A 71,711-nucleotide genomic window follows, 5' to 3' on the forward strand; every position below is an offset into this window, starting at 1 on the left:
TTGTTTGGTGTTGGGAGTTGAAGCCAAGGGAGAGTGTGCTCCTCCACAGAGAAGTGAATGGAAAAACGTGTCAATGGAACACAAGGAGGGAGCCTGTGAATAAACAGAACTGGTGACTCACCCTTTCTGGGATGGGAGAGATGACCGTGGGCGGGGGTGTGGGGTACCAAACTGCCTTCACTACCCCTCTGAACACACCAATGTAGGCATTCAGGCGTGCACATACAGTCCAACTCATGTGTCGCACTCAGTTGGCCAGACCAGGACGAGCTGTCTATTGTCCAAATCTCCCACCTAAATCTGTAGCTCCTAGCAGGACAGAGGTTCTGTATTTAGGGGATTTGGGGGATTGCTGAGTGTGTGTGTGTGTGTGTGTGTGTGTGTGTGTGTGTGTGTGTGTGTGTGTGTGTGTGTGTGGGGGGGGTGCTTGAGAAAGTGTCTATTTGTTTGTGGGAATGAGGACTTTTTCAGATTTTTTTCTCTTTTCAGAAAAGTGAAAAGTAAAACTCAGGGATGAACAAGGAAGAAAAAAAATGTCAAAATCAATGGCAGGATTATCCTAATGCCTATCTTTCATGTCTTTTGGGATGGGAGGAAACTAGAGCACCCCGGGGAACATGCAAACTCTATACATAAAGACTTGATATAATCTGTGGTGTTATCTTACAATAGACCTCACCCATTGCTAATAGACAAGCCAGGGAGATGCAAATAAGGCAAATGATAACTTCAAACTATCAAGCTTTATGCTTAAATACACCTGTCGGTTATTGGTTAAATCAACCTACGCAACTACACAACTGTTTATCCCCTTAACATTCAGTTTTCTTTAATTTTCCCTTTAAAAATCTCCACACCGTCTGACAGTATCACATATATATCTTATATATCTTCTTAATCGTCTTGTTCCAGCTCTCCATTAAAGCTATAAAATGTTTATAATAAGTAAAATATTCCAATGTATGAAGCACGTTTTTTTAAGGCTGCACCTGTTCATCAAGTTCAAATATTTTAGATGTGTAGTGTATCATTTTATACACATTTCCCCAGACTTCAGCCTCACATATCTGGGCTCTTTGAAACTTTAACTCTTCTCTAGAATTTGAAATAAAGTTCTGTGAGTTTAGTCAATGTTTTGAAGAGCATACTGACTGTCCTGTCGCTGGGACATTGGGAATGAAGAAAAAAAATGATGTAGAAGCAAACCATAAAACAAAACTAATTTCTCTTCTTTTGCTGACAAGGGAGTCTTTTTCTAAATTAGATGCTGTGGAGTAGAAACCGCAAACTGGTACCCAATGTATATTTAGAATAAATAAACATTCCCTTTTCTGTCTAAAAATACAGATAAAGTTATGTCTGGGTGTTACCATGAAGTTCTGTGAAGCGATTTTGGCCATGGTAGTCAGTTGTAATATAGGATGTTTATTAATTATCCTTAGTGCAATCTTGTTCCATGTCAGCCTGACCTTTCTACTTCTTCCCTCGCATCTGACTCTTTTCAAGGGCCAAGGTCAGAGACACCCTCATCCGAATTGTGTTAAAAAGTCAGCTGGTTTAAGCAAACAAAGTTTTTCTTTCTTAACATAAAAGTATTCAAAGAAGACCAAATCTAAATGTAGAGGCACCTTAGCCCTTGCTGGTTAATTATGATGACCTACCAAAAGCCACCCAGCAGCAGTGTCTCCTTGTCACATGTCTTTAATTAGCTTTCCAACGGTGTTTTGGTCCCATGTGATTCTAATGTACAACAAAATGAATGAATCTATGATCTTGACTTATTCAGTAAAGAGGGTTTTTAACATGAAAATGTTCTCTGAGGTGGGTGGGTTTTACTGTGAGGCAGCTGCAGGTGTTGTTGAGTCACAGTCTTTAATTGGACATTTTGTGGTGCTTTTTTACAGTCATTCAGTTGAAAACTATGCAAGGAAGGAACTTTGAATTTGGAAAAGCAAGGAAGGGAATATAAAGGCATGAGAGTCTGACTAAATATATAAGAAAGACAAACATAAGAGTATCAAAAGTCCCAACAACAACCTCTCTTACATTACACAGGAGAGATGTAGTTTTGGTTTGTCAGAGAAAAAAAAGAGGAAGAAAAGAAGATGAAGCCACAAGCGAACTGGACAGGCAGACACATGCCGTTGCTGTTTACATTTTGATGAAGGTAAGCAATACCTCTTGTTACTTGTTCCAACCATACTTGTTCCCATCATATGGAAACACAGTTGGAAGCAGGCCACACTAATGACTCAAATATGTGGTGGAGATCCAGCATCTCACTAAATTAAACCAAGTGCATGGCAGAGAACCACTCATTTAAGAGGGGAAAAACAAAGACTACTGTGCACAAAAGCAGATTAGCAGAGTGGGTAAACTGGCTGGAGCTACCAATATTTCCTGGAATATTAGCGATTGTGGGGAGTTTCACAAAGCTGCTCTAAGCAGGCTGTGAAAATCTGCTAATCTAATCACCTATCAGCCTAATTGGCTGCTCAAACTAACACACCAACATAGGATAATATAATCTCCTGCATGTGTTTTCTAATATGCATGCATATGGTTTAAAATGTTCATTGTGAAAATTTGCTGCCCTATGTAGTTGAATGAACTAGTGTTCTCAAATAAAGACCATATTTCTCATAACACCCGTTGCTTCCTGTTGCAAAGAGGATGTCACTACTTCTCGCCCCTCCTCAACCCTGCACGTTTTTTGAAGTTTTCTGTTTCAGTTTAATAAAGAGGATACATTTGTTTGAAGTTATTATTCCCATAGGTCTTTTTACTCATCCCGCCTACTATCTCCTCACATGAAGTCTTAGCACTTTGTGCTGGAAAAACCAACTCCCTCCTCATGTTTTATACTGTGAACCAGTAATGTAAAACAAAGTTGAGAGGCTGCAAGTCTTTTGAATGATAGCCTTGTTTTTGAATTTTTGGAAATTATACTCATGTTTCAAAATCAATTGTGATCATTATTTAATAAAGTTAAAATGCCAAATGCCACATTTTAAATACAGTAGTATAATAATAATAATAATAATAATAATAATAATAATAATAATAATGATTTTGAGTAGTTATAAACAATTGTGAATGTAGAAGAAAGAAAAACTCCAAGTTGTAGAAGACTTTTAAAACAATAATATAATAATATGCACACACACACAAAAGTAAAAGCTGGGCAGTAAAAGTGTGTTCTTTAGAAGGACTGAAAAACTGACAATTATTACAAATGTAATAATTAAAAAAAAAAAAAAAAGAAATCAATGATGCGCTCAGCAAAGAGACTAAAATTGGCCTGATGTGATCGGTTCTTTTGGCATGAAATGCAAAACCTCTGATGTTGCACTTAGGAGAAGTGAAAGGGACTTTTGACCATCACAAAGATACACTGTATATCAAATTCAGATCCCACTAGATCTGCATTTGCTCATGACTATTAACTGGCTTCAGACCTACAGTCTGTTAAACTGATGGGAAATAAAGTCAAGATGCTTCTCCACAATTGGATATTGACTTCCTTTTGCTCAAACTGCATGTTTTTTGGGTTTTTTTACTAATAAGGTGAAATGCAATAAGGTAAAAATTAATGTAAAGTGCTGCAATTATTGACCTATATTTTCTATTTTTAAACTAATGTTTCATGTACAGCACGTGTTGCCTCATGCATGAACAGCCGGATGAAACTGACTGTGTCCATGTCTCAAACAATAAGCCCATCAAACATCCTTCTGCTAGTCTGCTGTGCTAGATGTGGCATAACAAAGCCTAATTGAACAGTGCTCTCTTCCAACTGTGTGAGGGTAAATTGCTGTAATTAGAGCAGAGCAAAGTTGTGACATTTTGTACATTTGCTCCAAGTCTGTCACAGCAGCCTGTTCAAACACTGTCTAATTGCATGTTTAAACTTTTTCATTTACCTATGAGAATAGTAGTGTGTATACAAAGGTTTTTGTGGGACACTAGGAGACAAGAACAGAGAGTGAAAGAAAAGAAAAGCAAGTCAACCTAAACCTGTTCATCTGAAAAACAGATATGAAAGTGTGGCATAAGAGCTTTGTACATAATCAGCTTTCCTCCTGGAGAAAGCATATGCCCAGTTTTACCTGACATGCCACCCTAGCCAGTTTGCACATACACACATGCACCCACACACACCCATTTCCTACCTTGGTGTCGACAATGGAGCAAGCAATTTGTTTCACGTAGGCCAGGTCAGCAGTCTGGGGCATCAGGACAGATTCTCTGGTCAGGCCAATCTGGATGATGAAGGACACCCCTGCTGGAGTTGGAGGCAATGAGGGCATCACAACCCCACCATGACCCTGCCCTGGTATCAAGTCCATCACAGGAAAACCACCCTGAGTGGGCATAGAGGGCATAGATATGGGGGTCCCCTGCTGCATCACTCCTGAGCCGGGTGGTGAGGACCCCCCAGGAGGAAAGAAGACCTGGGCCATGGCCCCTGAGGGCATACAAGGGCTAGCGTTAGCCATTCAGAGTCCTGTCTGCTGGCTGCCTGAAGCTCTCAACATACACACTCACAAACACACGCCCAGGTGCAGTCTAGAGTTCCCAGAAAACCCACAGTCATTCAAACTGTCTCAGTGGAGGATAGAGGGGCACACAAACTGATACATGGACACACACACACACAAAAAGCAGAGAGTACCGGTTCCTTTGTGTCCTGTGTCCACCCCCTCCCAGTGGATCAAGGGAGAAATCCTTATCCAGGAAGCGCTGGTTTTTCAGCCACTTCGTTCGCGCTCTCTCGTCGCCAGACTCCTGTTATTGTCCAGGCATGACAAGCATGAGCAATGTGTGTGAGAGACTCATAAAAGAAACACACTGAGGGAGAAAACTACCCCCCTGCTGCTTTTCCTCCTCCGCCTTCTCCCCCCCCCCCCCCCCTTCACCTCTCTTGTCCAAAGAAGTTGCTCTGCACAGGAGAAAGTCCAAACTTGATTGTGAAACTCCCGGCTGTGGGAGACAAAAAACAAAAACAATGCCAGACTTTGTTGTGCTCTTCTCCAGGCTGAGTTACAAAATGGCCTCCTTAAACAGGAAACTGTGAGAATGAAGGAGAGCAAGAGACTGCACTGCTTTTACGAGTCTTGCCCTGTTTCAGTTTCAGCCCCAGTTCAGTCTTTTTTGTGAAAAAGCACAGAGAGAGAGAGCTGTCTGATGGTACCTCCCTCCCTCTCATCTGTGCTCTTGCCACAGCCAAGGAGGAAGTGAAATGACTGACAGCCTGAGGCCAATAGATTCTCAGAAAGTCCCGCCCTTTGACTCCCTACTCCCAGGCTTCTCCCTCCTCCCTTTCCTCTTTCTCTCTCCCTTCCTTGGTTTGGGGTTATTGGTCTTGTTTGCTCCCTCCCTGAGTTGAGGCCAGCAAAGATTCCCTTACATTGCCTGAGGGGGGCAGCTCCACGCTCAAAAACCCTGCTATCCCTTCCTCATCTTCCCTCTTAGTGCATTAGCCTCTTTCTGTCCCTCTGTAAAACTGTATTCCCTGCACCATTCCCTCCTCTGTAACACCTATTCTCTTTGCATTTGTAGTAGACACACCTCTGCCAGACTACAGAATAGGACCACACCTATTACAGAATTGTTTTCATGCAAAGTTGACTGCAGGTTTCAGTAAAATGGGGAACTTTTGAGGCAAGGAGGGTGATTCTTTGCACACACCAGGATATACAATATGCTTATAAATTAGCACAATTACCACAATCATCAGCATGACTGACTCTGCACCACTCATCTCATTTTACATAGAAAGTATGCAGATGAAAATAGTGACTTTCTATCTTTACGTGAAAACCTCCCTAGATAGTAATGATGAAACTCACTAAACTACATTAAGTTAATCATCTTCAGCTTACCTTCTTCCCAGGGACATTATAGCATGCTTCTCTCTGTGAAGCCATCTAACAATTTCCAATTCATTAAAACTAATTAAGCACAGACAACTGCGCTCTGCTGAAACGGCGATGTGACAAGAGACCTCAATAACTCGGTAGCTGCAAATGTTTGCTAGGATTTTTACTTTCCACCACAAGAGGGCGATGTTTGGTGTAGTTGGATATTGAATAATTTATTCCCAGGTAGGTATGAGGCCACAGGGCTGCTTTGTTGTCATTTTACAGGAGATTTGGTCTCATATTACAAATGGACAACAACAATCTTCAAACTAAATCTTACTTAGCCAGGTGCTGAAATTATTTTGCAATGTTAAGATTTTATGATGTAGTGGAGAAAAGGCTCTAAAATATAGATAACATACTCTTCTGAGTGCAGAGTCAGCCACAGGGCAGCACGGCTGAAGCTGGTAGGTTGGATAAATTAATCCTTGATTCTTGGTTAGAAGCTGACACAGCGCCTGAGCCAAGATGGGATAAATGAAAGGCAGACTGTTAAAGAAATTCTTCTTTACCAGTTTGTTATTAAATGTAATTTTGGATGGCTGCATTTAAAGGAGAACTCCATCAATTTTACAAAACAAGATTATTTTACTCATCATGGGGAGGGGTACCTGTAGAATGTTGAGTGAGAATGAACAAAGTTGTTGTGATGTCACAACTACTTTGGAGCCAGTATGCAATTTATGCAAGTGTGATGTGAAATCTTGAAACCTCCAGTACACATGCACTGAGAAAGGACACATCTTGTGTCTAGTAATAAAATGAAATTGAAATTAATTAATTATTTGCATATTTATAGATTTTGGAGTAGCTGTAATTTTTAGAAATTTTAACAATAACTTTTTTGTAGAAAAACCATATGAGCTTGGAGTTTGACAGATGTGGACATTTACCGAGCATGAAGGGTCTAATGAAAGACGCTGTCAAGTTGTATTATAGGTGTGTGTGGCATCCAGCGTTTTTAGAACTTGACAAATATTAGGACTGAAAGCCAGGAAATCCCAGTCTCTGACGCACCAATTTTGACCACTTTTTTTTTTTTAACTTCTTTTTAACTTTCTCTCTGACTTTCTCTTGAAAGTCCCCCCAACTTTATGTGAAGTGCAATACTAAATTGCTGGAGTATCCCTTTATTAGTAGTATTCCATCAGGGTACTTCTACAGTGTATTTTCTTACATGTAAGGGCTGATACTTCCATGTGTCCACTTGTTTTTGCAAGTTTTGTATCCCTTATTAGAAGGCAAGAAAGACAACAGAAACACACCTCTCAATTCACTGTACAAAATCTTCATTTTTTGTTTTTTTCTTCCTTAATGACATACAACAGGGGACCCGTAAACAAAAAGAGTCATTTGATACAAGCTAGAATGCAGTTCAAAAATATATAATAAAACAAAATTAATAAAAAGCAGGTCTCTTATCCCTTGTAGTTAGAGGAAATAGTTTGAATACAGCTTAATATGATGTACAAAATATCACACAGTGATAAATTGCTGATAAAAAAATAAAAACACAAAGAAATGAGAGTCCTTTACCTTGGCCTCTGACTGGTAACAGATTTTTTTTTTTTTTTTTACTAATTTTTCATGTTTTTTAATCATTTTGCTTTTTTACAAGTTATACATTGCCATTATCAATCACAAGCAAGTTCTATGCCTAGCAAGGAAGAATGATTCACTTATGATACTATAGTATTCTTACATCTTAATAATCATATTCATACTCAAAGAAAAGAAATGCAAGAAAGAAAACAAGGAAATGATGGACATTTACAGCACAAAATGGCATCTCCAGTCATCATTTACAACCTCTGTTTCGATTTCTTTTTTTTGATGTGTCATACCGATTTGTCTTTATTCTCAGAGAGGGGACATAGCAGCTCAGAGTGAAAAGTAAGCATCAGTTGGCCATCAGTAACTCTCACTATCAAATAACAGAGCCGCAGCAGGTTCAACCCCTTGTAGTATTTACTCCAGATTGTATAAGAAATACCTGCAAAACATTATTTCTGCACCGTCCCTGTCTGTAACCACTCCTCAACAAAAGCATCCACTATTAGATGTAGTGCAAAGTGGAGCCAAATAGTAATGACATAACAGGACGTTATGCCCAGCAGCAGTACAATAATGTAGTTGCACCCCGTTGCTCTTTTTGTCCTGTTTCAGGAAAAAAGAAATTGGAATGCTAGTCTCCACAGTGATTAGGAAAGGAGTGTTTACCTCGAGGCTACTTTGAACCCTTAGATCCGACCTCTGACCCCTAGTGTGACCCTGTAATCTTGAAGAGGTGGAGGTTGCCCCTTAACCTACTGATTTGACACCAGATTGTATCAGTCTTCTCAAGCTAGTAAAATAAAATGAACAGTCAAGTAATTTGAAGTCAAGTCAGCTGTAAAGGGGCAACTTTTACCTAAAGCAAACAAACGTGTCCAGCAGTTATCAGTATAAATGCAAGACACAGATAGAGATGTGAGGTGTCTCAAAGGAACAATGTGTCCACCTAAGCCAAATGTTACGGGTTATGTTCAAAATAGCAGAACAACAACATATCGGCAAGACAGATTAGGTGCGGAGTCGTGTTGCTAATATCAACGGACACCCACACATCTTAAATCAATACTTTCTCTTTCTTTCTGAAATGACAAAAATGGCTGAATTTAAAATTGAATTTTCCCCTGGAGCTATTTCTCCCAGCATGCCTCTTCAGAAAGAGGAGAGCAGCTTCACATCATTCGCTTTCTGGGTAATGTGCTACTGTGCGACTGGTGCACATCAAACGAGAAGAGGAAGACCTCACCTCAACACACAAGTGAAGGTAATGTCAAGCTTGTTTTTGAAAGCCTGAATAAATAACAACACGCCAGAGCCGAGCACCGCCTGCAAACCGGCACCGACTTCAAGGTGAAATGAAAAAGACGATCTGAACAGCTCTCGTCTGAGGAAACTTTTTTCAGTCCAGGTGGTCCTCACTGTAATATAATTACCATCAGCTCTGTACACTCCTGAAACGATCAAGGCAACATTATTCACATCACTCTAATGAGAAACATTAACAGTGACCGTTAATTCTGAAATGTGACTACAGTTAATGAAATAATTCAACAATGAAATGTCATTTAAAAAGTCAATTCACTATGTGGATCTATAGCCCGATGAGTGAGAAACACAGTCTCTCTTTCTCACACGTACGTACGTGTACACACACACACACATACACACACACACACACACACACACACAAAACAGGTCCCTGATTCTGACTCAAGACTGACAAGGTCTTTCATAGCACCATGATTTAACTAGTGCATATACAAACAAACACACACGCGTGCACACTCTTCTGTACAGTAAAAAGCACCAAATAACACAATCTGCGTCATTTGTTGACTGGCCTCACATCTCTTTAGTCTACAGTCTTTAACTGTGCTCTCATGATATCTATCTTTAGCTGGTTAATGAGGTGTGAGAGTATCAGTCTGCGGAGTCGAGATTAATCTGTACATCTGTGGGAATGGATCATTATTGTGGAAACATGTTCATTTATATTGTACAGCAGAGTGACTTTTAATCTCACGCATACACACGCACACATAAATAGAGGCAGAATCATGGGGACGCTATAATACTCAGACGTACAATGAGACTTGGTGTCTTGGCCATACAGTTGAAATTAAAGCTATTTGTTCAACACTGGTTAGCGGCTATCTAATGCCTCCTCACATCACACACAGTTAAGTTTAACATTCTCCAACCCCAAATACGACACCGCACACACTCTACCCGGAGTCTTTGGAATGTAATACATTGATTCCCAATGAAGAGGTTGGTCAGGTGTTTTCTGCAGACACTGGGGAAGGTTACTGTTGTTAGTCATGCCTACACATGTATGTTAGCCGCAAGCAATTTGTTAACTACAAAAAAAATAAATAAAAGACCTCAGATGAAATGGGGTGGTGCATTTGCACGTACTGTGCAATGTCAGCATTTCCGTGGTGGTTTTCTGTGAAATGTGTGCAGTGTGTCAGCAGTTCAAGCGCACAAACACACACGTGGTGTAAGGACTGACCAAAAAAAGCAGAACAGAATATTGTAGTGTAGAAAAGTGTTACTCCAAACATGATTTTTTGAAAACGGAGGAGCCAGGATATAAAAAAGCAGTGTGGTTAGTATTACAAGAAGTCACTGAGGCATCGGAGAACAGTGAGGGATTGAGGGGTGACGTCCTGTGGCGATGACCCAGTCTGTGGGGTGCAGGACAAGTGTGAGTGTGTGTGTGTTTCATGTTCTTCTTCAATCCCGGTGGGGACATTAACCTGAATGCACACTGACCCGTGGGGACTGGTGTCACCGTGGGGACAAAAATTGATTTCCCCATGGGTAGAGACTGCTTTTTGAGGGTTAAGACTTGCTTTATGGTACAGGTTAATTAGGTTAAGGTTAGGGTAAGGGGCTAGGGAAAGCATTTTGTCAATGACTGTCCCCCACGAGGATAGTGAAACAAACGTGTGTGTGTGTGTGTGTGTGTAAGCAGGAGAAATTTGTCCACTGTAGTCTTCAGTCTCTTTTGGCCCAGTTGTTTTTGTAGGACTCTAAAGACAAAAAAGAAGGTACACAAAGTTAGACCAACAGCCGTTCAGAAGTACTCATGACACTAACATAAAGATACAGTATCAGGTGCCATGTAATTTAAAACATACACAATTTGGTAATTTGAGTTCCAACAAGATAAAAGAAGTCACAATAAAACAAAAATCTAAATTCTATTTTGAAGGTAATGTTTTTATAGTGAAAAAGATTTTATAAAAATTGGACAATTTAAGCCAGATAGGGTTCAACAAAGAACTAGATTTGAAGGCATTTTGTGAAGCTCAGTGGATTATAATATAATAATCTGAATATTAAATTATGTTAAAAAGGAAATGTTTTGAGGTCAACTGTAGATTTATTTAGAAATTAAGGCTATCCAAATATAGGAGATTCAAGAGACTTGGGTAAACAGTTTTTTTTTTAAAAGGATGGAAAAATGCTGAAAAAAAAAGATTGATTTTACCCATAGACAGATTAATAAAGGTGTACTCCAGCAATTAATTAATATCGCACTTTTGAAGTTAGGGGACTTGCAAGAGGAAGATTTAAAAATGAGCTTCAATTCCCAAAATGCAACTCAATAGATTCTTTCATTAGATATCATCAGGGTATCTTTCCCAGACTTTGGAAAGCTCCCTCCTGAGCCACAGAAGACATTATATGGCTTTCTTTTTAACAGGCTGAGTAGTAGTACTAACCATGACGAATGTGCTGATGTTAAGTGTGATAGGGTAATAAAGCATATTATATTGGAGAGTATGTGAAGAGCATGAAAAGTTCTGCAACTTGTTTAATCTTGAAGGCCTTGTATCAGAGCTCACACTGGTCTGCATCTCACTGTGTGCACGTTCTCCAAATTAGTACCTCACCAGAATAACGACAGTGCTGTCAGACAAAGATCTTGGCAAGTGCATCTGCGCCAGCGCTGGCAATGAAAGGCTGAGACGGGTGGAAGGCCACGTCATGAATGGCCTCGTCGTGCTTCTTCCTGTGGGCCGTGATCTCCTGCACGCATGTCCTGTTGTCCAGCATCCACAGGCGCACCGAGCAGTCGTGGCCTGCAGGGGGCAGAGACCGGGTGGAAACACAGACAATGTTATGAGGGCGAAAGATCGCTGTGGAATACAATGTAAAGGAATCCTGTATATTGTTTTACAAGCTAGACTTAGTGCACATCTACTTCTGCAATGCACAACATTGTAGTTTTAGCCAAGACTGCACATTGTTCCTGATTTTTTCATTCTATCTAAACTTTTGCTGAGTTTGATGGCGTATTGTAGAAGAGCGATTTTGTTTTACTTTTATGGTGTAAATAACCTTGTATTTTATCTGACAAAAAAAACTTTTATGTACCCTTGACAATTTGTATGTTTACCACTTCTTTTTAAAATTGCTATTACCTATTAATTAATTCCTGAAAAATATCCACGTTTACAGAATGGACGCAATATTAAAACAAACTGTTGGCATTAAATTCTCTCTCTGGGTGCGACGATCATAGTTTATTATGCTGTCTTTATCCTACAGGAAGCCGAATTCTAAGATGTTCAGCTAAATAAGGACGCAGTACAGCTGAGTGGTACTCACTGCCAGAGATGAGGTAAGTGCCTTTAGGGTCTGTAGTAAGACAGGTGACTGCATCCAGGTGAGCCACCATAGAGTGGACAACTTTACCTGTACAAACACACAACGCAAGTTTATTTAGATGCATTCACATTCCAGAAAAAAGTACGTTTACAAAGGAAATGAAGAGGTGACCAGAACAAATAAAACACCTCCTGCAGTTACCTGTCTTATTGTCTAGAAAGCGGATGGTGCGGTTCTCATGTGCAGTGATGGAGACGGGCTCAGATGGGTGACTGACAACACGGTTGATCAGCTCACTGCCTGCAAAGGAAGACAAACAACTCCACTGTAATCCAATTTGTTTTATCTATTCATCTAATTATTTATTTTGAACTCATCTCTGAACGGGCAATATTACTCGTGGTGGAAAATCAACTGTTGTTACAAATTAGGGTGTCAGGTCCAGAACATACCATCCTTTGTCTGTGTCTCTAGCGCAGTGGTGCTCTGCTCTGTGTTGAGGTCATAGAGCAGCGTCTCACCGCCGTCAAATGACACCACCACCTGATTGGGGTCGGTGGCCACAAAGGCCACTGAGGTGGGCGTTCCGTGCTCTGGGAGAAGACAGGAGATGATGAAGTTGTGGGGCATGGACACAACACAAAGCTCAAAAGCAAATCTACATCTACATCCTCTACAGATGGCTACCTCTCTCCTTATTGAAGACAGACAGGCAGGGAGCCGAGTTCTGAGGGTCCCAGATGCGGATGGTGCCATCAGCTGAGCACGAGGCAAGACGATGGTGGACTGCCGAGTAAGTTAGACCCCACACACTGTCCTCGTGGCCTGCTAGTACACTGCTCTCGATGCCAGGATCTGTCAGGACAAACGCACATAAAAAAACCATAAAAAAAAATAAAATTTGAATATTATTATTAGTTGGTGATTGCTAAATACTTGGCAGTTGAGGATGACTGACCATAGTTATCATAAGGATCCACGTTGAGGTCTGGCATCTTCCAACATCTGACAGTTCCGTCTAGACCTCCACTGTAGCAGGAGTCTCCGTCCTCGCCCATAGTCAGTGACAGAACGGCTCCACTGGACAAAAAGAGAGAGGCATCAGTGGTTGCACTGCATCTGTGTTTGTCAGTGACAGGTTTGTGCACAAGGTGTGAATTGTTCATATCTCAGACATAACTCACCTGTGTGCTCTAAATGTGTAGATGGGCTCAACATCCAACGCTGCGTTCCTGTGGAAGGACACAGCCTTTTAAATTTGATTCTTAGTGATGTCTTTGCTGTGTTTGATTTTACATTTGTACGTTATCTGTTCTACTGCTGCTTGGAATGCCTTTGGAGTGAATTATACGTATAAAAAGTGCTATATAAACGAATCCCTTGTTCTCCATTTTCTTCACTAGAACTCTGTGTAGATCTAAGAGTTCTTACTTTTTAGAGTGCATGGCCTTGTTGAGGTTCCAAAGTTTTAGCGTTCCATCCTCAGAGGCTGTGAGCAGCACCGCTTGGCTGGGGTGAAAGGTCAAAGCACGGATGGCATCAAAGTGGCTGCGTAGTGTGAAACGAGGGTTCCATGTCTTCTTAAACTCCTCTCTGTTATCCTGCATCTGACAGGACACACATTCAAAAAGAGTGAACATTCACATATTTTGAGTGTGCACGTGTAGGTTGGATTACATCCTGATATTGACCAGAGCAAATGTGTAATTACATCCATGGAGAGATCGTTGTCATTGGCAACAGTGAGATCAGCCAGTTCACCCAGGTTCATGTCCCCTCCTCCAACGGCATCCATAATGAAGACATCGGAGGAGAAACCCAAGGCGCCACCTGCAGGTTGGAGGTGGTAAAGCCCAAGAGTTACTACTGCATCTTGACAAAACATCATGGCCCTATAAATACAGGCTGAGGTAACTGTAAAATATAACTATGAATCTTAGATCTCCCTGGCAAGAGTCCATTCATTCCGTTTCCTCACTCCCACACTGTGTACCAGAGGAAATATTTATAGATGTAGGAGCAACTTTGTAAGTTTACCCCTACGCAGGCTTTAAAATTAAACAAAACTGAGACAAGACAGCATCTAAATTTGAAATTCAACGTCTAAGCTACAATCGTGTGGGATACAGGGGAGACTGAGAAAGAATACTTGGGAGAAGATAGTCTATGGTTTTCTATGGGACAAATTTGGTGGGGAAGTCTTACCTTCCCCGGAGCGAGCCTGTCCCGATACAGAGGGGGGCGGGGTGGGTTTAGGGGGGAAGTCCGACATCATGCCTTGTAACTTGTTCCTGCGGTTCTCTGAACCCGGCAAGAGGAGAGAGACACAAAACATCCAGTCATGCAGAGAGGCAGAGGAAGGACGGAGAGGCCAGCAGACGAGATGACAGATGAGAGACAGACGAATGTAGACAGAGGCAAGAATTCATTCTTTAAATATATAACATACACTCAAACAATATAACCATGAGTGGATGAAATCAATAAAAGCACAGGCATACAGTGTAAATGACTAAAAGAATGAATGTGGACACATAAAAAGAGAAGGCAGCATGCGTGATAACCTTTGAAATGACCCCGGACCACAGAAAATACATCTACAGACAAAGATAACAGCTATACAACTCTAAAAAGAGTCACAGACTGACAGCTCGTGAAACAGCACAGAGAGACAGGTGGTTGGGAAAAGAGGTTGGTTTTATTGACAAGAAGAGATGCCAAGACACAGTGAGAAGTAAAAGATAAAAAGGTGAGCGGGGGGGCAAAAAGACAGATACACTGGTGGCAGTGATTCTGGCAGTGCTGGTGCTGATGATGTTGCTAAGGCAACAGCGTACCTAACTCCCGTCCGTCCCCCGAGATCCGGGCCTCTCCCGCCCCCTCCCCATCCTCCCCCGAGCCCAGGAAGTCAAATTCACTGAGGGCATCCTCCGAGTCGTCTTCGTCCTCCTCGTCCTCGGGGTCCAGGTCTGTGGTCATGGGCTCCGAACCCATCTGGACAGAGAAAAGAGTTACTTATGTGATTTAGTCACGAATAAAGTTTGCAGTTTATAGTTTTTATCTAGTCTTTCCATTTTCATTTCTAATAACACCTTTACACGAGACTTCTTGTTCTTGCGCGGTCCATCGATGCAGTCAGTGGCCATGCCTTGGAAGTCATCTTCCTCGTCACTGTCGTCTTCATCATCATCCTCACAGCCACGCAGGAAGGGGATCTTATCGAGCACAGAGCCACCCAGACGTTCCTTAGAGCTTTCCTTGCCCGCGTTCCTACAAATACACACACAATTATTCTCTCCATTCCAAATTAAAAAGGACAAAAAGATTATTCAGGCCAATACCTTGCAAAGGAGGCAGGATGACCTCAATTACACAGTATAATATATTATTAAAAGTTTGGTCTACAGTCTACATTGCAGTATAGCTACTTTTTCATAATCTTAAAAGGTTTTCTGACTGCAACAACTGTGCCTTTTTTATTTTCCTTCTTAGAAATAAAACCTAATCATCTTTACATGGCAAAATATGTCCTATATTTTCTGTGCAATGACAGGTACACAACCTTAATACATTTCTGCTGTTTTTGTAATCTTACCATGTTTGCATGATGGAGGATGTCCTCCGTTTTAGACATCTTTTGTGTATCTTGTTCTGTTGGCTTTTGAGATTAGGATGTGCTATTGTTTCACTGTCTTCACATTTCTGCTTGTACAGACAAATGCAAATGGGTGCTACTCACAAAGCTGATGACTGTCTCATGTTAACACTGCAGTAAGCACTACTACTTAACAAGTCACCTGCACATTTTCTGTCAGGTAAATGTATTTCTAATTTCTAGCACTGCACTGATTATAACGATATTCCAGTCACCAATAAATGGTAAACACCAGGTCAAACTCTACTCTGCTTTGGGTAAGAGGTCTTTGTCAGAAAGTTAATTGTCAGAAGGTTTATGGTCTTAAGAGGAGGACTGTGTGTGCACTGCCTCTTGAACTAAACTGACCTGGATCAGTATACCATACAATTTCGAGGTCATCTTGCCACGTCAAGCCACGTCTAAAAGGGATGGTACAAGGTTCAAAGCCTATGGTGTCAATATTTGCCCACAGAATTTTGACAACTGCCTGACTATTATAATTCCATTAGGTGCAGAAAATCATGCAATTATATAGCACTAGCAGTTATGGAAAGATCATACTTCTAAACTAAATAAATAATGTATTCAGGAGAATAACAACAAACATAAACAAAGATAATGTCAATCTTTTGTTTCACTCCTACGAAGTTTCATGATTTTGTTGCAAACTGTGGGCGTCACTACTCATCAGTGGCGCAAAAGCAAAGAGAGAGGGTGTCTGCTTCCACAGTCTCACCTCTTGATCTGTTCCTCTATCTGTCTGACCAACAACGACTCTCCACCTGCCCGGGGCTCAGGCTCGGGACAGGTTTCACTGGGCGGAGGCCTGTTAGCCTCTGGGCTGCTCCGCCCAAGCAGGGAGCGCACGCGCTTAGACCGCATGTCCAGGATGGTGTCTGAATAACCCACTTCCTCAAGATATCTACATTCACAGGAAAAAGCACAGCATACCCATATTAATTAATCCTTCTAGTGTAGATTTTAAGTTTAAAATCAGTGATAAAGTACTGATGGAACACATTAGTATGGCACCGAGATAAAAAGAAGCTGATGACGTAGAGGCCTTACTTGCGTAGTAGCTGACGTCCCTCCTTCCAGGACATCTGATTGGCTGGCTCAGAATCTGACTCAGCTGGCCCATTGGGAACTACAGAAAATAGATTGGTCAATAGTGATGCAACAGCAAAGCATGAGCAGAAAAGTAGAAACTTTGAGTAGATATATATATATATATATATATATATATATATATATATATATATATATATATATATATATATATATATATATATATATATATATATATATATAAATAAAATAAATAAATAAATAAAGGCTTGGTTAAACATACGCTGGTCTGCCTCTGTCTCTGGTTTCTTGTCTCCGGGACTCTGGTCGTTTCCTGTCTTCAGCTTCTGGTGCTTAGCCCTGCAACCCCAAAAAAGACCACATGAGGGCAGCATTACAGGCAAATACAAGAAAATCTTTCACTATCAAATCACTATGCCTAAAGCATGCAAAACATTATGACAGCAGGCTGAATGGATAACAGACATGAGGACACAGGGACATTTGTCTTACCTCTCCTGTTTGAGGGCGTACTCCAGCATTTTGATCCGCCTCACCAGGTCCTGTTTCATATTCTCCTGCCCTTTCCTCTCACCCTGTAGGAATGCCACCTGAGCCTGAAAACACACACACACACACACACACACACACACACACACACACAGGATGATAAGGAACACAAAGTACCTTCAAAACGGCATACACATACCACAATCACTCACAAGCAAATATGATCACAAAATCAATATTTCCGCCATAACTGCAGTGAATTGGATAAAAAAAAGCATGCACTGTCTCAATTAAGGCTGGAGAGTAAAGCATTTGATATCAACAGAGACCTTGAATGTGAAGGAAAAAGTTTGATGTGACGAGCATAGCAAACATGACTTCTGAGAACCCAGAATAAGTAGAGGGTTGTGGAACAGGGCTCTTATTTTTAACTTCTCCTAACCGAGGCCTCAGTGCGCATCTGCAGAAGAGGAAAAACAAGACAGACTGGCCAAATTCAAATACCCTCTTTTAGGACACATCCTTCCTTTGTGTGCTTCCTCTCTCATTTTCCATCCGTTTCCTTCCTCACTGAGCTGATAAAGTTCTTACCTTGAGGAAAGAGATGTTCACTGCCCATTCTTGCCATTTGTCAAACAATTAAAGGGTTTTGTGAGAAGAAAAAAAAAAGATAATGAGTGATAATATTGACACTGTCAAGTTTTGACAAGGACTATCTTTAGACAGGGTCTTCCCTTGGGTAAGCCATCATAAGGCAAGACACAGACAAAAATGTGAAAGGGTGGATGAGAAAGATTTATAAGACAGGTTTCTGTGTTATACACCAGGTGATGCTTCACAGTGGGCAGTTTTTGAGCAAAACATCAGGCAGCAAACATCCTGTCCTCTATAGGTTGGAAGAGAAAACTTCCCCAGTGGAAAAACAGATCCCAGTTAGAGTTAGGTTAAAAAGGCCTAACCCGGTTTCTACTCTAAGGGTTTGCATGCAGGTGATTGTAGACACAATAGTTTTGCATTATCACTCTCTTCCTCTCTTGCTCTCTCTGTGTCAAGTGGTACTGGAGCATTAATACTGATTGTTTTACAGTCCATTTCTTCTCTGCATGTCCCTGTCTGTGTCCACGAGTCTGCTCCCACACATGCATACACAGTTCTGCAAAACTAGAACAGTCTAAAAACACTATCTCATGGGGCAGGCACTTGGTCTACTTGAGACGGTAGTCAATCACCCAGGAAAGTGCATGCACACACACACACACACACACACACACACACACACACACACAGACACACACACACAGTCATGTAACCAGCTAGGAGGGCTAGTGGAACACAGGATAATCTGCCAAGCAAACCTTACCACTGCTGCTGCTGAGTAATCCTGATTAATGAAATGCGATTTTATATGCTTATCTGAGAATTTTGGAGATAATTGTCAAAGCTAGCATGTCAACACTGCAGGCATGATCTAAGAGGTTGTGAAATACAGATAACTATGTGGTTTATACTTGGCCTAACCTAGGAAGACCAGAACAGTTCTTGCAAATTATCTAAAATAAGTAAAATAACTAATGAAAAACTGAGTTTATGTTTACAGAGCACTGAAAAGATAGGTTGAAAAGCACTGCATTCATTTAACAAGCTAGGAAGACTAGTGAAACACAGAAAAATCTGCTTAGCCTTGTATAAACAGCTATGTCATCATATATAATTTGCTGTGGTTATGTGGTTGATAAAAGGAGCTAGCATAGGGTTAGCTGCAACAGCAGCTAGTTAGCTGAGCATTTCCAGCTGCACACAAGTAGTAATTGTTTAGTTGTTGTGTTTCGTAATGGTAGATGCAATACTGTATTTGTACATTTCACACAAGTAGAAACACTTAGTTGCAGTGTGACATAATCATACATAAATATTAACATGCTAAAATACAAGCTGCTGCTGTTTTGCTAGTGTGGGAGGTTCAGATATAAGAAAACATCATGTACATTATATACTGGGTACTATAAATGGTTGAAAACAGACGGAATGCCTCTTAAACCCACATAAAATGACATCTTCAGTTAAGTTAAATGGCAAAATATTTGTTTCTATCAATTAGAGCGTAGGGTAGCATTCAAGCTTGACCTATCATCCACACCAATGACAATGAAGCGTCCCATTAAACATTTCAACTGTTCTGATACTGAGGCTTGCCGTGGGTCAATCAGAGGCCAACTTGGGTAAAATCAGTCAAATTCAAGAGAGGGGCAGAGTGGAATATAAGGTCTTCTGTACACAAATAAACAAATCTTTAACACAGAATCCTCAGTGTACCGACTCAGTAGCTTTTTGGTGAGTGTAAAGCACCATTGTCAGCTCAGCCTTGATACACAGTCCTGCTTAAAAACCTACTGAAAGACCATGACCAAAAATTATGGTGACAACTAGCTACAGATGGGTGGATGCTGAGCTCTTCACCTGGTAAGTGGTTCAAACTCAACAGTCAGTGACTACGAATCTTTAAACTAAATGACTCTAATCAGCAAAGTCCTTCGTAATTTCCACCTCTAAATGGAATGTGTGTACTTCATCCTTCAGGGGCAGGGCACGCGTTTCTACTCCTACTCACACACAGGCGAGCTACAACCTGCTCACACACAGAGATAACCATCACATCCTTGTGTGCCAGTGTCACACTGAGTTCCCACCAGTGCCCCACTGAGTTCCCACCAGTGCCCAGAACCTCAAATCTCTGACAGTGCTTTGTTGGCCAAGATGGAGACTGAAAGCTGCATGTGTGTACACACACACACACACACACACACACACACACACACACACACACACACACACACTCTAACATGACAATGAACGCACACTGTAAGAGCTGCTTTTCCTGATAGATAAAAGGTAGCCAAAACAGAGAGATTAGTGTGTCAAAGGGTTTATTGCTGTGTCATTCTTTATCTATGACTTAACTACTCATTCTTTGGCTCTGACCTGGTTTTATCTGCTCTTCCTTTCTACAGTATTACTCTTTGAAAGTGGCAGGGTAATGGGGTTCAGTGGGTAGATTAATTTACCACAGCACACATTGGCTGTGTTAGGGACAAGAACAAATGCAGCTTTCAGTGTATTAGCTTGAGGGTAAAACAAGGTCCCAAAACTAAAAGCACCTATCAAGGTGTGTCAATATTTTAAATAAAAATATGTAACATTTCTATATACAATTGTTTCATCAAACTAAGGCAATTAATTGGAGAGGACAAGAGTCAGATTTGTGTTGTTTTTAGCTTTCACTGGTTTTTGTTCCTTTGTCGGGTTCAGATTGGCACCTGCTTGTTTTTACTCGTGTATGGGACCCGAGCCAACAGAAATGAGACAAGGCAGTCCATTCATCAGCTATTAAAGGTGTTCTTATCAAGAGACTGACACTTCAAATAATAGCCAAAATGGATGAGATACCCACAACAGCAGGTCAAAAGACAGCACAATATTGATAGAAAGTCATACTCAAGTAAAATTTCATTCCATGTGTAAAAGCAACCCGTGTCGAGGAGTAAGAAAATCATTAGTTAGTAGTTACTAGTAGTAGGTAGTAGTCTGATATAATATATCTGATATCTTTGTATTATGTTGGTAAACTAACAAAGCCTAAAGTACAGAGGAACCTTGTTGTGAGCAAACCTGTCGTGCCATCTGATCTCTCTTTCCTGTGGGTGGGTTTTCCTCCATGTGGCCTACGGCTGCTGACCTTTCCAGAGTTTGTTATAGCATGGAGAGCTGGCACATTTAGCCTATTCTGTCGGTCCCTCTTTACTAGCTGCAGAACAGGGTCAAGGGCAGCTTTCCTCCTCCACTGGCCACCCTCCATCTTCTCATCCCTTCATCCCCATGAGAGAATCCATGAGCCAACAAGTAGAGCAATGAACTTTTCTGGGACAGTGTGCTTTGATGGAGTGTGTCGAGTGTGTGCGTGTAGTATTTAGCTAGAGAATGACATCTCAAAAAGTTGGTCTTGCTGCCTAAGTTTGATTAGAAGGTGCTTGATAAGCATTGGGAAGCAAAAAATACTGCATGTCATGAATGTGGGAAAAAACAAAATCTAATCATGATATTGTCAAGATTTCAGGGGAAGAGCTGGGAAAGAAACTGAGAAATACAACAATAAGAAGAGAATTACATACAGAAAAAAAGAAAGGTAAATACTAAAAAATAAACATATACATGATAGAAGCACTGCAAATCTGCGTGGGAAGCACACACTGTAATGCAGTACATATGGATGTCATATGTGTGTCATGGCTGAGAGCACAGAGCTATTAATTAGAGATGTGTACCCAGGGGCCCCCTGGGCCACACTCAACAGGAAGTGATGTCATCTGGGTCACCAGTAATCTATCCTACACAACTACTGACATAGTTAATAAAAAGCTAAATAGCTGGAAATGAGAGGAAGAGGTAAAGGTCTGCCCCTTTACCTGTAGAATAAATGTTTTGACTTAGCTCGATGGCTGCTGCACAGTCTGTTTGTCTATTAAATTATAATAAGGAGGATCAGGCAAAAACAAGTTAATTACTACAGGCGTGTTCAGAGACAGTGCAGTAGTAGTGTATTTTGGTAGAATACACTGGAAAAAGCTTCTTGTGTGTCTGAAGGACGGAGGGACAAGGCCACTACCACCTGTCCCCCTGTGCTGCTGTCCCATGGTCGTGCTGGGATGTCCCACCTGGCCCAGAGTGGGGAGGGCCTTCATTCCTGGCCTGTCACTGGAGACACGACACCACAGGTGGCCTTTCACACCGAAAACACACTCACAGAGACAGCACATGTGTTAGTCTCGCAGAGACACGCTATGCCACAAACACACACCCACGCTGTCACACAAAGAGTCACATATTCGTAAGATGATAGTGTTAATCTCTGTCAAATGTTAACGATGGTTCTGCTGCTGCCATCTAAGATTTTACGTGCAGCCTTATTAATGCCATAAAAGCACAAAACGTCATGTGTAGGCGACATGTGAGCAGACTATGGACACATATACAATATGCTGCTAACTGTACAGGACGTGGCCAGGGGGCATGCTAACTGGCATGTTGAGAGCCCTGCGAGCATGCTGGCAACAAAAGCCAGAGCCTGTAGCCTGTTGGTGTTAAAATGTAAGCTACGTCAATTTTTCATCTCTGGCACTCCAGAGATCCTCGCTTTCTCTCAGCACAGGACGTGGTGCTAATTGTACCCGTGAAACCAGACCATGCGCAGCAAATACGCACACACAAACAAAGTTCCATAACAAGCACTAATGGCATGTTGGACATAGCGATGGCCTTCTGACTTCCATTCCCACTCTTCCCCACACACAACTATAAAAGCAGAAGCAGCGAGCACAGCCAGTTTGTTATTGTTCATCCATATTTTATCAGGCTCCTATTTATAACTACATAGGTTTGAGTCGGGGGCAAAGTGAGAAGCGGAGTGACAGAAGAGAGGCAATGACGTGTTTTGTTTTCTCCTGTGGTTTTGTCAGGCTCATGAACTGTAGAAGATAGTTCATCCTAATTACAAGCAAACTGTGGTTACAGGAGGAAGACCACATGTGGGTTTAGGAATAAAAAGATGAACTGCTCATCCTTTCATTCCAGAGCGAAAACATCTTTGAATGTCTGTATGTTTTCCTAACCTTTCTTAATCCTAGAACAATTTGATGAGTAAGCACAATCTTGCCCAGCAATGCTCTGCCTCACACAGTTACACACATGCATGCAGGAAAGTTGCATAGTACAACCTCTGTCTTCTTCTGCTGTCGGTCTCTGAATAACTGCAACCATTAGGGGACTCATGCCTTGCTCAAGGATATTTCTATGGCACTGACTCACATTCACACAGATCTTTCTAGACATTTCACAGATTCAAACTGATGACCTTTAAGGACTCACTGCTCTAACCTAAAGGCAGGCAACACATATGTGTTTGTAATCAGCAGGTCATTTTATATATATATATATATATATATATATATATATATATATTTTCATTCAGTCAGGATTTACAACTAATACTCATTTACATTTAGTTGTAGATAGGATGGTGCTTGACTGACAATACTCTAAGACAGTCAAAAGAGTATGAATGATACTGAAAAATACAACTGCAAACATATCAGCTATGTTCATCCACCAAATCACTGACTCATCCATCTGTGCGACAGGCCCTAATTCAAAATGTTGATTTCCTTTCAATGCCACCAGATACACTGACATGCACATTACTACAGACCACTATTTGTTAAGATTATGCCTCAAAAGAACTTCATCTGTCTGGTGTGCATGGCGAGAGCGGAAGCCTATGTTAAAAGGTCACCCTGATCACTTTCTCTCACTGTCCCATTTGTTATGTAAATAAAATAACATTAACATCAATCTACTCCTCATTTAACAGTGGAATTTCCTAAAGTAAGCACTTTGACAAACTGACGTTCAAATAACTATCATTCTCAAATGCAGTAAGTTCAAAGGGAACTCACAGCTGTGTGACACTGTCATCATCTTTTAACCACAACAGCACAGCCACAGCTCACTTGATTTGTCCCTGTGGGATATGAAAACCTGATAATTGTCTACTTACAAACTATGGTTCCATATAAATGCCAAAATACAGTGAATCATAAAAGGAGTCTGGTACAGGCATGTCTTTGATGTGTACCTGCAATAATATGAAGGAGACACTGCAAGGTAGCCACACCTAAACCTTTTTATTTGCAGGATAACCTGCTTGCTTTTGACATAAACCTCTATCATCTAACTTCGTGGTGTATATCTTTGTGAGTGGAATGTAACTGATTATATAGGCCAAAAGGCAAAGATGAATGCTTTCTGAAAATACAGTTTATTTTATGTTAAAGCCCACTGGTGGCTGTTTGGCTTTTGGTGATCATCAGCTGGAGGTCATAGAATCCCTTCATTTTCCTTTACTGTCTAGTAACAACACATCCTGGTTAATACAATATGATAGGGTGTAATGTTAGCCCGTTAGCATTTTGTCATCCTGAAACTGATTGATTGTAGTGCATGTGTACTGTCACAAAGCAATACTAAAGGAGCTCCTGCAATATCCGTTCTGGCCTTCATTCGCCGTAACGCATGCAAACACTAAATGATAAGCAAATTTACCCTGAGTTCGTCTCTCTCAGCCTCCCAGCGGTATTTCTCGGCCTGAAAGCGTCCCCACTCGTACTGGATGAAGTGCAGGATCCCAGGAAGCGTCATACCCGAGTCCCCGTCCTGCAGCTCGCGTGTCTGCGACGATCCGGGCATGGCACCGGCTGCAGCTGCCGCCGCCGCCGCTGCCGCTGTTGCTGCTGACATCGCCCCGGTCGCCGCAGCTGATGTCGCCTGGCCCGGTGCTGCTTTGGGCCCGTTCGGGTTGCGCCCCGCTCCGCTGCTGCTGCCGCCTCCGGAGTTCGGGTTTGGTCCTCCGCCGGATCTGTCCGCCTCCATTTTAACCGTTCAACCTTTCGCCAGGATAAGGAGGTGGAAACGGGCAGAGCGTACGAACAATAATAATAATAATAATAATAATATTAATAATAATAATAATAATAAAAAGTACCTCGTACCCGTCTTCCAACCCAGTAGCACTTCACTATAAGCGACCCTCTTTTCTTCCTTTTCTCACGCGCACGGAGCAAAATTACTATTCAGGTGGTAAAATACTACACTTCCGCTCTCAAACCTTCAAAATAAAACACGATCAAGCTACATATATGTAACATCGTGGCCTATTTAGTTCCCAATAAGGCATATTTAACATACATTCTTACTTGGAAATGTTTGCTAAAGTAGCACCGAAATGTGGCTATTAAATGTCTATCATTCAAAACACGTGTTAAAATTTTGTTTTCTACTCTTATTTTGTATATCCCGGATCTGTTTCCTCCTCCTTGTGTTTGCTTTTGGAAATGTCCAATGTGGGTGACAAATAAAGGGCCTTGTTTGCTGTAATAGACAATGAACATGTCGCTAGGGGAGTCCATTTCCTGCCATTTTGTGAGCAGGGATGTTTGAGGAGAGTGAAGTTAGCCAAAAGTATCCACAACGTTGTTTCCGGTTTGAACTTCCATTACAAAATCTCCACAACACAGGTCGATCGTGATTTTGTTAATAGGTACAGCAGCTGTATGGAATGGATGTCTAGGCTGCTGCTGCTTGTGTGATTTTATAAAACGGTGGAGGTATGCATACTGGATGCTGGATGACTAGTTCCTTCACATGCAGAGCTATATAGGCTATAGGTCCCTCTGTATGGGCATGCCAAACTCACAGTTTTGTTGCTGCTCTATAATCAATTGGACTTGAATACAACAGACTTAGTTTTAATTATCTAGTAGCATTTTTGACTACACTCACACTAATATCAAGTTACCTACTGAAGTGAGGAAAGTGACTCTGCTGTGGTGGGATGTATCAGCAGTGGTGATGAGACTGAGTACAGGGCTGTGGTGGGGAACTTTGTCTCATGATGTGAGCGGAACCATCTGCAGCTCAATGCGACAAAGTCTAAGGAGCTGATTGTGGATCTACGGAGGGCCAGGGCACCAGTGACCCCGGTTTCCATCCAGGGGGTCACTGTGGATGTTGTAGAGGAGTACAAGTACCTGGGAGTACACATGGACAATAAACTGGACTGATCTAAGACCACACACGCTTTACAGGAAGGGCCAGAGCCGCCTCTATTTTCTGAGGAGGCGGAGGTCCTTCAACATCTGCCGGACAATGCTGAGGATGTTTTATGAGTCTGTGGTGGCCAGTGCTATCCTGTATGCTGTTGCATACTGGGGCAGCAGGTTGAGGGTAGTGGACGCTAACAGGCTCAACAAACTGATCCGTAAAGCCAGTGACATTGTGGGGGTGGAGCTGGACTCTCTGGCTGTTGTGTCAGAGAGGAGGATGCTCGCCAAACTACATGCCATCTTGGACAATGTCTCCCACCCACTCCATGACGTGCTGGTCAAACAAAGGAGAACCTTCAGCGGAAGACTCATCCCCCCAAAATGCACCACAGATCGCCACAGGAAGTCATTCCTGCCTGTGGCCATCAAACTCTTTAACTCCTCCTTATTACTTATATTATTACATTGTATTATACTGTACTATACTTATCAACCTGTAAATCCACTTTTGTTCTTTACACTTATTTTAGCTTTTATACTTTATATCCACTTTTGTACTTAATTTATCTTAGCTGTATTATAGTATATTATATTTTGATTTGCACATCTCTTATTTCTTACTAGGAACAATTGTCTCGTTGCGGCCTGTTTTATCTATTTTTGGACTTGTTTTGTGCAAAATAGATTTTTTGAAGATGGTACTTTTATTCTGAAGGATTTGAGCCGGAAGTCTTTCTGTTGCTGCGGGCGACACAGACTGCAAGCGTGATAGCTTAATGGTAAATTCGTGTAGTGGGGTTTGATGGTTGAGCTTGTGTTAAACTACATAGTAATGAAATACTCTGTGTATTTAGTTGTAGATTTCTTATTAAAACGTTGGAGACTCGATTTCATCCACAACCGCACAAATATTAGCTAACAAAACAGATTCAAACCTGTGCTTGCTGCTACCGATTCAGCCAGGTTTGCTCCTATGCTACCAGAGATGGCTGAGATTGACCACCATGAAAACCAAATACAGTTCAACAAGGTTAATGGGCTTAACGTTGCTAAAGCTTCAGATAACATTGCTAATGCATGATGTGATACAAATTATTGTCTTGTAAAGAATAAAATAGATACATCCAAATTAAGGTGAGTTGTGGTCATGAATTTTACCAGCCTGCTTTTATTGATTAGTAATGCAGCTAGCTTTTGTTTTTTAAATGCATGGAGCTATGGCTGTCCTAGTTTTACATTTAAAGTAACAGATTATGGTTAGGATAATTCAATGCACTGCTAGCTATTCTAAATCAAAGTGGTCTCAATTGTCCTCTGTGTCATTTTAAAGTAGCATGACATTCTGTTATACTGTCATGGTATCTTTATACAGTTGTTATGTACATATAAGCCTGTGGGAAAGCAAAACACAATCACTGCATCATTATTTTGTTTCTGTCTTTCACAGGTTGTCTTTCACTCATTCCTATACTATGACAGGAATGGGGACCTAAGACCCACCTGGATTTCTTAATTGAAACTTAAATTCTTCTCTGAGAGAAACTGGAAAGTAAACATTAGTTGCCATGCGTATCAGTCTCTGCCAGGGCCTGTTAACTGGCGCCATCGTCCTCAACCTCCTCATTCTCTACTATGTGTCCCGGGCCCAGCAGCAAATGATGGAGAAGAGGAAGGAACTTGGCAAGGGCACAAGGAGGTCTGCCCTACCAGCCTCTGGTCTGGTGGGAGGTATAGGGGTACTTGTAGGAGCTGGAGGTGAGCCTGGAGTGGTCGGAGTAGAGGGACACAGTCGTGGCCCACGTGTGACTGTTCTTCTTCGGGAGTTTGAAAACTTTGAGAATTATGTTGGGGATGTGGCTAGTTCCTTCCTCCGCCAGAGACCCGAGCTTCCCTTCCTGGCTGTGGCTGACACGTCTCCATACCCTCCCCTGGTGCTTCCAGAGGGGGCGCGGCTTCTAGTGCTCTTCCCCAGTCCGGACCAGCCACCGCAAGCTCACAGGCCAGAGTTCCACGTCCAGACAGAGTTTGTGCTACTGGTGCCTGATGGGGTGGTGCTTGAGCAACCTCGGGCTATCGAGAGGCTGATCAGGGAGTTGGAAGGTGAGGGTGGGGGGCCTGTGAGGCTGGTAGCTGCACCAGTACTGGCTCGATCTGCTGTGCAGTGTCTCCACCTGCGGGTGAACCTCAGAGAGTGGACAGCCACATACTCGCCGGCTGCATCTGGGAGCAGCGGGAGTGTGTGTACGGCTTTACAAGGAGATGCAGTTGTCCTCATTCGCACCGAGGATCTTTTTAACCTCTCTGTCCCTCTGGGGCGGCCCCTCTTCTCCTCACTCTTCGTCCAGACTGCCTTGAGAGGCTGGAAAGTCAAGCTCCTGGAAAGCCCCTGTTTCTCTGCAAACCACCGGCCCCTCTTCAGCTCCGCTCACAACCAGTGGAAGGCCGACACTCGACTGAAGGAGGCCACCAGGAAGCTCATGAGGAGCTTTGGTCTGAAGCGTCTCCTGCTGCCTGATGGGAAGGAACAGTGGTATGGCTGCAGTAAAGAGACGCCTCGCTGCTTTGGCACTGTGCAGGATGACACGCCAGACTACCTTTATCTGGATCGCTGGACACCTCCCTGCTGTCTGCGAGCTCTCAGGGAAACCACCAAGTATGTCATCAATATCCTGGAGACCTCGGGTGTGCGCTACTGGCTAGAAGGGGGGACTCTTCTGGGCGCTGTCCGCCATCAGGACATCATCCCATGGGATTATGATGTGGACCTGGGCATCTACCTGGAGGATATACCCAACTGTGATCAGTTGAAGAACCTGGACTCAGGCTCTCTTGTGGATGCTAACGGCTACGTCTGGGAGCGTGCAGTGGAAGGAGACTTCTACAGAGTCCAGTACAGCGAGGCCAACCACCTGCATGTTGACCTGTGGCCGTTCTATCCGCGTAATGGTGTCATGACCAAAGACACATGGACAGAGCACAAACAAGACGTGGAGTTCCCAGAGCACTTCCTGCAGCCGCTGGTGCCCATGTCCTTTGCCGGCATAACTGCCTACAGCCCCAACAACCACCGAGCCTTCTTGGAGCTCAAGTTCGGAGAGGGTGTTATTGAGAATCCCCAGTATCCCAACCCCGCAAAAAAGAGGCTGGACAGAAGCAAATTATGAGAGATGATAGAGACTCACAAGCTCTTTTATTTCATACTGTATTTGTTTACCTAACAGCATGGGTAATCTTGCCTCAACTTTTTTTTGTAAAACATCCTAAAGGATGATGCCTGGAAACTAATATGGTGCCAAAATGACTGTATTTGCTGTCAATTTTACTAAAATTTAAATCCATACACCGCATTTACTTCAGGCATACCTTAGAGTCAAAGACATGTTTTACATGATGTACTAAATCTGTACAGTATGTGTTGTACAGTAAAGTATAAATATGACTGCTGAAAAGATGATACTTTTAAATGATATTGATAGTAGTTTATTTTAAAAGATATAGTATACATAATCTTAAGCAGGATTTAAGGTTTTGTATAGAATTATTTAAAAAATAAGTGGTTATGAATGTCTTGACTGTGTTGAATTGATTTGCACAGCTTCTTTCAGTTTTGCACAGTTTATGAAAGAATGTTACTGTGTATCAGTGCCATTTGGTACCTGACAGCTGTGGTGTGGTGAGTAAAATTCCATGTGGTGAAATGAGAAACACACCATTCATCCTGTTATTGTTGACATATGAAGAGGATGAAATGTTGCTCTATCAGGCCTTAGTATTCAGTTAAAAAGATCAAACTTTGACTGAATTTGTAGATAAATATTAACCCTTAGCTCAGTTATGTGTGTGTTACTACTGAACGCCCATTGTGTATTGACTGAAATGGAATTTCAATTCAGTAGATTATTCAAAGAAAGCATTTAAAAAGAGAAGTTACACATACAAAACACACCAACTTCTCTGGGTACGACATGTTTCCTGTAGTGTTGTTACTTGTGTGTGTTGTATCAAGTTGGCACTCCAATTCAAGAACTGGTAAAATAAAGGAGTTGTAACAGATTGTCTTTATTTTATTAATTTGCTTTGAGGACTGTTGGCAAATTCATTCTAAATACAGTAAATGTACAATTCTTTTTGAACACTAGGTGGCACAACACACCTAGTTATTCTATGGCCTTTGTAATTCCTAAGCCTCTACACTAAATTGTGTTCATGCACTGGCAACAGCATTGTAGGAGTTCGTCAGCCATATGGTGGACGTTCAAAGGGTGGAGGATTTTACAGGACAAACAGGACTGTATCTGTGACGTAAACTAGCTTCCTGATCCTACTCAAGCAGACGTTGCTTTGTATTTAAAAACAGCTGCCTTCCACTTGTTGATGCTGCACCTATTCTATTCCTCGAGGTGTGTTTGCATTCCTCTTACCAATGGATAACCAGCATTGTTCATATATGGCCTCGGTGGATCTCGGTGCATTTTAAATATGTCTTAAATATGCAGTGTTTGCAACTAGACACAGCAGTAAGTAGGGTTTAAACACACAGAGAAGGTAACAAACAACCAAGACACACAGCCAAATTATTAAAAAAAATTACTTTATTGTTTAAAACCTAAAGACAGTATATTCATACTGTAACTGGGATTTTTGTTTTTGAAACCAGCCCCACTGTAATAAAATCAGTACAACTACCTTGTGCATACACACAACACATACACTATGATTGAATCCAGACAGACAGCCATATGGTGAAAGATCTCAGAAGGAATGTTAACATCTTTACAACCTTGCACCAAAAAGGTATTAAGTAGAAACTGAAGCACAATAGCAGTTTCGAGGCCACAGTTAATGTTTTAGCATTGATATATAAAAGCCTGCAATGATTTCATGGGAAATACTGCACAATTAGCACAGTATAAAGCTGATCAAGAATACAGACTTGAACGCACTGCATACATTTTGTATATAACATTAGCGGCATTTGCCCCAGTCATTTGGTATAGCTTTAAACAGTTAACATGGATGGAAGACATAAAACATTCAATAGTGCAACTATACAGTTAATCACATACAGCATATGTTGCATAATGTATGTTGCATCTGAAAACAGACAGTATCCCTCTAGTGTACAACAAATACAACTCATGTCATCACTGCTACACCACACAAGTCTCAAGTCTTGAAGTTTTCTTAATGCCTGCCGCCAAACTGCAAAAGAAAAAAATAAAAATAAATCACCAAATGAAAGCATCTTGTACACACAGTCCAGACTTTCACCCACAAGTTGAAAATAAGACCAAGAAAAAAATGAACATAATTGTTAAAAAAAAATAAAAATCACCAACCAGTTACTACAAGAAGACTTGAAGCTGGCAAAAATAACAAATTTGGAATTACTAACATGTCAAAACATTGGCTTAGGGAAGTAAATATGAATTTTAAGAAATAATTATCTGAGGCATCAACAATGACATACAAGGAGGCCTTAATACCCATATAACTCGTATTTCTTCAGTTCATGGCCATCACAGCCTAAACATGAATAGGTTTAAGTTGAAGCGGCCTTACTTTCACTAAAGTCCTTTGTGCCTTGCTAAAATGCTGGGACCTACACAGAGCAGCAGCATGAGTAAAAATGTGGGCTATATATTAAAAAAAATAAATAAATTAAGCATATCTCCCTGGAAATGTTGTTCAATGTTATCAGGAGTTCAACAGTCTCCTTCCTGTTTGCTGAGTTGGTGTGATTTTTGGTCTCAGACTATTAAGGAGCAGTTGGAAGGACAGTCTTCAAGTCATAGTTAAACCTGAGGTTATGTTGCCTGCCATCACACTGATGTCCATCTGAAGAGGCAGAAATGCTTGGAGGTCAATCTGTCCATCCATGTTGACATATTTTTAAGTCCTTGAGAAAAAGTTCCTTCATTCAGCTTTGGAACATTATTGAGGATATTATTTCATTTTGTGTGCTTTGGAGCATAAATATAATCTTGAGAACAGGTTTCACACCAAGAGAAATGCATTGTACATCAATTGATCAAGAGAATCATTGAGATGGAGTTACCACAGACACAATAAGCCTTCAACCCCCCCCCCCAAAAAAACTATAAAAAACAACAAATGTTTGTTCATTTTGTCATACTTACATTATCATAGCCATTTTCATGCATAGTATAGTTAAAACTCCTGTTCCATATCCTTTACAAATCATATACAAGACATATAGTTTAAATATGTTAGATAAAATCTGCTTGAAAGTGGCCATAATCATGTATGATAAAATACAAAATGTATTCAATGCATAAAATGATACATTTTATATATGATTATTTTCCTGTCTGGGAAGGTTTAAATCTGACAAAGTTGAAAAGAAACAACAAAAAAAAAAAAAGTGACGTCAACAAAAATTAAGGAAGTTAATAGATTCCAGATGGAGAATATGAAAACCTTGTCTTGCTAACGCAGACTGGTGCAGCAAGCTGTATGGTGGTCCTCGTCAACTTTTAAAGTCGGAAATTCACGTTTTCCCACCAGGAAGTGGTAAATACCTGCAGTTTACTTGTGAGTGTAAAAATTGGTAACAGCCAATAGGTAAATGCATCCATGTAACTTTCATCCCTCCATCATAAATGAATGGAACATGTCTTCTATTTATAACATTAGATCTGCCATTACCGACATTGTGCAGAGGGTCACTGGTCCAGCCTCTTGACATTGCAGTGGATGTATATACTGGTCACAATATTAACTTAGTTGTGACCGATGAACATCTGGTTTATACAACATGGTCACATGATAAATTCTGACTTTAAAAAAAAAAAAAAAAAAAAAAAAAGGAACAGTTCACCCCAAAATCAAAAATACATATTTTTCATCTTACGTGTAGTGCAATTTATCCATCCAGATTGTTTTGGTGTGAGTTGCAGAGTTTTGGAGATATTGGCCATAGAGATGTCTGCCTTTATTTTTTTTTAATATAATGAGATTTTACAGTACTTGGCTTGTGGCGCTCAAAGCGCCCAAAAAAATAAATTTGAAAAACTCAACAGCAATGTCTTATTCCAGAAATCACGACCCGGTTACTCAAGATAATCCACAGATTTGTTGGGAGCAGTTTCATGTAGGGACTATCGGTAGAAAGAAAATAGTCCCTACATGAAACTGCTCACAACAAATCTGTGGATTATCTTGAGTAACCGGGTCGTGATTTCTGGAAAGAGACATTGCTGTTGTGTTTTTTGGTTTGTTTTTTAAGCTTTGAGCACCACAAGTCATATAGTGCCATATAGTCCCATTATATTAAAAAAAATGCAGACATCTCCACAGCCGATATCTCCAAAACTGGGCAACTCACACCAAAACAATCTGGATGGATAAATTGCACTACAGGTAAGAGGAAAAAAAAAATGTATTTTTGATTTTGGGGTGAACTGTCCCTTTAAAATTGATGAGGACCGACCAAATGCAACATTAGTCTCAAAAACAATAGCCAGGCTAATTTACAATATTGTCCCTCAACAAGGAAACAAAAGTCACTGTACGTAATAGATTTGAATTCATCCTCTCGCCACGAAACCGTTTCTTCAGGGCAGAAAAAATTAAAAAGGGGGCTTGAACCTCAGGTTTTAGCTGGCGGTAGTGTCAAATAAGTGAGAGGGTCATTGATGATATCATCAGCTGGATTACATGGCAGACTCAGACAGAACTGTCTTAGGACTTTCTGCACTGTCCTTCCAACCTCGCTTTTCGATGAGTGGTGAGTGCTCGGGGGCAGCAGCTGATGGGTCTCCCTCCAGCCTGACCTCGCTCAGTTCTGCTCCCTCCTCTCGTTTCGACGTGCGGTCCACAAAGTTCTGCAAGAGCCCGGCTCCAAAGGCATCGCCCTCTACATTCAGCACTGTGCAGGTACGGTCACTAAAGAAAGACAGATTGGATGGCAAGCAATTTTAATATTATGATATTTAACAAACTGCCTCATGTTATAACCGTTACTTGGCTGTCATGCTGCATGTCCACATAAAATACAAAGGTTTGTACTCACACAAGCCAGTCAACAGCCAGGATGAGAGAGATGTCATTGGTGGGCAGTCCTACTGCCTCCAGGATGATAGCTAGGGTCAACACACCACCAGCAGGTATACCTGCTGCTCCAACACTGGATGCTGTAGCTGTCACACTAACACATTAGGAGAAGATGACACAGTTAAACACAGAATTTTACACAGCGTTTTCACTAACATTAAATTGTATATATCATTGAGTACTGAATATATTTACAACTACTTGATTGACATAGTATTTAATCCAGTTGTGTAACTGCAGATGTGTTTCAGTGGCTTTAGGACTTACAGGATGGTAATGACTTGGATGAAGTTAAGGGAAGTGTTGTTCAGCTGAGCGATGAAAACAGCAGCCACACACTGGAAGAGAGCAGCTCCGTCCATGTTGACCGTCGCTCCGATGGGCAGGATAAAACGACTGATGTGCTTGGATACGCCGTTATTTTCCTCCACACACTTCATCATCAGGGGCAGAGTGGCAGAGCTAAGAAACAAGGAATAGGGGATGTGTGAGTGTATGAAGGTGATGAAGGTATGTGCATGTTTGTTTGTAGAGAGAAGTGTGTGTGTGTGTGTGTGTGTGTGTGTGTCTGTTTTAGAACAGGAGAACCTCAGTATTTGATATTTAACAACCAGAGAGAACAAACAAGTGTGTGTGCGGGAGAGTCGGAGAAGTAAGCAGCAGTGAGTTTATTACCTGGAGCTTGTTCCGAAGGCTGTTGCCAGAGCTGTGAATATCCCCCAGAGGAAGGTGTATGGGTTCTTCCTTGTAATGACAAAGTAGATGGCGGGCAGCACAAGAAGGCCATGGATGGCATGTCCTATGATACAGCAGGCAATATATTTTCCTAGACTGGCAAACAGTTTGCCAACATCCTCCATCTCAACGATCTTGCCAGCTACAAGGAACATGATACCAAGAGGGGCATACCTGTAGAGACAGGAGAAGTGCAGGAAAGAGAAAGAAAGGGAAAGGACAGTACAATGCTGCTGATTATTATGGTCCTGGAACATAGCACAATGGTCAAACATATGTGAGCTTCATACTGATTTTATTCCAGTCCCTAACCCAGAAACATGCAGGTCTTTCTTACCACATGATCCAGGAGACCAGCACCATGGTGGCCTCGTTGAAGGAGTTAAAGAACTTGATGAGGATCTCTCCTTCCTCTCCCAGCTTCCTCAAAGCCACACCAAACACAATGGCAAACACTACCAGACCAAGAATATTCATGCCATCCTGGTCTATTCCAAAGGGCACCTAGAGAGACACAAGTCGTGTTTCCATCTAATTGTCAAGCAAATTTGAAGCAAACTTTTAAAATGTTTGGGGGGATTTAGGCATGTTTAAGTCAACTGGTTTGGAGCAAATAAAGGCTACGCAAAGCATAGTTTCATCAGAAGTTGGCAGAAGACATCTACAAGAGAAAAAGGGGGATATGGGAATATCCAGGAAGATGCCGACAGTGGAAACAGCTTCTTCTCCTCTTCCTCCTCTTGGAGTGGAAACAGCTGATCAGTCATGTGAGTTAAATGTTTGCTACATCAGAACGTATTCGGGAAAGGTGTTTACATCTCCCATTAAGCGCATTAGCTCTTTAAAAAAAACAAAAAAACAACCTCAAGCGAGCGTAAAAACTGTTTTTTGCCATTTCCATCAACCTTTTCTAATGCGATAATTCAAAATGTGCATAAAAATACATTGATGGAAACACGGCTACAAAGATACGCATGAAAAAGACAGTCAGGAGACACAGATCCACACAAGTCATCATTCTAGAGACACAACAAGATGGTGCCCTTATGTTATGTAGCGTATTTGTGGCCTATTTTATGTGGTCAACTAGGCCATTCACTTAGCTCACCTTCTCCACTGTGACATTGGGGTTTCCATCTGTGCCGTTCTTGGTAACCAGCTTGTAGCTGGTTGCGTACTGGACGGGAAAGAAGGTTTTGCACAGTTATCTTATCTAAATATTTCCTTTATATAATTTTAAAAGCATAATTATGTAAAATTATAGAATCAAGATGCAGTACTTACTGATTGAAAGGCAGCAGACACCAGGTTGGAGGGAAAGATGTTTCTGTGTGGAGATAAAGACAAAACAATTAAACAACACTTTCAATTCCTGGGCTCAGAATATAGCAGATGCCTTGGGAAAATCCAGTGAAAAAGATGTGGCTGTAATTGGAGGGAGAGAAATTACATGTTTGGGAACTGAAAAGCAGAACACAATATAAGTGCTTGGGCCTTATTTGGTTCTTTCTTGATCTGCGCACGTGCACACACACACAACTTATATGAATGGACACAGAGCAAGGACACATTTGCTACAAGGCAAACACATTGTTAAGCCATAAACTGGCCTCCCTTGAGTTCATGAATGTTTCTGATGAAATCTGAACTGTTTGCACACCACATACATGAGTTTAACTCTACAAAGCAGCTCTGGGTCACAGTCCTACTTTATACCTTAACTCTTTAAAAAACAAAAAAAAAATAAAAAACACTAGTTACTTCTATTCTATAGAAATCTATCACCAGTGGTGTTGCAGACACAGCAGCTACGCCCCATAGACGTCAGTGATAGTTCAAACAGATGGAATCACAAGGTTGATCATGAGGAAATAGTTGAGAGAATGTAACTATTAATCTCCTTTTTTCCCCCACTCTGCCCCCATTTCTAATTGCTGTTGTGTTATTCATTCTCCACTAACAAGTACATAAAAACACACACATGTTGGTACATAGGTCCAATTGCATATTAAATCTCTCAAGAACTCATGAAACCCATGTGTTCCCGATACCCTTTTACTCAGCTGTCTGTAATGGATTTAGAGTAATAAGGCATTAACTTCACAAGCTCTTTCCAACCATTCATTCCCTTTCATTGGAACCATAGTGCATCAGGATTAAATGTCATGTGACTGTTTGACATGCAACAATATGTAACTGAATCACAGCTTGAATTCTGGTTGTGCTGCAAAGAGCCATAACAAAAAGGATGCCAGGCTTTCAAGCCAATGTTAGACTTCTGGACACTCAAATTGTATTTTGGATATTCAGAGATATTTGTGTTACTCACATCTTTTCAACTGAGTGTCACTTTAGTATAATTCTGGATGGATTTTTAATACAGCTTTAAATGATAAATGTTTTAGTCAAACTGCTAGACTGGAGCCTGGTCAATGTAATTTACATACTATCACTATGTATATACATGACACAGGCCTCCAATCTATGGTTTGTCCTGAGTCATATTCTAAGATCATTTCAGTCTCTATAAGAGCTGGATGTTTGGAAAAAGGCAGCACAACGTTGCTTTGCATTGTGCATTTTTCAAAGTATAATGAGATGGGAAAGTTCAGTAACTTTATGGCCTGCCTGGTGTACACACATTTGTAATACCTTGTCTCCCCTCCCCCCATTTGTAAAATAAATAAATAAAATGACTTTGTTGCCAGCAACACTAACAAGGCATTATTTAAAATGTAATACAAGAAAAGTCTGAAATGTAAGTAGCTTATGTAAAACAGAAAACTCTACCCTTAAAATGTTCTTCTACTACTATTAAACCTACAATTATTTAAGTCTTTATGAATAGAAACAAGTTGTTCTTTGATTCTAAGGGGCTGGCACAAAACTGAATGTTTACCTGGTGATGTTTTTAGAAAGCTGAAAAAGAAAACTATCATACTTTAATTTAGTTGTGCTGGGAATCTACTTGACAGTACATTATCTAGCCTGTGTTGAGCTTGGATTCACAGGATGACGAAAATACTAAAAGTGAAGGCTTAAAAAAAATAAATAAATAAAGAGGGGACACACACACACAAAACTCAGTCTACAAATATTATCCAATACCCCAAGTACTTGGGATCAAAGCAGGTAATATGTGAACCAACACTTTGTGCCACACAACCTGTATTTAATGTTACGACATTCCTGTAGCTCAAGGCAAATGCTGTACGTGGTCAATAAATCCACAAGTGGCATTTGCACTGACTGAGCGCTTACCTGTGAATTTAAACTGTTTGGTTTTGAATGAGAAAACAAACAAAAAGGAGGGAATGTTAACAAGAATGTGCAGGAGTGTCTTCAGTCAGAGTTACACTTATCACATTAATCCCTAGACAGACATGTGGTCTTTTAATGTAAGCGTCTGTCTGTGGACAATGAGGCATTTAATGGAGTTTGTGTGAACAATGACCAAGCCATTTTTACACTTTGATGAACAGCTCTTCAGTCAAACACTGTCTTTGTTGTCAAAACTAACCAGGACACCAACCGAGAGGGCTCGCTCTAATGAGAGACACAGGGTTTTGCCTGCTGTCCCATTAGGATAATGTGTAAATGCGTGTGTGCGCATGTGCAGTGGTGGCTTGTATCCTGCCGGAGATAAAAACTCCTTTCCTGATTGTGTTTTTTTCTTTTCCCCAAAACAGCAGCCTGCTACAGTAGATGAATCTGGACAACGGCAGTGAGATGATGCATTCAGGAACATCAGTTTAACAATAAACTGGACTGTTGCGCTGATTCTAGATGTAAACAGGAACAGAGAGTCAGACAAAATGCTAAATAGCCCATCTGAGTTTTGTAAACCATATTGTGTTGCAACTTGTAGATACTGTTATGTAAGGGCCTCTGATAAAAATCAGGGTAACAATGTTAATCTGTTAATGGTTAAGTTTTGCCCTGTTACTCTTGCATGTCTAATCTGGCTCTGGGCAGCATGAAATGTTTTCAGGAGGTGTTGCCAGGGCTAGGTCTCGCTGCTGGAGGAGGAGTAGGAAGGAGGGTGGAAAGTTCTGGCTTTTATAGTCCACAATTCATGGAAAACAGCACTGAATGTTCCAAAAATGTTCAAAATAACTAGACAAAGTTATGCAATACAGTCGCACGTGTAGCAAGATTGCATGTGAACAGAGACTTTACGTTAATGGGAAACTGCAAGGCAAGTTTAGATTCATCTCTCTCAATGTTGGTGCGTGTACTCTTGACAAACTCTTATTAGAGTACTGCCAGTAACCTGCTCACTAATCATGGGGTTAAAAAAAACTAAACAAAAACAAACATACAAAGCGCACAATTCCTGTTTGAAGCCATCAAATAAGCCGATGATGGATTGTCACAAAGAGTACCTCCCAGTATTTCCCCCAGTAAATCCTAAGGATGCTATGTTTATACTTAATAGTCCATTTTCATATCTGTGCATGGGAAAACACCACAAACCCCTTGAGCTCACACTATGACATTGCACCTAATGTGTGGCAATGTGTATACAAAAGGTTGAGGTTGAATACACTAACTTTTTAGTACACTAATCTACTGAATAAACTGTTTGCTCAGATAAGCAAGGTCATTTGGCCTCTATTCATTTTCAGATAAAACAGATGTGTAACAGAGGAAAAACACACATCATGGAACCTTCACAACCTCCCTTGTGTGAGATGCGTCAATTTAATGTATGATAATGTTTCAGAAGATTTTGACATCTCACTATTTCAGTCTTTGAGTCAATTCTTAGCCCGCTCTGAACACTATTGCTTCCCCTTTATTCCTCAGTAGATGAGGTGGCTCATGTCTCATGTTGATAAATAAAGACATACTGCAGGGCTACTGATTCCCAACCAGACAAGTTTAGAGGTGTTGAAAGAATGGATACACTCTGACTTCCAAGAGCAACAAAGGTCAAGTTTAAGGCTGCAAGGCAAAGGGCACTGAGCCATCTTTATGGCATCAGTGAGATGTTTGACATTTGTCTTTACCACGAGCGCCTGTACATTAGCTACGTTAGCTTGTCTTTTTATAAATGGTCTCAACAATAACTATATCCCACTTCATACGTCTGGTAGTCAGTTCATTAGAAACTGACATCCTCTGAAATTATCGTAAAGCGCGCCCACAGAGCAGAAGAAAGCAGGGTTACAAGGGGGTTATTTTTACACACGGGGCTGTCCTGACTGGAAGCGTTTCACTACACCGTTCAACTGGTAAATGTGACACACGTGTCGATATATCACACGTGGCTATATTATAAAGACCAAATGTAAAATAAAACCAAAATAACATTGTAAAAAAGGACCATGGTCGTTTCTTTTGAACAGTCCGTGGCAAGTGGCACTCTGCCCCCGGAGTTAACCCTCAGTGTGTGACTACAGCTGAGCTGATGCAACCACGCAGTGTCATGTCGCGTACAGCACGCCTAGCGAGGGGTCTAATTTGGGGCCTGTCCTGTAGTTAGAACTTGCTTATTTCCGCTGTGGGAGTAAAACCAAGTTAACAGATTGTACACAAGGCAAAGTCAGTCCTGTATCTTTTACTGAAAGCTTAACCAAAAACTACTGTGTCACTTAGCTGAAGGCTTGACACCTAGCTTGAGTCCGCGGGAAGCGTGGCGGGGAGGCGATGATGGACTATTACACATCATTGGAGAGTCACTCACCTGATCAAATCTAAGAAGGAGTCTATCACTTCTTTAGAGGCAGGCACGTCGCCATCCAAGCCTTGCACCTTGGGTTTGGCTACTGACACGGACCCCGGGGTTAAGATGAACGCCATCACAACCCCAATGGACGACGCGATTAAGGTGGTGATCAAGAAGAAGAGCATAGCCCAGCCGCCAAGTTTGCCCAGGGCTTTGGGGTCGATGCTGGCCGCCCCGGACACTAGACTGCACACCACCAGAGGGATGATGATCATCTTCAGCAGCCTGATGAGCAGCTCACCAGGAAAACCGATGTAGATGACCTGGGTCCTAGTCAGCGCCACGTTACGCACACCAAGTCCAATTAAAACACCTATGATGACCCCGGCCACGGTGAGAATCACCAGCAAGTTGGCCATCACTATCCTCTTCACCCGCTGGGACAGCGGCTCCGGGCTGCCCTTCTTGTGGCTGTTCGCTCCGTTGGCCAGCGGCTGGTCGAGGTGCGCCTCGCCGTTGGATGTCCTCCCTCCCTCCATGTCCATCTTCTCAGACATTGTGCGCGTTGACAGTTACCCTGAAAATTATCGTAAGGGCACAAATACTTGCCTCTAAACTAGTGTTACTGTAGTGGGAGTAACTTTTACTGTTACTAGCACAGACTACCAGCTTCCGTCACCCCAATGTGCCGCGCTTCTCTCTTCCACACCTTGTGCTACTTATCTATCTAGAAAAGGCAACCCACACGCTCGTGACGTAAATGGAGCTGGGCGTGTTTAGGATTATGGCAGTAGTCAATTACAACTGACTGGAACTGTCAAAATAAATAAATGAATGCCATTAAATGCACAACAAATAACATTAATTTAAATTTAGGCATTACATAACTTATAAAATGTGACAAATTGATATTTCTTTTTTAATTTGCTTCTGTATTTTTTATACTTTTTTTTTACATTTGTAATGCTAAGAAAAAATAATATTATTTTCCATTAACATTCCCCCCATTTATTTCCCCAAACTTATTTATTTCTGTCATTTCTTTTTACATTTCTGTATGCATTTCTGCTTCATTATGCAAAAGAGGGGGAGGGGGGCTGTATGTCATGGCCTTAACTTTTCAGCTATTGCTTGATCAGAGTGTATAGATCGACTATACATGCCTTGCCAACACAACGGTGGCTTCTGGCCACTGAGAGACAGTGGGCTCAAAACTATCATACCAAGGCGATTTAAAGCTGGCTCCGACCGGGACTCTGATGGCTTTAACTACTTGTTGTTAGCAGTTTGCTACTTTAGCTGTGCTGCTTGCTGTCCCATTACCTGGACTGGGAGCTCGGAGCTGAGAGCACCGGGGCAGTGTCATTGTTTACTCCTGTAGTACAGATGATTTAGACTGCCGTTGCTTCAAGCTCCCACCCCGGGGAGAGTCAGGTAATCGGACCGCAGCTACATGGCTAACTAGCTGAGTGCAGCTAACGTTATAGTTAGCAGCAAGTAAAGCCGTCTCTTCACCTGCAAACTGCGTAAATCAGTTCAGTTCAGTTAAATCAGTTGAGGCAGAGCAGCCGGAGGACATCAGAGGGGAAACCAGAAAATATTTTTTCCATAAAATATGATCCATATCAGAGTCCTGGTCGGAGCCAGCTGTAAATCTTCTTGGTATTGTGAGCCACCGTTGTGGCAGCAAGGCATGTATCTATACATTCTGACGTCGCTCAAACAATAGGTGAAAAGTTAAGCCCATGACACACAGCCCCCCCTCGTTTGCATAATGAAGCAGATATACACGTAAAAAGAAAAGACAGAAATAACTAAGTTTGGGAAAATGCAAAGGGAAAATAATACAATCGTAATTACATAAATAAATCATTTAAAAAATGAATGAATAAATAAACAAATTAACAAATAAAAAAATTATATGGAAAATTAAATGGGGAAAGTAAATAAATATGGGAATTAATACAAATATAAATAAATACAGAAGCAAATTCAAACAGAAATCAATCTGTGTCACATGTTATAAATTATTTATTTATAAATATTTATTTATTTATGTGTCACATTTTATAAATTATTTAATTATTTATTTTACCAAAAGTCAAAGACCTTTGGTCTGTGTGGACAGGTACACTACCATTAGAGGAAGGCTTTGCTAGTTAGGCTATATGATTTAGGTTAGCCTGAAGGCAAAGTCCATATTATGTTTTATTGTTCAAAAGATTTAAGGGCTGTTCTTTTTAGTAAAATTTCCTTTATCTGTGATGACCTCTTGTGGTTGGATGATTATAGATTCTATTTGTAAAGTTTCCGACAAAAGAAAAAGTTCTTTGTTTGCAATGTAATGATAACATCTTTCATGATGTATTTTCTGACAAATGTTGTTTCACCACTGCAGCTATTTTTAGTTGCCCTTTAAGCCCACATGGGCTGGGAACTTGTATGTGTATGACACAAAAAAACAACTACTACTGTATAATATTTTAAAAATCACGTTTTTTAGTTGCCACATTTTTAAATGCAATGGTTGTGGTATTGATTATCACAAAATTCCCCCCCCCACCCCCCCAATCAAATATAGTTATATAAATTCACATTCATTTTATTGAGGACTGCATTTTGGACTAATGTTACACTGCCTCACCCATCTCCTCAGCCAATGATCATGTCTGTTTCTCCCTATATGGTGCAAGAGTTGTAGAGTACATCTAGAACAACAGATGTTCCGGGCCGAATTACTGATTAGAATAGAGTGAATTGAATAGAAATAAACTGTAGTTTGAGACCTTGAAGACAAAAGCAGAGTTTTGCCTCCCAGCAAGCCTATGGATGTTAGTAGAATTTTCATGTTTTGATTAACTATATATATATATATATATATATATATATATATTTTGTATATACAAACAGCAGCTAACGGCAAGTGTCCCCATGCGTGAGGTAATCAGCAATGATTATTTTGCTTGATTATTTGATTATGATTATTTTGCTGTCAGTAGTTTCACATCAGTGAAAAGCACGACTGCATGGCAGTTCCCCTGAGCATGAATATGCAAATCATGAAGCTGAATGAGAATTTAGAAAACTTTTGAATTGAGGAAAAGTAACTGAAAATTACAGCTAATGTAAAAGCTGAATTTAAAAGATAACACATTCTGCCACTACTAATCTCTTCCCAGACTACTCCCTTTTATTAGAGTGGTTAATCTGGGTTGCATTAGCTCAGGTGCAGAGGTAGAGGCTTTGCCTACACAGCTGTGGAGACTGCCACTGGACTTTGATGTGACCTCCCTCCTATGTGTGTTTATTTGCTCTCCTCTCAATTGTCAATTCAACAAAGAATACTATTATTGTTGTAGTTATAACATCTGCACGTGGAACCCCAAGCACAGCAATACAATTAATCTAACATCTGGTATGTTTGAATGATGATCATCGAGGAGCAGGGCTTCCTTTGCATAATTTCAGCTGTACTGCATCTTACCCAGTCGATACGGTGAAGAGAGAATGACAATACACCACACCCTTCTCTGTTCATTCAGATATTTTTCAGGGAGAAGTGGTGGCATAAAATAAGAATGGAGGTGATGAGTAAGAGTGAACGTTTGAGATGGTAACAGTCAAAGAGAGTTACCACCCTGCAGTTTTTGGCAAGGTGTGTCAAACTGAAACAAGAGACAGGCTCTCATCGTCTGAAATACTGAGGCGTACAGTCTGATAGCTTAAAATTTGTATGTAGGGGTCCAAGAAAGCCTGGGGTTAGCTTACACTCAAACAACAATCCAAGCCCTTTTTAAACAGGGTCCCACTGGTAGAAATTTGTGGGAAAAGCACCTTTAACACTAAAGAATGCCCACAGGACCAGAACTCCGGCTGGTAGGAAGCTGTCCTCTCAGTGCTCAGTTTGTTATCTCAAGCTTGTTCTTTGTTCCCTCTGACTGTGCTAATGATTGGAGGAATCGCTGTGATTCTGTGAAATAGTGCATTGCTCTGTGAGAATGGACAACTTCAATAGCTAAACCCGCAGGCACACGAGAGCCGAGAGTTTTTCTAGAGTAGGCCCCATCTATAAAAATACACACACACACACACACATGCTGTGGAGATGAGTTTTTGCTGTTATTTAACATAACATTTGACTGGTCTTCTAAATGCAGACAACGAAACAATACAGATAGGGGTCTTCAATCAATGATATTGCCACCCTGAGCATGCTGTGGACATGAGCAGTAATTACCATGGTAACAGGTTTTGGTTTAAACATTCTCTACTTATACTTTCTTACTTATATCTACCATGAAGCCTGTGCCTCAGTCTAATTGACATAATTTCTGTTTCACTGTATATGTGAAGGGCAATAATAACTTTGGTGATGTTTTCATCTAGTGTTATCATCACAGCTACATTTTAATTTGTCCAATACTTTAGTTTATGATGAAATGTCTGCAAAGTAATGACTTTCCCATTAGCCTCACCTGCACTCTGTGTTTAGTGCTAATTAGCTAATGTGAGCATGCTAACACGCTAAACTAAGATGGTGAACATGATAAACATAACACACGTGCTAAACATCAACATGTTAGCATTGTTGTTGTGAGCATGTAAGCCTGCTGACGTTAGCATTCAGCTCAAAACATTGCTGTACAGCCTCAAAGAGCTGCTATTGTGGCTGTAGACTCTCCTTGCGATATAACTCATATTACGTGTATGCAGGTTTACTTGAAGCACCGTAATAGAAACCAGTTTACCTCAAGAAATAAAAATAAGGGTTGTTCTGCAAAGCAAAACAGGGACGTGTACATGTATATAAAACAAGCTTATAACAGTGCAAAGGTAAAAGTGATTCAACTATGGTTAAATCTGAAAAGCTCACATTTCCCCCAGTTTGTTCCTTTTTTTCTAAACACAAAACAAATCACAAAACCAAAAGGTGCTCATTCTTAATTTACAGTGAAATATTTTAAATCTGACAGGTGAGGTTACTGCTTGATGATGTACCTGAAAAAAGGCACGGAGCACAAGCATCACCTGACATCTGAAATTGGGTCGTGGAAAAAAAAGAACATGTCAGATAACAAAACGCAGCTTCTCAGGTATCGTGAGAACAACAGGTGAGAGACAGGGAGACTGACAATAAAGAAAATAGAAAGGTGGAGGCAGAAAGGAAACTTAATACAACATCTTAATGCACCAATCCGGTAACTCCTTAACGTGTATTTTGTTTCTACTGTTGTTCTGTAGCAGGATGAAGGTGCAGTACAAAAAGGCTTTCACCAAAAAAAAGCTTCCACTGAAGATAAATTATTAGAATGTGTGCATAAACTGCATGGTAGACAAAGAAGGTGCTGAGTCATGATGAAAATACATGACTGAATGTTAATCTAAAAGAAATGTAGGGAAGAGGAAAGTAAGATTTTGAAACTCAATCCTTGGGGACAAATTCCAGGAATCTCATTTTTCAAGAGGTTTTTTTTTTTTTTTTCGAGGCTTAGGAATGACTAGGCCAGGTACAACCAATGACGCAGCAAAAACCTACTCACCCACATTCAACAACTTTATTTGGTAAGAACTGAATGTATATGAAGCTTTTGTCTATTATGTCAATTTGACCTGCTGTTTATGTTTGTTGCAAATACTGAATGGATGGACATTCATGGGCCCCCGAGGATGAATCCTTCTGACTTTTGTTCAGTAGGAATATTCTTCTAGCTCCACAGCAGGTTGACATTTGTAACTTTGAGTGAAATATCTTGACAACAATCAGATGGATTTCAATGAAATTTGGTTCTGGCATTCATGTTCCCCTCAGGATGAATTGTAATAACTTTGGTGACTTTTTATCTAGCACCATCATCAGGTCAAATTTTAATGAGTCCAATACTTATTTTATGACCAAATACCTTCAAAACTGACATTCCCATCATCCTGAGCTGTACTTAGTGCTGTGTGTAGTGCTAATAAGCAAATGACAGCATGCTAACATGCTAAAATTAACATGGTAATCATTACTAGACATCATGTTAGCATTGTCATTGCAAGCATGATAGCATGCTTACGTTAGCATTTTGCTCAAAGTATAGCTGTGCTTAAGTATGGCCTCACAGAGCTACTAGCGTGGCTGTAGACTCTTAGTCTTGTTATAACTCTACCTAATTAAAGAATGCATTGTATTTTTAAAGCACAATGAATGCATATGAATATTCCTCACTTTTCTCGTATTTCCCACAACATAGATTCAGCACCACTGTTATATCTGTAGCCCAGAAGTGACAGGAAAGCCCATAAAGCCTGTCTGATCTCACAGAGCCTTATGTGACCAGGAGGGGCCTCTGGAAATTATTTACGGATTTACACTGTGTAATCAGACTCACATGCCCTGCCTACAACCATCCCCCATTGCTGTTACAGCCTGCCTTTTATAACCAGACTGAAATTATGATTTCAATGTGGAAAAAAAAATCCTTTCATTATCTCAATTACTTAATATTGTTTTCAACATTTCTGCATTGTTTGCCTAACTAAACTAATGTAGAGTGCACTTCACTAGGCACAGTGATCAGCAGTGGCGGTGACTACTGGCACTGCTGATGGTGGATGGTGGATATTGGATGGGAGTAGTTTCAACCCAAGGCTGCTCCCTGGGACCATGGGCTTGGACACAATAATTTTTCTGTAGCTTTTTCCAAGCTCAAAGATGTCTTAGTGGCTTAGCAGTTTTGATTGATTTCACATCTGATGTGCAACTTGTCAGTGTTTCCATGTGTAACCATTTGAGGTTTCAAATGGCAACATTTTGATACTGCCTATGAAAAAGTGGTGGACTGTCTATAATTAAGGTTAATACATTTTTCATGAATAAGTACATTTTTTGATAAACAGTATGTTTTCATTTTCCTCATATTTTTTGTAATTTTAAAATGATGCTGTTATATTGTAATGTAATTTAAAATGTTTTCATGTTGCTATAAGTCAGACTGGAGCAAGACACATTTCTGTCTGTAGGACAAAAAGTATAATTTTATCCATCTTATCCCGCACACCTACAATGTCTTAGTGACATTTGTGTGGGAAAATGACAACCCTAAATAAATAAAACTTCCTGTCTTATCACTCACCTTAATTGAACTACTAGGTAAAATAAGTATTGAACACATCACCATTTTTCTCAGTAAATATATTTCTAAAGGTGCTATTGTAATGAAAAACTCAAACTATAGATGTCCATAAATTAAGTTATGTGTTATAATGTTAAATCACACAGGAGGAAAAAAGTATTGAACACATGATGAAAGGGAGGTGCAAAAAGGCATGGAAAGCCAAGACAATCAGTAATTAGAAAGCAATCCTGCCCCATGTCAGTGCAAATTAATATCAGCTGGTTCAGTCCTAACTGATGGCCTATAAAAAGGTGTCTCATTACCAAGGTGTCACAGAAGAAACATCGCATGATAGGTTAAAAAAAAAAAAAAAAAAAAAAAAAAGAGCTCGCTCAAGACCTACGCAACCATATTGTTGCAAAACATACTGATGGCATTGGTTGCAGAGATATTTCAAAACTTCTGAATGTTTCGTGAGCACTGTTGGGGCCATAATCTGGAAGTGGAAAGAACATCATTTCACCATAAACTGGCCACGACCAGGAGCTCCTCGCAAGATGTCTGACAGAGGAGTGAAAAGAATTAGCAGAAGAGTTGTTCAAGAGCCAAGGACCACTTGTGGACAGCTTCAGAAGGACCTGGAATTAGCAGGTACAATTGTTCAAAGAAAACGATAAGTGATGCACTCAACCGCCATGGCCTGTTTGCAAGCTCACCACACAAGACTGAAGAAATAGCACGTTTAAAGTTTGCTGCACAACATTTGGACAACCCTGTAACATACTGGGAGAATATAGTCTGGTCAGATGAGACCAAAATTGAACTCTTTGGATGCCATACACACCATGTTTGGAGGAGAAACACCCTTAAAACACCATACCGACAGTGAAGTTTGGAGGTGGAAACATCATGGTGTGGGGCTGTTTTTCAACATACGGTACTGGCAAACTTTATATAATTGAAGGAAGGATGAATGGAAAAATGTACAGAGACATTCTTGATTAAAAATCTACTGCCATCTACCAGGATGATGAAGATGAAATGAGGGTGGACATTTCAGCAAGACAATGATCCCAAACACACAGCCAAGGAAACTCAATTGGTTTCAGAGAAAGAAAATAAAGCTGCTAGAATGGCCCAGCCAATCACCTGACTTGAATCCAATGGAAAATCTATGGAAAGAACTAAAGATCAGAGTTCATAGAAGAGGCCCACGGAAACTTCAAGATTTGAAGACTGTTTGTTTGTGTGGAAGAATGGGTCACGCTTCAGCAATGCATGCAACTCATTTCTCTGTACAGGAGGCGTCTTGAAGCAGTCATTACCAACAAAGGCTTTTGTACAAAGTATTAAATGAATTTCAGTAAGCGTGTTCAATACTTTTTCCCTGTGTCATTTAACATTATTATACATAATTCAATTTATGGACATCTATAGTTTAATATCTTTGCATGTGTGGATTTCATGAGTTGTTACCAACATCTGGTGAAAATTTCATTCATTTCAATAGTACCTTTTAGAAATATATTTACTAAGAAAAATTATGACGTGTTCAATACTTATTTTACCTGCTGTATGTTTCAGTCATCAGAAAAGCTTTTAAGTTTACAACCAATGCCCATTAGACAAGTTGCTCAAATGGTCCTGACTTTGTCTCCTGAACAGCAGCATCCAGTCTAAAACTGTGTTTAGAAGCTTTGAACTTCAGTCAAGAGTCTCTTTTAACCCTGCTGGCAAAGGGACAAATAATGTATTATTACATTTACAGTTATGTTTATCTCACAGGGCACACATGCCTAAATATGTTGGTTTTAATGAGTAATTTATTGATTTAAGAAGTTGAATGTCTGAAGTTTGCCAAGACATAAGTACTACAACTGAATTTGCTCACCTTTTTTATAGAACAAGTTATGTGCATTCATATAACTGTGCATCTCTTTTTATTGTCCCCACACACATATTCTTTCTCACATGATCCTCCCCCATTCACAAACACAAACTTGCATTCTGAGTTAATTATCCACACACAGTGTACATCCACATGAGGCATCTATTTAAGAGAAACTAGTTTAAACCGCACCATGTGTTGGAAAGCTGTTTTTGTGCCCCATATGTGTTAGCTTTAAATGTTTAACCCTGCACTGCTCCTCCCCTTCCATCACAATGTCAAGGAACTTGTGAACTGTGAAATGCTGTGTGCTTTGTAACCATAAGTAATGTATTTTTTGTGTGTCTGGCAGGTTTTGGTTAATCTCTGTCTGTTAAATGTAGTAGATTTTGGCAGCCAGTACTGTATATGCTTACACTTAATAATAATTACATTTATAGAAAATCTGGCACTGCAAATGGCAATGATTCTTCCCCTGCCTCTCCTCACAGCTATTCATTTGATCTCTCTGAATACTCCCTCTCTCTGTGTCTGTAATAGGTAGGGTGAGATACCTAGTGCCACTGCCTCTGGACACAGACGCCCATAAACATTCCCTCTGTGTCAAAGGAGGACAATACACAATACAATGCAGTTAACGTGCACAAATGTCATTACCACGCTGTGTATACGTGTACATGACGTGCGTATGTTTGTGTCACTGTGTGTATTTGAATAAATGAACCGCATTTGGGTGAGGTCAATCAATTACACACAGAGCAGTCTGTTCTGTCTTGTTTTCCTCTGTGCAGGCTAAAGATATAGATGTATTTAAATGGAAAATCAAATGATTCACTCATTCTTTTCTCTTCCTTGTGAGTCATACCTTTCCTCCCCTTACGTATAGCCACACCAAAGTTCTGACCCAGGGGTGAGGTGCAAGGGACATTTAACATTCCTCACATGCATCAGACTCAAGGACACAAACAGTGCATCGATCATAGCTCATACCATGCCAGACCGCAGGGGGGAGAAAGTCTCTGGAATTCCCTCACTACATTCATCCATCTAGTCAGGCCAGTTTGTATAATTACTACTGTCACACCCAGTCATTTGGTTTAGTTAAGCAGGTCTTGTCAGCCAGTCACAGTTCAATATTGAGACAACTCTAAATTTGAACATTTAACCTGGTATTTCTTAATGCTATATTTCATAATAAAATGTCTGGCTTTGTTTTGTTTGTTTTTATCCATGTCTTAGGGCTTTAACAGAGTTCTGTGCCATGAGGTGAGTATCTCTAACCGTTGGCCAGAAGTTCACAGGGGGCTGAGGTAATGTCAGAGAGCAGCTTGATGAGTGTTTGTGAGAAGTGAGTGGTGGGAAGGCAGGCAACCTGTGGACTAAAAACACTCGCAGAACACAATCTTCCCACAGGACATCTGCAGGGAACATTCAGGCCTGGGCGGTACAAACCAGACTGAGCAAGTGAGGGCTCTGGTTTGCCCCCCAGCTCCTTTACACGCAGTCCTGCTTTGGAAGTCATACGATACTGTATGGCATGGAGGGGCTCAGAATTTTCTCTTTTCACCAGCCCACCCCCTCTCTGTCTCTCGTTTTCTAGCTCCTACTCTGTTCTCGTTCACTAGCTTTCTTTGTATAGAGAAGGACTTGCACCCCAAGAACAAAAAGAACTGATTGTTCTGTTTCTTATGACACCTTTTCTGGCTTCTTTTAAGTCTGAAATGTCAAGAGAGTCTCATAAAACACATCTGTTCTGAGAAAGTCCCAACTCTAAGGTTTTAAAGTAAGGTTTAATGCTATGGATTGTGTCCTCTCTGAGCATGTATTTGTCATTTGTGATGAAATGTGCAACAGTGGCAACCTATATTGCTGACTAACTGTTAGAGTTGCAAACAGCATTAAGATAGAGAAATATCTCAAAAACTGAATAAGTAATCATTATTTCTCTGCTCTCTTTTCCCATGCAGAGTACACATGCTCCAGGTCGTCATGAATAGTGTTTTGTGTGTTTACAGGTTGTAGAATGCACTTCAGTTTTACCATAAATTTAGAGGCTACTAGAGGGCAACTAAAATATTTTTGGACATGTTGGAGAAAGACTAGGCTCTGCCTGATTGAGTAGTATCCCAACGGTTCATCCATTTAACACAAGACAACTGAATTTTGTCTTGGCGTCAGCCAGCGTCACCTCTGTGTCCCTTCTTTCTCTGTGGGTGTACCTCCATTAGTTAAGAAGATTATTCCAAATGGACTCATCAACCATTTTAGATGAAACTATGACAATATAGAAAAGCCTACACAAAATTTTAGCATTATTGATATCAAAATGCATTCAGTGAACACAATTTACAATTCAAATTCAAAAAATTCAAACTCAATAGGTTTACCTATGAGAACAGTGCATGATCACTGTATTCAGTTATTCAGTTTCCCTGTAGCTTGCCAAATGTCATTTCCTGATATGATATATGACACGGCTTCTAGGCAAAATACAGCAGAAAGAATGAGGTGAAACCAGCTGCACTATAGTATAAATAACATGCCAAGTTCCCCTATCTATTATCTAACACCATTATGAACAAATTGTGCAAATTAATGTTCACTACTTCTCATGTAGTTAAGCTACTAGTAGTTAAGCTAATCAGACTTAACTGAATCAAAAGTACATTTTAGCAATATGATACAGAGGTAATCATGTTGTTCAAGACACCACAAATCATGAGGGAAAAAAAGAAAGGGACATTTCTTCTGACATCACAGTTAATTGTGTGTGCAATGTGCATGCAGCTGTACATGTTCAGTATGTGTGTGCGCGCATGTGTATGAACACTATGTGTAGCTACCATATGCCTGTTTGTAGGTAGATGTGCATGTAATGTGTGTATTCATATTTCTGTTTAAATGAGCAGTAGATGGCTGTAACTATTCGTGTCCAGATTAAAGGTCACTCAGATCTATAAGAAAGTTTACACAAGATTTGAAAGCGAGCTGGAGGTGTGACCACCTTGTTTACTGTTCCTCTTGCACAGGGTTTCTGCTGCAGTGTTTGGCTGGGCTGTTGTCCTTCACATGGCCTTGACAAGAAGTACTGTCCTAGCACCCCACAAGCAGAAACACTGAAAAGGTGCCAGGCATGTAAATACCTTTATGCATAAGAGCTAAAGTGAGTTACCTAACAACCAATGCTGTGACAAAATAAGATAAATTGAACTGATGATGATTTAAGAAGCTGGTTTAATCAATGTAGACTAACAAGGAGGTTATTCAGCAGCAAAGTAAAAAGATTTCCATACTCCCCTCCTGCAGTAGAGGTGGCTGACCCTGAGGTAAAAATGTCTGTGCTTCCATGTCAATGATGATGTCATCAACACCCCGTGGGAGAGCTGCTGATTGCAGGGAAGGGGTTCTATGATGCCATAACAACCATGGATTATCTAGGTGTGTTAATTACCTTGACATTACCATGGAAATCTATTCTATTCTATTGAAATGCATAGGGTAAGCCAGGGTCAGAGTCAGTCAGGTTTTATGTTTGATTATCTCATCAACTCCTGCCCTTGGATCCCTAATAATTGGAATATTTTCTCATTCTTGCTTATTCCCTTCATAATCCCTCAGTACATCCACAGATACCTTTCTCATAAATATCACATAAATAGCATCTTAGTCCTTCAATATTGAGGATGGAAGACCTCTAAATTCATACCATGATAGCGACTGCTGAGTTTAATATTATTCCAGTAGTCAGCGCTATTAAAGGATTCTGCTCTAAATTAAAACACAGTTGGAGGTCTTTATGCTGACATATACACAAACACTAGCTATCATTTTCCCAATAAGGGAAGGGATTTCACTGTTATGGAGAGTAGGGCCTACAGTGAGCATGTAAAATTAAAATAATCTCTTAATCTCTACTCCCTCAGTCTCCAGATTCACTGCTGTTCCTCCCCCATATATTTCACTTCATCTCTCCCCTCCCTGCCTCTTCTCTCCCTCTCAGTGCGTGAACCCACATGGCAGCCTAATCCCCTTACTGTAGCCGATAATGCCTGTTGACTCTGGCTGTTAGCTGCAATAGTAGATTGGCTGAAGCACAGTGCTGCCATGCCGGTTAGATAAACTGCTCCTGCTTCTACTGATACAGTTCCCTATGTCACCCGACAAACGTGTTTCTGCCTGATCCGAAAAGCTGACATGAAAATGCTACTCCCAACTGTACTAGCCTTCAGTTAAGTAGCCACTGTGCAGGTACTAACTGTGTCTGCATTATCTTCTTCCTCTGCCCCAGTTTCTTACTGTCCTAATCCTCTTCTTTTGCTTGTCTTACAAAGCAAACTGACACCTAATCAAACAATGGCTTCGCCCAAGAGGAACCATAAGCTGATGTAGTAGGAACTTAAAGCAGCTATATGTCATGAACTTAGGTAATTTATTCTGCAGTAGACTGTCTATTCAACCATAAAACAATTTGATAACCTTCTCATGGCCAAACAAGGGTGCAATCTGTAACCAAACTCTTCCATAAACACTTTTATAGATTTATCTTTCAAGTAATTAAGAGAATTGTTATAGTTTTGAAACACTGCACACAAGTAGGGTAACAATATGGGCCAACTCCAGAAAAAAGGAATTTGCTACGAGGGAAGGTTGCAACCAAAAACAAGAGTAAGAGTCTACAGCCATGCTAGTGGCACTGTGAGACTGTACTTAAGCACAGCAGTGCTTTGAGCTACATGCTAATGTCAGCATGCTAACATGTCATGCTCATAATGACAATGCTAACATGCTGATACTAAGCAGGTATAATGTTTGTCATGTTCACCATCTTAGTTTAGCTTGTTAGCATGCTAACATTTGCTAACAAATGCTAACATTTGCTTATTAGCCCTGAACACAAAGTACAGCTAAGGCTGATAGGAATGTCTACTTTGCAAGTATTTAGTGATAAACCAAAGTATTAAAAAATTTACATTTTGATGATGATGTTGCTAGATAAAAGATTAGGTGATCACCAAAGTTAGGCTTTTACAATTCACGAGGAGTACAAGAATGAGTGTACCAAATTAAACTAACGATTATTTTCATGATCAATTAATCTATCAATTATTTCTTCGGTTAATCCTTCAGTCTATGAAACATCAGACAACTGTGAAAAACGTCCATCACAATTTCCTAGAGCCCAAAGTGACTTTTCTTGATTTGTCCGACCAACAGTCCAAATCCCAAAAATGTCTAATTTAAGATAAGGAAAAGCAGCAAATTCTTACATTTGAGAACCTGGAACCATCAAACTGAAACAAAGCGGTGTGGCTAAAAAGTGATGCATTTGACTATGATTGTTGCAGTGTAAGCAAAATGCCAAATCAAACATCATTTTCACAATCACTCACAACTTGTTAACAATGTCATGTGACTGATGTCAGGCCACATATTTTCTGTGTACTGTACTTCAACAGACTTGTTTTAATAGAGTGTTTAAGTATAGCTCTTTGTTTTGTTATTGTTTTGAGGAAATTGCAACCTGCTTCCACTATGCAAGTTTCTCCATCATCCGTTGACACCATTAATTGGACACACCCAAAGTCAATATGAGTTTACAATTTTTGGTGTGCAGCACCCTGTTCAACAGCTGCCTGAGACTACACCCACTTTGATTTAGTTTGGACTATCCTGGCGGCTTTACTGTGTTGCTCGGCTGATATTGCACTCTTTCAGAAGTTGGTGTATATGTGACATAACCATCTCCCACTGCTTTTTTATAAACCAGACCTGAAAGAATTCTGCCGATGGGGCTTGCACAGACAGACGCCAGCAGAGGTAGGGCTGGTGGGGCCCAGTGGAGGACCAGGTAGAGGTCAGACAGAAGGGTCAGACGATCTAAGCCTTCAACTGTGTTGGAGATGCCCCTGGGATAGGTGCTCAGACACCCCCCATCCCGTGAGAACAGTCACACTGCATGGCTCCCCTGGGACACAGAGACACATACACATCCATGTATAAAGTCTGCCTAGCCAACCATCCCTAACTATGTCTGTCATTCTACACACACATAAAAATGGACATTATACACATACAATGCAATACATGTGAATGCATGTAAAAAAAAAGCCGTCTTGTCAGATCTTCAGTGTGTCACAAAAACATACATATACACTAGCAAATACAATCTTAGTAGATGCAGACGTAGTGTGCTGCACATATGCTGATATGGTAAGAGACAGTCCATTGATTTGACTATAACAGAAACACAGCCCAGAGATGGTAACAACCATCAGAAATCACTAAATTATTCTGAGGTATGCTGGGTACGAGATCCATCACCATGGCAACTACAGATTGTGACCTTAGAGTAGAGGGCATGTTAAAGGCAGTACTGTATATTCTGAACATGAAAGACATAACTCTGCTATTTTAGCTTGGAAATGGGAGGTATTAACAGCACACATTAAAAAAAATGTTGCAGGTTTGTGATTCATTTTTCTGTGCTTTGATTTACAGCTGATGTGTCTGTCTATCAACAGGATATGATTACAATATTGTTTGGCTGGGGGAAGTGATGAGAGTCACATAATTACATTTTCGCTATGTGGCCAGAAGGACACGGTGTTCTTTTGGCACAAAAGTCAGAGCAAAGAAAAACACACTTTTACTGTCTATTGCCACTGATGTCTCAAACTAAAACCAAAGAATACCAAAAAAAAAAAAAAAGGATTGAATGGAAAAGAACATTGGGGAAACAACAGAAAGACTCATCTAGTATTACCACAGAGGCATACACAACAAGTTTTCTCAGATGTTCCCTTGTGTCTGTCATTCTCCAGACACAATAGCCAATATACACACAAATAAAGTCTCCGTATATGCAATATGCACTGAATACATGCTGATATGTAGAGACATTGATTTGAATGCAGCAGTCACACACTCAACCGAAGATGATAATATTTGTCAAGAATACTATTCAAATGACGTACACTTGCCCAGCCATTATGTCATTATGTATCTTTTAGCTGAATTTGAAAACACATAACAATGAAGCTATACTATAGTACTTGAACCACTGGCCATAAAGTGGCAGAATACTCATAAAAGCTTCATTCCTATGGTATTTTTCCTATGGTATGATTGATCACATAATTGTAATTGGTTGATCTGAAGCCTGGCTCAGGATTTCTAGCCCTGTCTTGATTCTCATCATTCCTGTCTTGTTGGTAACTACATCATATCCCCACTCTCAGTTACCTGTGGTGTCCCCTAGGTGTGAATGCTATGCCCTGTTGTTATTTTCAATTTATATGCTACCTCTTTGGCCACTTTACAGCATACACAGAAAGGATCTTTCCTTTTCATTGCAATGCTGCCACAATATACAGCTTCACCTGTTTGCCCAACTTTCTGATCTCAATGCAGTTTCTCTTCTGCACCTGGATGATTTAAAATGACACTTATTAACTCTGCTACCATATCTACTATATCAGCTTGAAAAAATTTTAAGTGTATAGATGAACAAGGAATGGACACAATAAAAGTAACATATGTACAAAGTGATGCAAACCAGAACAATAAATACTGCCTTTGTGAAGCTCAAAAGTTAAGACCGTGTTAAGACCGTATCAGACATCTAATATTTGAGGCAGGAGTGGTTTTGTTGTACTAGATTGTATTATATTGTAAAGCAAACCTGTTCTTTTTTATCAAATACAATGTAATATTTCATACTACATTGTGTTCAATATTTATGCCAAGACAATCCCAAGAAGATGTTAAACAATAACACACACTTTCTGAGATACACATTACTGAATGGACAAAGATAAATGCAGGAGGCTGTAGAGGTGCAGTGAGAGTTAAATTGCTGAGAAGCAGGCAGTGGTTGTAGCAGTATGGATTCAGTTAGGGCTGCAACTAACGATTATTTTCATTATTGATTAATCTAAATTCCCATTGCAATTCCTCACAGTCCAAGGTGATGTCTTCAAATGTCTTGTTTTGTCCAACCAATAGTCCAAAACCCAAAGATATTCAGTTTAAGACAAGGAAAAGCATCAAATCCTTTTAACGATCATTTTCTGTCCATCAACTAATCGATTAATCAACTAATTGTTGAAGCAATATTGCTGAGCAGTTGTTTTTGCAGGACACTGTTCCTTCGGCATAAAAGTCAGAGCAAGAAAAAACTAAATTTTACTGTCTATTGCCGCTGATGTCTCAACTTGAAATTGAAAATATTTTCCCTCCTCATGTGTCTGTTAGTTTTGTTTCCTGTGTGAGTTCTGGATTCTTTGTTTCCCTTGTACCTTGCCTGTCTGTGGATTTTGCCTGCTCACTACTGGACCTGTTTTTCTGTTTTGGACTGCTTACCTGCTGAGAGTTGCTTTTGCCTGCCAATTCAATGTAAGCCTTTTTTGTTAATAAATTATTGATCTGCACCAGCTCTACCTGCAAGTCTGTGTATGGGTCCTGTTCCATTGTATTCCCTGTTTCCCAGCTGGACTTATTATAACAGAGCAGAAAGGTCATGACTAGAAGATATGAGGAACAAGAGACTTTAAAACAACTTCTATGTCTGTCTGAACTACTTCAAAGCAACCAGGCTCCTTCTTTTACAGGAAAAATGTTTGACTAGAAAGAGAAACAAAAGTGTCTTTATACTGTATTACCAATAGAACCCAGTGTTCCTTAGCACAAAGGTCAGTTGTTAAGGGGCACGTAAATAAAGAAAATGAGACATATTTTTTTTACATCATCTGTCCCTGATGTCTCAATGTGAAACCTAAAATGGTGAATGGATGGTCATGGATGAGGGGCAGAAATATTAAATAATGGAAAGTCTGTCAAAAACAGGTATTAACAAAAATGTAAAAGCACCATTACAGGCAGTGCATGCACTCATACACCAAGAGATGTGGTTGGTTTCATGATAACACGTGTGTGTGTGTGTGTGTGAGAGAGAGAGAGAGAGAGAGAGAGAGAGAGAGAGAGAGAGAGAGAGAGAGAGAGAGAGAGATTGCTCAACACAAAACAAAGTACTGACAACTTACAAAAACATCACCCAGAGCTAAAACACTCAAATGTGGCATAAAGGTGCTGAACAGGAAAGGAGACAGACAACACCCTATACAAACATCCTTTTGCGGCAGGGTGTGTGATGACCAATAACAGCACTGGCTGCAGTGTGAAGTAGATGGGGCCCTCACATCAAAACTATTCAAACAGGTGTTCAACTTATTTCCCTGTCAACTTCCATAGGTAAAACAACTTGGTTTGGAGAAATGTGGAGATAAGTGAACCACTATGAACAGGTTATTTCTCGACATCATGGATGATTACTCTGAGTTTCTGTAGAATTTTATTCTGGATTTTGTTTTTTTTATTATGTCTAAAGCTTTGTTTTTCTGATCCAAAAACTGGTTTCATTTACTTTGGTTTGTAGTGTTTGCCACCCCAAGTTTGTGCTTTGCTCAACAAAGAACAATAGGAATTATATATATAAATGAATGAGTAGATTTTCACAAAACAATATCATTAATATACACTCTTCAAGCAGAATATAGCCCACATTTTACATTATAGCCCATCAAATTTTGCATTTGTTGTTTTTCATGTGAATCCACCTGCACTTAAATTCCAAGGTCACAGGACGGAGTGGAAAGACAGAAGACTGCAGGAAAACAAAGCTTTTCATTTATTGCCAAAGACAAATCAATGTCTGCTTGGCATCCACATGTGCACACACAGGTGTTTTAGGAATAGCATTCCTGCTGTTTTTGCTTTGATGTTTAGATATGGATGCTATTTCCTCAAAGACAAGAATGCCCACTCATCATTCAGAATGAAACACAGACACACAATATTCAGGAGTAAAACCTGGAGAAAAGGACAACCAGACAGATGTAAAAGCTCTCAGCTTCAAAGAAAACTACCATAACTTGTTTTGTTTGGGGCATAATCACAATGTATTTCTATACTGTATGCTCTTCTCTTTTGCTTTCCCTCTCTCAACCTCTATTGAACAGTCTATTCAACTGGCTTGATGGTAACTCATGAGCAGTGTCAGTTATTCTACGGTAGCATGCACTCTGAATTTGGACTAATGTGCTTTTCATCAATAAGTTTCAGCTCACATGAGGTTAAAAAGTCTTGTGCTTTATAGCACATGCAATATATTAGTTTTGAATGCTGTAATGTGCTGGCTGAAAACAGGATAAATGGCACAGACACAAATGTAAATTATGCATTTCTTTGTTTTTTAAGCAATCATCATGAATCCTTGCTTGGTGGAACACAGTAGCATTTGTATGTGTTACCACCTCCAAAACGAAAATATGTACCATAATTTCTTAAAACAAACTCTTTCAAAGATACATTTTTTACATTACAAGCATCTTGGTGCCAATATTTGTGTTCTGTTTCCTTTTGTGTCATTACAACAACCGCAACATTGCATTAAGTGCAGGGGAAATAATCCCAAAGAAATTCAAATAAAATCACATTTTCTATAAATTTTCTCTTAAAACTGCATTCGAATCCTAGTAATGATAAAAGCTATTGATAAAGCCACTTAAAATAGCCCTTTGATGATGATGATCATGATGATGATGGCGTTCACTCTGAAATCTGGAGTCAGATGGAAAGTGAAAGTCAAAAGCAGCATGTATTTTAGATTAGAAAATCCACAGACAAAACAGTGTATGAAATGGACAAATACTGTGAAAATATGGACAAAGAGCCAAAACAAGACATAGTGAAACTTACAAAAAGTAAGGAAATTGGTTATGGGAAAATAGCGTGTGAGAGTACTGGAACGTCTCTAAATTAAATCATTGTTTGAAACAGTCAGGTTAAAACAGAGAAAACAGTGATGAGTCAAAAGAAGACATTTTAAAACTTACAAAAGAGAAAGAAAAACATTATTTTGTAGGAAAATTGGTGCAGAAGGATGAAGGAGTCATGCAAAACCTGTATTAGAGATCAGAGCTTAGGACAGAGTGAGAGTGACAGGTACAGTCACTGAACCAACAGTCACTATTTGCACACCCATGCACAGACTAGCATGGTCATTTAACTATCCATAGTAAGAGTAATAGGAAGGATTGCATCATTGTGACTTGAGTGCAAATATAAAATCTAGGACCCCAGTGAAGACCCCAACAAAGAAAACATTTACTTCCATAAGATGCCATGCTTGTTGACAGAGAAGGCAGGGTGTCAAAAAATATCATATCCTGTAGAGTTATAGGGCTCCAAGCAGGTGTTGACTGGGTTTCCATTATGTGAGTATCTGCCTGTCTGTCTTTTGTAGGTGAGGAACTAAAATAATTGCAGTGAGGAATTTGTTACCTTTTTAAATGTTGTGTTTTGTGCCTTTTGGTGTGCAACTTTGGTTTAGCGCTTATGTGTTAGTTCCAGTTTTGTGTGTATCTTTTGATAGCTGGAATATTGTGAAGACAACATTGAGAATTTTGTTGCTTTGTCTAGCTGCAGGCCACATCTAGTCAGATTTTGACAAATTAACCTTGTATCTTGAAAGATATCCAAAGTGCTCCAGTGTTTTTAAAACACGGAGTTTGTTGAACATCAGCAATATAAACTATAAACCGCATAGAGTGATATTGAATGTGATGTTGCACCTATTGCAATAGGGGAAATCTGAGGACAGTTTCTAATTAATGCACAAGCGGTTTAATGGATAAATTAAAGATTACAGGAGACAGAGGTTCCCCTTTCCGTGTGCCTCGTTCTATGTCAAATAATTCTGAGAAGCCTCCTCCAACACATACCCGAAGGATTAGCATATAGTGTTTGAATCATAATGATAAATTTATCTCCGAACTTACATTCTTTTAGAAACCTCTAAAGTAAGTAATAAGAATATTATCAGAGGCAAGATGTCCCATGATAAAGCCTAATTATTTTCCCTATCACTGTCGCAAGTCTACTGGAAAATATCTTAAGGTCGGCATTTATCAATGAGATAGGACAGGATTGGTACATTCTAAGGGTTCCTTACCGGATTTAAGTATAACTGTGATCAGGGCTGTGTTCAGGTCTCTATGGAAAATTCCATTTTCAAGAGCATAATTTAGTGTTTCTAACCATTCTGGTCCAAAAATATCCCAAAGTGCTAGGTAAAGTTCCACAGGTATGCGATCTATACCTGGTGTACAGCCCTTGATTGTAGCTTTGACTGCTTTAATTAGCTCATCCAGTGTAATAGGAGAGTCTTGAGTTTTGGTGTCTGTAGGGAGGTTCAATCCACTAAAGAAATTCTTCTTCAGAAGGAACTGAGCCACTTGCATACAGGCTCGGTCTGCTGCTTTCTGCATAATACTTATGTTTGGTTCCTAATAAATCATTTAATTCTGCTTGTTTTGTTTTTTATGGTGTATCTCCTTTTAAGATCATTCTCCAAAATATTATATTGTTCTTCTAGGGTGGAAATCTTTTGAAGCTGTCTTTTGTGTAGGTGAGAACTGAACCAACCAGTCAGTTTTCTTCTCAATTGTGTTAGAAATCATTGTCATGTGTCATTTTTTAGAAGGGTGGAGTTAAACCTCCATCTAGTAGCTTTATTTTTGATATTCCCATAACTAAAAATAGATATGACAGTTGTGATCAGATAGATGTCTGGGCAAACATTCTATTGAGTGAATTGAAGGCAGCAAACCAGAGGATACAAGAATGTAATGTATTGGAGAGAAAGTTTTATGTCTTGAGGAGAAGGTATAGTCTTTAGCAGATGGATTATGCACCCTCTACACATCAGTTAAATTTAAGTCCATTAGAAAAAGATTAAGCGCAGAGCCAATCTCTTCAATTGATACATTTATGCAATGTCTCATTAATATCATAACTCTTTTTGTTTGATAGCGGATGCCACAACAGGATTAAGAAATGTTTCCTGCAACAGCGCGATATCTATCTTCTTTCTGCATAAGAAATCTAAAATCTTTGAACGCTGGTAGGGAGAGTTTAGTCCTTTAACAATCAATTATACAATAGTGAAACTTTCCACTTTATCTGTGTTACTAATATTCCCTCTCATCTGTGAGTGTCACTTAGCAATGTCAAACACTGAAAACTAACTGCCCCACTCTAGCATCAGAAAAAATAGAAAGACAAAGTGGTTCCCATAGACAATCATATCATAGAAACAAAAACAATTGGCCAAACCCAATAATCTATATAATCAAACCCTTTCCCATTCAGACTTGTCATGCTTGTTGAGAGAAAAGGCAAGATGTCAAAAATATCATATACTATAGAGTTATAGGGCTCTGAGCAGGTACAGAACTGTTTCCATTATGTGAGTGCACATGCGTTTGACTGCTCCTGTTAACATCTCACGTGCTGGGTGTATTTTCAAAACTGTGTGTGTGTGTGTGTGTGTGTGTGTGTGTGTGTGTGTACAGTCCAGCAATAAATGGAGACAGAGAGAGGGAGAAATTGTGGGCAAAGTTTACACAAAGCCAAACTCCACAGTACTATTAGCATAGAGTAGTTCACACATGAGGACTTTTCATGTTACATTCTGACCTCTGGTGGTTAAACATGACACTACAGGAAGAATTAGACCTAAACTGCTATGAAGGAAATAAGCCACAAGGTGGAGGGAGATGACAGCAACAAACCATGTAGCTGGCAGAACCTCTGCTGCCACATGAACAAAGGTGAATCTAATAACAGTCAGAAACAAATAATTTAATAAGTCATAAAGGGTTATATGGTTAATGCTCCTGAAAAATGTACTAAAGTAGCCTGGAGTAATTTAAATATTCCTCCAATATGATAAATACACCATTACAGGAAAGACACTCTGCTTCAGTCTCTGCAGCAAATTTATGAGAAAAGGCACCTCATCTTACATCTCTGTTGTTATTACTAGAGAGTCTGAGCGTTGGCTGAATAGGAGCCAGGGTTTCACACTATGCTGACCTCACTGTTTATATAAAAGACAAAGCAGTAAGGCACTCATATTCTAAAACATCAGGGGCATAATCATTAGGATGTTTATTCAGCACATTTTCCCCCAGAGTTAATCTGGTACATATTGATTGCACAAAATGATGAACTGAGCACTGAGTATCTAAAACCGTCAAGTACTGAAAGCTGGCATTTAATGTCTGTACAGATTCTTGTTTACGTATTCTTTAATCAGAGACAGTAGTTCCTGATTTGCATCGAAGTTTTAGCCAATTTTAGACCGTTCTTTAAGGCAGATTTTGTACAGTTGTTTTTAGACAAAAAATATAATTTGAGAAGTTTGGACCCTTTTGTTAATATTCTCAAAGTAAGCCATTTAAAAATTATTGTCTTAGTATTGATACCAAAACTCAGGTATCATATCAGAACTAGTATTGAAGAGCACTACATGATATATTTTTAAATGTTGACTACATTTTCGACTGCATTTGAACAAGCCATCTCACACAAAGGGCCATATGTATAGGAACTTACACCAGGCATTAAACAGAAGCATATTAGTGTCGCAGGTGACATATGAATTCCCTTTGGACTATGACAAAGTGTCTTCTATAGTTCATTTTTCCAGTCAGGCTCCAGGAGTGTGCAAAGTAGAGAAGGAAGTTGGAACAGTGTCACAAGGTGTATCGTCTCTGTGTGCATTTGTCCTGCGGTTTATATACAATTTGTTTCAGACTGGTAACTTGGTTAACTAATTGTTTCAGCATTAATGATTAATGTCAAAAGGGTGGCATGCTTGTGGTGTATCTTTTAGTTAATTGTTTTGGCTTTACGGCCTGCACATTTACTGTATGGTTCAGTCTGCTGCTCTCCTCAATCCTGTTTCCAGCAAACAAGCTCTGATTTACCCACATGCCCCATGCAAAATGACCTGCCTAGCACCAAACACTGACAAAACTAGGCTAACTAACTAGGTATTGCATTAAGTCAAACAGCTAGCTTAGCGGATAAGACCCAGATATTTTGTTGGTGGAGACAAAGGATAAAAGGAGAGTGAATATTGGACTTACATTCATCAGGTGGTCAAAAAGATGACTCAAATGGGGTGATAATGTGACTGGATGTTTAAGTAAGAAAGTGTCAGCTAACAAGTTAGCACTAGCTAAAACAACTTAATGACAAAATCTTGTTTTGACGGGATCCAAGCACAATGCATGGTTTTAGAGAAGAGAACCACTGGACATTCTCCGTCATGCAACTTCTCACATTTTGAGGGAACAAAACGACAAGAGCCAAACAGGAGCATTATGGCTATTTAAACTTATGATGCTGCTACAGCGCCACCTATTGGCCAAATGGCACCAGTTTGTCATGGTCAGACATCATATCCACACATTTCAGGAGATATGACATTTTTTGTAATATAAGCCCTGCCAACAGTACTTTAGCAAACTTTTAGGGCCAGTTATAGCAAAAACCATAGCCTGTAGAAAAACAGGAGAGTGAGAGGGGACACAGTTAGGCCCCTCCTTTACTGCCTCCAGGATGTGAAATATTGGAAGGCAAAAAACTGTTTTCAGTTAAACGATAGTAAAACCGAAGTGGTCTTATTTGGTCCCTCCAACTCCATCAGGGGTATAGCTAATCGCCTAGGGCCCCTGGCGCCTAACCTTCACGCCCAGGCCAGAAATCTTGGTGTCATCTTCGATCCAGCTTTTCCAGCTGAGAAATATTGGCAAACTCAACCCGTTCCTTTCTCTTAATCAACTGAAGATTGTCACTAATGCCTTAAATTTCTCTTGGCTGGATTATTGCAGTGCTCTTTATTTGGGAATTAGCCAGTCATCCTTGTCTCGCTTCACGCTGGTGCAGTACCAAGAAGAGAGACAGCATCACCTGTACTGGCGTTCCTGCATTGGCTACCAGCCAAGTATAGGACTGAGTTTAAGGTTCTATTATTTGTTTTTAAAGCTTTACATGGCCTGGTGCTCCAGTACATCTCTGAGCTCCTCTGCCCCTTTTCCAACCCAAGTTCTGAGCCATCATGCTTTTGCAGTAGCCGCCCCAAAGCTTTCGACCAGTGTAGCATTTTCAATCAAGTGCCCCCCCTCTGTAGACACTTTTAAGGCTAAACATAAGACCCACATATTTTCTCAGGCCTTTGAGTGTCCTTATAGAGAATCTTTGGTTTTTTGCTTCACTTTTACTCCTCTGTTTTAAATTTTCCATGTGTTTCTTTACTTATTTATTTGTGTATGGGATAGTATTGTTATGCTGGTTATCATGCTATGTTATTTTATTGTACAGCACTTTTGTCAACTCTGGTTGTTTTTAAATGTGCTTTATAAATAAACTTCATTTGGTTTCATTTGATTATCAGACTGACTGTGTTAAGGCAATGATATCAAATGTGCCAGACTGGGGTATTTTTGTCTATTTAAACTGAAAACGCTTACAACAGTCAAAATGTTGGTGAGAAAATTCTGAAAAAAATCACACATCATTCTGCTGGTTTCAGGTGTAATGTCAAATATTTTGGTGACGTTTGAGCCAACACTGAGCAAAAAAGAAAATGTTGTGCATACAGTACTAATTACAGCAAGATATTAAATATCACTGCAGACTCACTGTTTGACTGATCTGAATGCCCTTTGAAACACTTGATATCTACCATCTAGAGCAGCTGGCTACATTAACTTCTGTGTGGACTGCAATGTCCCAACTAAGATGGTCCATTGTTATCCAAATAACAAACCGTGTTTAACAAAGGACATCAAAGACATCCTGAATGCCAAGAGGAGGGCCTTTACCGATGGTAATAGAGAAGAGGTGATCAGGGAGGCCAAGGACAAGTACAGGAGGAAGCTGGAGTGGAAACTCCAGCAGAACAACATGAGAGAGGTCTGGAGCGGCATGAAGAGCATCACTGGCTTCCGACCGACTGGCAGCAGAGGAGTTGAAGGCAGCTTGGACAAGGCCAACAAACTTAATCTGTTCTTTAATTAAGATTCAACACACTGGCTCCTGCTTATCCCCCCTCTAATATCTAGTATTTCTGATTCTGATAACTCAGCTGCTGTCTGCCCTCACACTCCTCTGAGTCCACTGATCCCCTCCTCCATCTTCCCGGGAGAATCCTACTCCCCCCTCAACTGGCTCTCAAGCTAACGGCCCTCTCCAGACTGACAACTCCCCCCCTCCACCGCCTGTAACCACTGCTGTGTGCCTGTCTGCTGACCAGGTGAGAGGACAGCTGATGAAACTCCACTCAAACAAGACTGCAGGCCCCAATGGTGTTTGCCCCAGGGTGCTAAAAGCCTGTGCCCCCCAGCTAGAGGGGTCCCTTACCATGTCTTCATCCTGAGCCTGAGTCTTCAAAGGGTCCCTTTTCTGTGGAAGACATCCTGCCTCGTTCCTGTGCTGAAGACGCCGCGTCCTAGTGGCTCCAAGGACTACAGACCGGTGGCACTGACCTCCCACATAATGAAGACCCTGGAGAGACTGGTGCTGAAACAGCTGCGGCCCATGGTCAGACCCCTCCTGGACCCCCTTCAGTTCACCTACCAGCCCCGGCTGGGAGTTGAGGATGCCATCATCTTGCTCCTGAACTGCATTTACACCCACCTGGACAAGCCGGCAAGCACAGTGAGGATCATGTTTTTTGACTTCTCCAGTGCCTTCAACACCATCCGGCCAGCCCTGCTGGGTGAGAAGCTGGGAGCGATACAGGTGGATGCCCTCCCTCGTGTCCTGGATTGTTGTCTACCTGACTGGCAGACGACAGCATATGCGTCTGCGGCACTGTGTGTCGGACAGCGTGGTCAGCAACACTGGGGCCCCTCAGGGGACTGTCCTTTCTCCTTTCCTCTTCACCATCTACACCACAGACTTCAGCTACCACACAGAGTCCTGCCACCTTTAGAAGTTTTCTGATGACTCTGCTGTGATGGAATGTATCAGCGGTGGTGATGAGACCGAGTACAGGGCTGTGGTGGGGAACTTTGTCTCATGGTGTGAGCAAAACCACCTGCAGCTCAATGCAACAAAGTCTAAGGAGCTGGTTGTAGATCTACGAAGGGCCAAGGCACCAGTGACCCCGGTTTCCATCCATGGGGTCAGTGTGGATGTTGTAGAGGATTACAAGTACCTGGGAGTACACATGGACAATAAACTGGACTGGGCTAAGTACACTCAAGCGCTTTACAGGAAGGGCCAGAGCCGCCTCTATTTTCTGAGGAGGCTGAGGTCCTTCAACATCTGCCAGACAATGCTGAGGATGTTTTATGAGTCTGTGGTGGCCAGTGCTATCCTGTATGCTGTTGCATGCTGGGGCAGCAGCTATCAACCTCTAAATCCACTTTGGTACTTACTTATTTTAGCTTTTATACTTTATATCCACTTTGTACTTAATTTATCTTACCTGTATTATAGCGTATTTTATTTTGATTTGCTTAGTACTTCTATTCCTTCTATTCTCAAGTGTGCACTGACGTTATAGTGAGCAGTTGTAACGAAAGAGTTTCCCCTCGGGGATCAGTAAAGTATTTCTGATTCTGATTCTGATAGAGAATGTCTGTGTCAATTTTGGTAGCATTTGAATGAAGACTTGTGGAGATATAGATGTTAAGTGATTTTGCATATTTTGAAAAATATAGAGTGATGGACTTCTGAACTGACCATAGGTTGCAGCAAGGCAAACTTTTGTCACAGTGGATGTGTTGGAAAGATTTCAGCTCTCTAGGACCTTTGGTGAAATTTAAATGATTTTTGGAAGTTTTGACTGCAATATAGATGAAAACGTTAGTTTACGCTTATAAGCAAATCCCCTTTTTGCCAATCATGACCAAACTTTATACAATGACTTGAACATGACCGTAGAACATGTGGAAATTTTTTTCGCTCAAATCCGTACAGCTAATTATGAGATATAAACTCTTCACATTTGTGGTACCCCCTAGTGGCATAATATCCCAGGACTGCTCAGCGAAGCTCAAACCTAGCATCCAAAGAAGTGCAACAAGTTTGGTAACAATAGTTTAAGCCAATTTTGATTTTTGAGAATTTATGTAAAATTGAACTTAAAGCCACAGGTTTAAAAATGTATAATTTCAAAACCGTATGGAATGTCAAAAATCTGAAAAAGTACTTTTTTCCAGATTGGTCCAGATATGCTGTGTTTGATGCTGATTGCTCAAAGTTTGTAGGAGTAGCAAAAAAATAGATGTGAACAAAATTGAAAATGGTGGAAAATATATCCAGGGTGAAATGGGCATGGCTTATAGATAGATTCATTTTGACCTACAGAATCCAGGAAAAAAAACTGTTGGCGCAAAAAGTTTAGTTTCTGAGACTTACAGGTCAAAAGTTATAGGCCAAAACGTGAATTTGTTGCTATGGCGCCACCATCTGGCCAATCGGTGCAACATTTAGTGGCCAAGATTTCCAACCTATCTGCTGAGTTTGAGAATCGTAGCTGTTATGGTTTCTGAGCTCCAGATCCAGTACTTTTAGGGCACATGAAGAAGAAGCAGAAGAATAATCTTAACAGATACAATAGGGTTCCAGCAGCTTTGTTGCTTGGACCCCTAAATATGAGGGGCTGCATATCTATTAGCTATCTTGGAGCTCTTCTGCCCCCTAGTGACCAGAATTCTGTGAATCCATCTTTTGTCCCTAAGTCATCTTTCTTTGGTGCTTTGGAGAATATTATGTATTAAACGTGTATGTACATAAATGCATGTAGCCTAACAACTTACAATGTGCTTGCAGTATCTATTTGCTGTACAATGTTAGCTACACACAAAGATCAAGCCCAAATTGTTCTATCATTCAAGCTAATCTAAAATCCCCCTGAAATGATCTGATCTGAAATGTGCAACATACATGACCTCTTGTATAATCCAGTTATCATCCACTATGAATGACAATGATGTTAACACATTTTCAAAAAAGCACTTTGTATTTTGTAGTTGTTTGATTTAATTTTGTGTCTGTTACCTTCTCCTTTGCAATCATGTGTTGAAGAGCTTCTGAGTGATCATCCTCCATGTACAATTCAAAGGCTACTAAAAACATTTGCAGTACATGGTTGGTTTTCCAAAACCCTGCGGGTTCACATCAATTTGGCTGTGGTTCTTCAATGTGACCTTGAATCCAACAAAATCCAATGGATTTGGAAAATGCTATCCTACTTATATAATTTTAGTTTTTTATGCAAAACTGTCTGTAAAAGTACTGTAATTTGTGGTTGGTGAACAACCCAAAGCATTCTTGTATTTGAATGTCTTTTTATCAACTTAATGCTCAGACTCGAGGGAATCAAAAGCACAGAAAGGGAAGCAATGAATGTCTAATCCAGCAGCAGAGGATATAAAGCATTGTGCTTTCTATTCATAGATCTCTCCCAAGCCTTCTGACACTGTGGTTCATGTCACACTGTAGCAAACATTGATTAGCAGAAGACAAAACCAAAGCAGCATGTGTTTTTTAAACTTTTATAAATCCTTCTTGAATCAGGCGCACTCAGTTTGATAGTTTGACTTTAATCATTTACTCTGTAATGCAGAGCCCTGCAAGCTCTCAGTTACCATTCACATTATGAGTCAAAGGGGCACTTCATCTGTTGGCAGATATTGCAGAGTTGTTTTTTACCTTGAAAAATAGGTCTCAACATCTTTTTACAACGCAACATATTTGAGACCACTGGATATGTACTATACATAGACTACTATACTGTATGTACATGCTGTACATTTTTAAGGTATTTAAAGAACAATTCATGTCATTTAAGCCAGAAAAACATCCTTTATGCCAGTATTTGATCATTATGTTTAACATGCCTCCTGCCAAGTGTCTCTATATCCTGCACAATATGTCTCAAAGCACGAGGTTTATTAATAACCAAAAAGATGGTAACTCTTTTTCACTGCACTGCACTTTACTGCTCAGGCTGACTGCTGTAAATAAAAACTAACTTGATGCTTTGATTTGTTTTTGCTCTTTGTCTCTCAAATCAGAACTTAAATACACAAGAGATTTGGTGTACTTTCATTCACAGTAAGACTAACAACTCTTCTGACAGACTTTTCAAGGGGCTGTCAGTGTTTATTTTAGCATTATGTCATATTCAAATAGACAGACAGACTTGGTTTCTGATATTCACAGTATGCCCTGCAATTAGTTTACTGTATTTTGATCACTCATGTAGCGTATGACTGAGATTGATAGTATTTAATTTTGAAAATGTTTCTGGTGCTGCTTTCTTGGTCTCATCTTCCTAGCTGAATAAAACTGGGATTCAGCTAAGATTTTTTTTCCCAGTAAATCAATTACAAATTCTTTGTGTACAAAAACAGACAGGTTTTAATTAAATACTCCAAAATAAAAAAAATAAAAATAGACGAACAATTTCCATTTGTTCTCATTATTTTAGTTTCTATTGCATTTGAATGACCATATTATCCACAGCATAAAGGCATTAATCAAAATTTTTAGTTGTATTTTTTTGTATCATTCACACATGGCATTTCAAACAATAAAGTGCTTTTCAAATAACCTTCTATTTTAACCAATTTAAATACACTGAGACAATACCTGCAACCCTCTCTGAGACAGTGGAAATTGTCACATACATGTGCGAGTACACATTTACACACAAATACTCAATCCCACACAGCAGGCAGTAGTTTGACCCTGCAGTTCCCATACAGTGTGTGCTTAACTCTGTGCTTTGTACTGTAAATGGTCAGGTATGTGTGTTTGTTTGGGCAGAAGGTTTGTCTGACAGTGTCCAAACCGGTGATACATACTGTTTTCATCTTGTTAAGAACAGGAGTCAAGCTGGATGTGCATACAGGCTAATGAGCACATACACACATACACACGCACACCAACACAGAAAACACCCTCTGTTTCATCAAACCCTGTTTTGACCCCTGTCACTGGACAGCTTGCCTCTTGTCTCAAGTGTGAGCCGTGTATTTCATTCATACAGACAGCACTACACATCAGTTATGTAGAAAAGCTTTGTGTACTCTAGGTGCAGTCCTAACATCCTAATAATGTTTCATACATTACAACTACTAAAAAAAAAAAAAAAAAAATGTATGTCCATGCTGGATAAGTAATTTTGTCGCACTAACATTTTAAAGCCGTTACAAATTTTTTTTAGTTTTAGCCAGATATTGTAAAAGAAAGTCCTGGAATACTTCCTGAACTCTACTTAGTGTGCTATACAGAGTAAAACTATGGTGTTGAGCTGTCCTCATGCAAATTTTAAGTAACGTCCCTGTAATGTTTAGGTTTAGTGCTTGAGCCAAGACTGACTGAATGAGTTACATAGGGCAACTTTCCACTGT

The 71,711-nt window shown here is 40.3% G+C and overlaps 5 protein-coding genes across 13 annotated transcripts in view; 1 reads left to right on the forward strand and 4 right to left on the reverse strand.

The window, feature by feature from the left end:
- Positions 1–5,248, reverse strand: part of prkd2 (protein kinase D2) — a 35,470-nt gene extending 30,222 nt beyond the window's left edge. The window contains exons 1-2 of one of the 3 annotated variants that reach the window (XM_044202611.1): positions 4,676–5,247; positions 4,173–4,468 (exon numbers count right to left, since the gene is read on the reverse strand). In XM_044202611.1, the coding sequence (XP_044058546.1) occupies positions 4,173–4,463 (291 nt within the window). In that variant the 5' untranslated portion in view covers positions 4,464–4,468; positions 4,676–5,247. Of the gene's footprint in view, positions 1–4,172 lie in introns of all 3 variants that reach the window. The other 2 variants (XM_044202610.1, XM_044202609.1) reach the window with 2 other exon arrangements.
- Positions 5,249–7,192: 1,944 nt separating this feature from the next.
- On the reverse strand, positions 7,193–25,067 carry strn4 (striatin, calmodulin binding protein 4). 3 transcript variants are annotated; one of them, XM_044202613.1, is made up of 20 exons: positions 24,912–25,067; positions 24,466–24,806; positions 17,317–17,420; positions 17,087–17,163; positions 16,804–16,882; positions 16,472–16,657; positions 15,694–15,756; positions 15,191–15,368; positions 14,936–15,092; positions 14,304–14,399; positions 13,810–13,928; positions 13,530–13,705; positions 13,283–13,330; positions 13,057–13,178; positions 12,786–12,953; positions 12,551–12,691; positions 12,300–12,398; positions 12,099–12,185; positions 11,381–11,569; positions 7,193–10,513 (listed from the first exon to the last, which is right to left on the reverse strand). In XM_044202613.1, the coding sequence occupies exons 2-19, from the start codon at positions 24,790–24,792 to the stop codon at positions 11,400–11,402; spliced, it is 2,397 nt and encodes a 798-aa protein (XP_044058548.1). In that variant the 5' UTR covers positions 24,793–24,806; positions 24,912–25,067; the 3' UTR covers positions 7,193–10,513; positions 11,381–11,399. The 3 variants fall into 3 exon arrangements, with proteins under 3 accessions (XP_044058548.1, XP_044058547.1, XP_044058549.1); XM_044202612.1 differs by having other exon boundaries at positions 24,905–25,056; XM_044202614.1 differs by lacking the exon at positions 15,694–15,756 and having other exon boundaries at positions 24,466–25,001.
- A 1,556-nt stretch (positions 25,068–26,623) lies between these two features.
- LOC122879009 (fukutin related protein) lies at positions 26,624–30,017 on the forward strand. 3 transcript variants are annotated; one of them, XM_044202620.1, is made up of 2 exons: positions 26,624–26,743; positions 27,412–30,017. In XM_044202620.1, the coding sequence occupies exon 2, from the start codon at positions 27,530–27,532 to the stop codon at positions 29,126–29,128; it is 1,599 nt and encodes a 532-aa protein (XP_044058555.1). In that variant the 5' UTR covers positions 26,624–26,743; positions 27,412–27,529; the 3' UTR covers positions 29,129–30,017. The 3 variants fall into 3 exon arrangements, with proteins under 3 accessions (XP_044058555.1, XP_044058553.1, XP_044058554.1); XM_044202618.1 differs by having other exon boundaries at positions 26,690–27,098; XM_044202619.1 differs by having other exon boundaries at positions 26,690–26,994.
- Positions 30,018–30,538: 521 nt separating this feature from the next.
- Positions 30,539–41,289, reverse strand: slc1a5 (solute carrier family 1 member 5). Of its 2 annotated transcripts, XM_044202616.1 has the most exons (9): positions 40,465–41,289; positions 36,060–36,102; positions 35,884–35,952; positions 35,113–35,279; positions 34,716–34,949; positions 34,308–34,502; positions 34,000–34,134; positions 33,761–33,872; positions 30,539–31,166 (listed from the first exon to the last, which is right to left on the reverse strand). In XM_044202616.1, the coding sequence occupies exons 1-9, from the start codon at positions 41,001–41,003 to the stop codon at positions 31,149–31,151; spliced, it is 1,512 nt and encodes a 503-aa protein (XP_044058551.1). In that variant the 5' UTR covers positions 41,004–41,289; the 3' UTR covers positions 30,539–31,148. The 2 variants fall into 2 exon arrangements, with proteins under 2 accessions (XP_044058551.1, XP_044058550.1); XM_044202615.1 differs by having other exon boundaries at positions 30,539–33,872; positions 40,465–41,270.
- Positions 41,290–70,692: 29,403 nt separating this feature from the next.
- The window catches only part of egln2 (egl-9 family hypoxia-inducible factor 2), a 17,977-nt gene continuing 16,958 nt past the window's right edge, over positions 70,693–71,711 (reverse strand). For both annotated transcript variants that reach the window (XM_044202623.1, XM_044202621.1), the window contains exon 6: positions 70,693–71,711. This exon is cut by the window's right edge and continues 713 nt beyond it. The gene's annotated coding sequence lies outside the window, so the exon portion shown is untranslated.

This window comes from Siniperca chuatsi, linkage group LG7, assembly GCF_020085105.1.
Source record: "Siniperca chuatsi isolate FFG_IHB_CAS linkage group LG7, ASM2008510v1, whole genome shotgun sequence".
NCBI lineage: Eukaryota > Metazoa > Chordata > Actinopteri > Centrarchiformes > Sinipercidae > Siniperca > Siniperca chuatsi.

What these genes read in the sequence shown, in the direction of transcription:
- strn4 (XM_044202613.1), bottom strand. Translation starts at nt 24,792, where the DNA reads ATGGAGGCGGACAGATCCGGCGGAGGACCAAACCCGAACTCCGGAGGC. An exon ending in ACAAGAAGTCTCGTGTAAAG is followed by an intron (nt 15,093 to 15,190) that starts GTGTTATTAGAA and finishes TTCTCTGTCCAG; the next exon opens with ATGGGTTCGGAGCCCATGAC. An exon ending in AGAGACACAGACAAAGGATG is followed by an intron (nt 12,399 to 12,550) that starts GTATGTTCTGGA and finishes CTTCCTTTGCAG; the next exon opens with GCAGTGAGCTGATCAACCGT.
- LOC122879009 (XM_044202620.1), top strand. Translation starts at nt 27,530, where the DNA reads ATGCGTATCAGTCTCTGCCAGGGCCTGTTAACTGGCGCCATCGTCCTC.
- slc1a5 (XM_044202615.1), bottom strand. Translation starts at nt 41,003, where the DNA reads ATGTCTGAGAAGATGGACATGGAGGGAGGGAGGACATCCAACGGCGAG. An exon ending in CTGGTCTCCTGGATCATGTG is followed by an intron (nt 34,950 to 35,112) that starts GTAAGAAAGACC and finishes CTGTCTCTACAG; the next exon opens with GTATGCCCCTCTTGGTATCA. An exon ending in ATCCAAGTCATTACCATCCT is followed by an intron (nt 34,135 to 34,307) that starts GTAAGTCCTAAA and finishes CTAATGTGTTAG; the next exon opens with TGTGACAGCTACAGCATCCA.